This window comes from Lonchura striata, chromosome 10, assembly GCF_050655825.1.
Source record: "Lonchura striata isolate lonStrDom1 chromosome 10, ASM5065582v1, whole genome shotgun sequence".
Taxonomy (NCBI): Eukaryota; Metazoa; Chordata; class Aves; order Passeriformes; family Estrildidae; genus Lonchura; species Lonchura striata.
Genome location: NC_140712.1, coordinates 2,351,596 through 2,422,051, shown reverse-complemented (window position 1 = coordinate 2,422,051; position 70,456 = coordinate 2,351,596). Strand labels below are relative to the sequence as shown.

The following is a 70,456-nucleotide window of genomic DNA, read 5'->3' as shown; positions in this document are numbered from 1 at the left end:
TCAAGGGCAGGAACATCTTTTCCTGGCTGGGAACTGGAATTCCAGGCCCTGGGAGTGTGTGCCATGGATCCCAGAGGGGCATTCCCAGGCTCCGAGAGTGCTGCTCCTGCTGTGCCTCCCAAGGAGCTGTGCAGGGCAGGGGACAAGGTGCAGCAGCTGTGTTGGTTCTGCAGTGCCGCAACAGCCCCTGGTTCCATGAGTTTCAGTACTGCCAATAGTGCTTCCTGGGTTCCATGATGCCCTGCTGTGTCCCCATGGATATTTGGTGTCATGAAGTTCTTCAGTGTCACAATGGCCACCTCGCTCCATGAGCTTCTGCAGTGTACAAATGGCCTCCTTGGATGGGCAGTGTCACCATGGACCATTGGCTCCATGCAGCCCTGCTGGGTCACCATAGACCCCTTGGTTCCATGAGGTTCTGGGGGTGTCTCCATGGTCTCCTTGGATCCACAGTGTCACAATGGACCACTGGATCCACGTGGCCCCGCTGTGTCACCATGGCCCCTTGGTTCCATGGGACCCCAGGGTCACAATTGACTCTTTGCTTCCACGTCACCCCCTCAGTGCCAAAATGTCCCCTTCATTCCATGGGGAACACAAAAGATTTATAAAAACATTGAGCAAATCCCGCTTAAAACACTTGGGAACATCTGTTTGCATTCCAAAGACAAGTTAAAGGTGAGGCTGGCACCAACAGCTTCCATCTGCAACATGGATCCAGCTGGGAGACTCAGAGAATTCTGCTTCCAGAGATCATTTCTGGTCACACTGTCCCTTGTAGAAAGGTGACACCACTCCAGGCAGCCTGTACTGAGCAGCTGGCTCCTGAGTGGGGTTTGTTGTGTAGGAAATCTGCTCAGGCTTTTCCATTCTTTTTTTCCCAACAGGAAAACTTCTCCTGGGCCTGTGTGCAGGCAGAGCCCTGAGGAGAGCAGGTGGGACATGGTGCAATGGGCTGGGACATGGAGCTGCAGAGCTCAGGGACAAGGTTCTTCTGCAGGGCACAGGGATGTCAGTGCCAGGTGGGCAATGTCAGACATGGTGAGGCTGGGGGTGAGGAGCAGCTTGTCCAAACAGGGTCAGCCCTCAAGGGGCTCATTCTTCTACATGCCCAGACCTCCTAATGAGACATTGAGCATTAAGATCACCTGGGGAATGCTTCTATCAGCTCTTCTCTGAACTGGAAACTAAGAATACTCACTTGATTAAAGAAAAAATGTCATGAGGTGCACTTGGAAATCCTCCTCCTTACAAGAACTCCAAACTGACTCAAATCAGCTGCACAAGCCCTGGAGATTTGCAGACCATTGAATGAAGACAAAGTGCCCCTGAGGCCTTTCCGTATTTTGATTATCCCCAACATGGATTTGGGACTCAGTCCAGGACCCTCAGGCACTGAGAGAAGGCTGAAGAAGCTGCTCAAGGAGTCAGAAGCAAAATTCCAAGTCCCTTGGAGCATCACTGGGCCCCACTGAGGGCAGGGACTGCCAAAGGCTCCCAGGGACTGGTGAGAGCAGATCCTTGAGGCCAGGATTGCAGGGAGCCCAAGGCTCAGAGCAGGGAACTGCAATGCTGAGCAAGGCCTGGGCTGGCTGGGGGAAGCAGAAAGGCCAAGCCCTGAGCCCAGACAGTCACAGCAGGGCCTGTCCCTCACGAGTGGCTCGGGGCTGTTTGTGGGGCAGGGGGATGTGAGGGGCAGCAAGGACAAATGCCACAAACCTGTGTGACCCTGCAGATCCTCATGGAACCAAGGGGCCGGTGTGACACTGTGGGAAGTTGTGGAACCAAGGGGATCATTGTGGCACTGTTGGGCCCATGGAACCAAGGGGCCATGGTGACACCACAGGGCTTCATGGACCCAGAGACCATTACGACTCTGTGGGGCCTGATGGAACCATGGAGACCATTCCGACCCTTCAGGGCCTGGTGTCACCAAGGGGGCATTGTGACACCTCAAGGCCTCCTGGAAGCTAGGGACCATTGGGACACTGTGGGGCCCCATGGAATAGAAAAACATGGAACAGGTCTGGCTGGCTTGGACTGCCAGGGGCCACCTGACAAGTCTGGCTGATGTTGGAATGCCAAGGGCTGCTTCTCATCAGCTCCTGGAGCAATGGGGCTCTGTGCTTTCCTTGCTATGGAAAAGAACTGTCCATCTTTTCAGATGCTCATTCCCAAAATTGATATTCTACCTAAAAAATTCCTATATGCAAGGATATCTCTCAGAAAAAAATCTGGCAGCTCTGGTTGGCCTCTGGTTGTCACCTCTCATCCCCCCAGAAAACATTGGCATAATGTTCTTTCATTCCTGTGGTAAAGAACCGGCCTTCATGTCCAGGGACCATGGCCAAAATTAGAATTTGGCATCCCAAATTCCATATATCCAAGGATTGCTCCCAGACAAAAGTAGCAAGGACAGACAGGTCAGGTCTGGCCTGGCTGCTGAGATCCTGGCCCTGCCCCAGTGCGGCCCAGCCTGACACAGCCCCAGCGCAGCCGCTGCAGAAACCTCCATGGCAAAACAGCTCCGGCCGCCAGCACCGAGCCCGGCCGGGCTCACGGAACCATCTGCAGCCCCGGGAGATATTGACTCTGCCAGTGCTGCCATCCTCCCTCCCGTGAGAGAAAAGGACACAGGGCAGGCACACAGAGGAGCAACATGAACACACCGAGGGCAGGGAAGAGGAAGTTGAGTCCCAGATGGGAGGGATGAGGAGATGGCTTGATCTTGGGGCTGGAATCCTCTGGAAAAGCTGTGGAGAAGGATGTCATTGATACATCAGACTCTCTTTTTCCCTATAAGGCATTGAAAATATGGGGAAATTATTTATTCAGCAAAGGCCTCCATGCTAAAGTAAGGAAATGTTGCAGTAACTGTGATCCCAAAAGCAGTTTGAAAAGGAGTGATGAGACCCTGTGCCTTCAGGGAGAGAAGAAGATCTCTGTTCCCAGAGATGAAGATGATTTCAGAAATAGATGAAGAGAACCTTTGCTCTTAAACAGCTCATCTTGAAACTAATACCCCATGAGTTTATAAGGCCTATAAACACAGCTGTGGGAAAAGCTGTGAAAAAATGTGAGGCACCTGACAATTACAGATTTTTCTGGGCAGCTGCTCTTTGTGGAAGTGAAAAGCCATGAGATAACTGTTTTCTTGTGGAGAAGTCTCCATAACTCTAACAAGAAGCACTTCTCTCCCTAAGTGAACTGAAGAAAGACTATTCTAGTGGTGGAAATCTGACTAAAATTTTAGGTTTTGTCTCTACATTTTCAGATTGTATGGAGAGAGGAAGTGTTCTGAAAGTTTTGTTCCGATTCTTATTACTCTTTCATTTAGTTATTGTTAATACAATTTTATTGATACCCTTTTAAAGTTTTGAGCCTACTTTGCCTTTCTCCTAATCCTATCTCACACCAGGAAATGAGTAAGTATATTCTAGTGAGTGCACTGGTAATTAGCTAATACTGAACCCACCACACTAATTGATGCATTGGCCAGGAAATCTCAAATCGGTGAACCAAAACAACTACAGAAACTTCCTGATGAACTGCCCCAGACCAGAGGGAAATCAAGGCAGAGCTGTTGTTTGTCAGGACTTTTTTTGATCCTAATAAGCGCTGTGGTTCATTTGGAGCTGAGCCCTGGAACCTGAGGTCCTGAGAGGAGATTGCACAAACCTGTCCAGGAGTCAAAGGCAGAAGAAAATCCCAAAGTTTCTCTAGGCATTGATGGGTCCTACTGAGTCCATCCCCAACACAGGCTACACATAGATTCCTTGGAGGAGAGAACTGGAGGCCAGGATGGCACAAAAACCTCTGAGAGACTCAAAATGGCACAAAAACCTCTTAGTATGGAAACACAAATCCAAAGTAACTTACAAAAGCTGAGTTGCTCAAAGTATTAATGAGCCCCACTGAGTGTCAATGCAAAGCACTCAAGGGACTAATTAAAATAGATAATTTGAGGTTCTGACTGCAGTATCTCATAAAGTCTGTATCAAAAGGGAAACACCAAGTTCCTTAAAAGAACTGAAGTACCTTGAAGCATCATTGCACCCCACTGAGTGTAGTTACTGACAAAGCCTCTCCAGGGACTAATTACAGCAGATAATTGGAGGCCATGATTGCACAAAGCTCTCAGAGACTCCAAGGCAAAAGCAAAAGCCAAAGTCCTTTGAAAAACCTGCAGTCCCTGGGAGCATGAAGGAGCCCCCAGGGCCATTCCTGACCAAGGCTCCCCAGGGACTCCTTCCAGCAGATCCTTGACCCCACTGGGATGTGGGCTAGGGGGGGATGCTGAGGGCAGAACCAGGGGCTGACAGTGCCCAGCCTGGCTGGGGCTGTGCCAGGAGGCCCCAGGGCCTCAGGACAAGGTGTCTCCTCACAGCCCTTGGTGGCACAGACCCTGCTGTGCCCCAGGGCACCAAGACTTGGCTTCTCTTTGTCCCCACCTGGCATCAGTGCCTCCAGTTCTCTGCTCTGCCTGGGGCCTGGGGACACTTTCTCAGTCGTGTCCCTCAGTGGGACCCATTAAAAGTCCAAGAAACTTTGGAGTTGGATTCTGACTTGGAGTTCTGCAGAGGTTTCTGCAGCTCCCTCCCAGGGCCTGATGTTCAGGGCCTGAGCACAAAGCCCCAGAGGGTCATTAAAGTCCTTGTGCTGTGTCTGTGCTGCTGAGCTGGGCTGGGCTCCTGGCACAGAGGGAGATCCTGGTAACCAAGCAGAGCTTCAAAAGCACATTTCTCTTGCTGAGCAGCTCTTCTCCCCGCCCAGCAGGGCTGGGGCACTGCCTGCAGCCAGCCCGGGCACAGCACAGAGGCACAGAGAGCTTCAATCAGTCAGGGCTGGGAAGGGGCTGAGAAGTGCCTGGGGCAGAATCACTGCCAGCCCTTGGCACAGGAACAGGACAATGCAGCTGCAGCTCCTGGAGAGATCTCCTAAACCTGGAACATCCCAATGCCCACAGAACCTGTGAGTACAACTCTGAGTGTTTCTGGTGCAGGGGAGGTGAAATGCTCATGAAGCTCTGACATGTTGAGAGGGTTCCAATCAGTCATAGAATATTCCCAAGTCAAGGATTTTGATAAAAATGTGGAAATTTTCTAAAAATTTGTATTCCGTTTCCTATTATTGCAGAGTAGCAGGCATGGGGGATAAATATTAATGGTGTTTTGAATTTTGAAAAGCACCTGACGTATCTGAACTGTTACTTTTAGTTATCAATAGGGTCACAGGAGATCCCTAATGTGCTTTCAGCCACTCTGTCCATGGACAGCAGCAGCATCACCTTTGCTGGAGTCATCAGGCTCAGTCTGAGCTGTCCTTTCTCCAAGCTGCAAACAGAGCCTGCCCCCAGCCAGTGCCCTGCAAACTGGCAGGGTTCTGTCAGGCCATGGAGAGTGCACAGACATTTGGGATGCAGGAATTCTGGCAGGGAGAGATCAGGCACAGGGAAACACCTGCAGGAGGAAAATCTCCAGGAAGCAGAGAGAAGATCAGGGAAGGAGAGAAAACAAAACCCAGAAATGCTGTGGCAAGGGAGGGTTTAGAGATGTCCAGAGGATCCCCTCCAGTGCAGCCCCTCCCTCTGCACAAGCCCCCTCCCTCCTGTGCCCCAGCCAAGCCTCTGCCCTCAGGGCCGGGGCTCCAAGGCGTGCAGCCCCTCCTGTGCAGGCAGAGCTGCAGCAGAACCGTGGGGCAGCTCTGCAGCCCGGGCCCAGTTCCCTCTGCAGAGCACAGGGCTGGGAGCAGCTGCCCGGCACTGGGGGCTCTGGCAGGGGGCACAGCTGGCTCAGGGTGACACAGCTGTCCCCAGTGCCCGGCTCTGGGCAATGCTGGCAGTGCAGCCAGGGAAGGAGCTGCACCTCCCTTCATCCAGTGCCGTCAGAGGGACACTTGGAAGTGTCCCTGAAATTTCAGTCCAAGCTGGGAGCTTCAATGCAGGATGCAAACCTGTCCTCGAGCATCTTTGAGGCATAAGGTTGATAGGGAAAGGCAGAGGTGTTGTGACACTGAAAATGCTGCTGGGTTGGTGAAATGAGCAATGTGAGTCCTTGGCTCCAAATGGTGGATCTGGACTTTGGTGGATCCATCTGCCCTCAGCTGTACCTGGTGACATTTTAGGGGAAGTGTGGGAAGGTTATCATCCTCTAACTGAGAGTGGTTAAAGCCTAGAGAAATTTGAACGCGTCAGAAGGACAGACCATCTCCCCTCAGTCTCCACTTATCACTTTGCCTCACAGAAATTGCTTTGTTCTCCCTGGAGGAAGGAGAAATGCTACAGTTTTCTGATACCCAAGAACACAAGAAGAGACATGGTGGGAGCTTAAAAAGTAATCTGCAGAACTCTTGAACACAAAAATATGTCCGTGTGTGTCACATAAAAAAGAGGTGTATGTGAAATGTCTTTGATTTTACTTAGAGATATCTCCTTTAACACTTCACTGTCCTTTCTCCCTGAACAGGTGCCCATGTGCAGCCACAGCAAATGTCCAACAGCAGCTCCATCAGCCACTTCCTCCTGCTGGCACTGGCAGACACGCGGCAGCTGCAGCTCCTGCACTTCTGCCTCTTCCTGGGCATCTCCCTGGCTGCCCTCCTGGGCAACGGCCTCATCATCAGCGCCGTAGCCTGCGGCCACCACCTGCACACGCCCATGTTCTTCTTCCTGCTCAACCTGGCCCTCAGCGACCTGGGCTCCATCTGCACCACTGTCCCCAAAGCCATGCACAATTCCCTCTGGGACACCAGAAACATCTCCTACACAGGATGTGCTGCACAGCTCTTTTTCTTTATGTTCTCCGTCTCAGCAGAGTATTTCCTCCTGACCATCATGTGCTATGACCGCTACGTGTCCATCTGCAAACCCCTGCACTACGGGACCCTCCTGACCAGCAGAGCTTGTGCCCACATGGCAGCAGCTGCCTGGGCCAGTGCCTTTCTCAATGCTCTGCTGCACATGACAAATACATTTTCCCTGCCCCTGTGCCATGGCAATGCCCTTGGCCAGTTCTTCTGTGAAATCCCAGAAATTCTCAAGCTCTCCTGCTCACAGTCAAATCTCAGGGAACTTGGGTTTCTTGCTGTTAGTGCCTGTTTGGCACTTGGTTGTTTTGTGTTCATTGTTTTCTCCTATGTGCAGATCTTCAGGGCTGTGCTGAGGATCCCCTCTGAGCAGGGACGGCACAAAGCCTTTTCCACCTGCCTCCCTCACCTGGCCGTGGTCTCCCTATTTGCCGGTACTATTATATTTGCTCACCTGAAGCCCCCCTCCATCTCCTCCCCATCCCTGGATCTGGCCCTGTCAGTTCTGTACTCGGTGGTGCCGCCAACCCTGAACCCCCTCATCTACAGCCTGAGGAACCAGGAGCTCAAGGCTGCAGTGTGGAAACTGATGTCTGGATGGTTACAGAAACATTAAACTGCTGGCAAATTTCTGCAAATGACTTCTAATAAAAGGAATCTTTGATACTTCTTGTGGGTTTCATTTTGGAGGTGCTTTTTCCTCTGCTTAAGGTTTTTTAGATTATCCACAAAGAAGTATCATTTTTTTGTGCCATTTCTCATTTTGTTTGCCTGCACCTACCCGGTGGCCTCAGAGGCTGTCAATGAGGGGCTGTGCTCTCAGTGGTTTTAAAGGAACTAAAGGATCTCCCAGCAGAGTGTTCTGCAGAGATGCCCTTTTGTTGCCTTCTCTGGAGCTGCAGCTGCAATGTCTGTGTGCAGAGCTGGGGCAGATCAGGGCTGGCACAGCAGCTGTGCCCAGGAGCAGCAGCACTTGGTGCTGCCAGTGCCGCTCCCGTGGCCCTGCCCCGCTGCCCTGGTGGCCCTGGTGTTGCTGCAGGGCCTGAGTGCTCTCGGGGCCGGGCACAGTCCTGGGGGTGGCAGTGCCGGGGCTGCAGCAGGGACAGGCCATGGGCACTGCTGGGGCAGCGCTGATGCCTCAGGCCAGGGCCTGGGGGCTCCAGGCTCCTTGCCCAGGCTCTCTCAAGAACACGGCCAGGCCAATGCTCAGCACAGAAAACCCCCGTGAGCAGCCCCAGGCTGGCCGTGGGCAGGCTGGGGGCAAACAGCACGGCTGGTGCTCTGCAAGGGCCCTGGGGGAGACGGGAAGGAGCAGCAGAGCAGGGGCTGATCCATCCCCAGTGCTGCACAGCCCAGGGCAGCATCCCAGAGTGTCCTCATGGAGCTGCCAACAGCATCCCCCCTCTGCAGCCCTGTCCTCTCCCCCAGCTCACAGAGGTGCCGCATCCTTGCAGGCACAGACACGGCAGCACTGGCTCAGCAGCCCCTGTTTGCATTGCACACAGAAGGCAGGAGCACCCCCATGCTGGTGCTGTGGGGACATGAACCTGAGGCAGCACAAATGCCATCAGCCCTTGGGGCCAGGAAGGGCTGGGGGATGCCAGGGAAACCACTCAGCTTTGTCCTGGCCTCTGCAGTCAGCCAGAAAGTTTGTTCCCATCAGCTGGGAGTTTTCTGTCCCACTGCAGACGCTGCTGCTCAGAGCCAGGGCTGTCTGGCAGCTATCCCCAAACTGCCCTGAGCATTTCCTTGGCTTCACCTTTGATTTCTTTACTCTTCCTGCCACAGATTTCTTCCTCTTGCACACCCCTGTTCCCTCCCCTGCACACAGCCCATCCCTGTTTGCCCTTTCCTCTCTGGCCCCACTCCCCATTGCAGTTCCTGACTCAGCATCATGGGAACGTCCCTTGGGGAGCAGGATCATCCCACAAGTGCTGCAGGAATTGTCTGCAGGCTCCTGCAGTGCCTGGTGCTGCTCCCTTGCCAGAGGCACCCCAGGCCAGGGGGGCACATCTGGGCTGCTGTGTCTGGCTGTGGGGCTCCCTGTTCTGGGCAGTGAGGAGGAGCTGCAGAGGCTCTGCAGGACTGACAGGATGGGCTTTGAGGCTGTGAGGAGAAGCTGAGGGACCTGGGCTGCTGGAGCTTCTGAAGAGGAGGCCCAGGGCTCCTCCTGCAACTGCTGCAAGGGTGGTTTCAGGGAATCACAGAATCCGTAAGGTTGGAAAAGACCTTGGAGGTCATCAAGTCCAACCTGTGCCCTGACACCGTCTTGTCTCTTCTGAGCCTCCTCTTCACCAGGATCAACAACCCCAGCTCCCTCAGCCACTCCTCACAGGACTTGTGCTCCAGACCCCTCACCAACCTTCTTGCCCTTCTCTGCATACGGTCCAGCCTCTCCATAAATTGAAGAGGCTTCCTAAATTAGGGGTCCAGAACTGGACACAGCACTCGTGGTGCTGCCCAACCACTGCCCAGCACAGGGCAAGAATCACTGCCCTGCTCCTGCTGGCCACACCATTCCTGATCCAGGCCAGGAGCCATTGGACTTCTTGGCCCCTGGGCACTCTGCTGGCTCATGTCCAGCCTGCTGTCCATCAGTCCCTGCAGGTCCCTTTCTGCCTGGCTGCTGTCCAGCCCCTCTGCCCCCAGCCTGTACCACTGCAGGGGTTGTTGTGGCCAAAGTGCAGGACCCGGCACTTGGACTTATTAAACCTCACCTTGTTGGATTTGGTTCCTGGATCCAGCCTGTGCAGGTTCCTCTGCAGAGCCCTCCCACCCTCCAGCAGATCCAGACTCCCAGCCAGCTTGGTGTCACCAGAGTTCCATGAGTCCCCAGAGTGTCCCAATGGTCTCCATGATTCCATGAGGCCTCCCAGTGTCACAATGTCCCTTTGGTTCCATGGGACCCCTTGGTGTCACAAAGTCCCTTGGATCCTTGGGCTCTGCAGTGTCACTATGTCACCGTGGTCCCCCAAGGCCCTGCAGTGTCACAGTGGATCCTTGGTTCCATGAGGTCTGGCAGGCAGCAATGCTCTCCTTGGTCCCACAGTGTCACAATGGCCTCTTGGTTCCAAGGGCCACCACAGTGTCAAGCATGTTTCCTGCATTCCGTGAGTTCCTGAGGGGCAGCACTGGCCCCTTGGTTCCCTGAGGTCACAATGGCCCCATCATGACACGAGGTCCTGCTCTGTCACAAAGCTCTGCATGGTTCCACAAGGCCCTGCAGGGTCACAGTGGCCTCTTGGTTCCATGAGGCCTCAGAGTGCCACAATGAATTCCTTGGTGCTGCAGTGTCCTGGAATCTGACACTTCCTAAATTGGGGACCCCAGAACTGGACCCAGCACTCGAGGTGCTGCCCAACCAGTGCCCAGCACAGGTGAAATAAGGATGAAAAATAAAAACCCCACAATTCCAATAAAGATTTGTAAGGAATGGTATGTTTATTTACAGCACTGGACACACTGGGGACTCATTGCCCTTCAATGGACATGCGCACCCCTGAGAAGTCCCAAACTTTTTTTATTACCCTTAATTAATTTCCATAGGCATAGAATTTCACAATAGGTTCATGCATATTCATTTTGATGATTTCATGTTCCACTTACAGCTAGTTACACTTGTTTCTGTCAGAAAGTACAGAAAGAACTCCTGGGTCACTCTGCGTGGTCTGTTTAAAGGCCCGAGGAGTCTTTCTTATCTCTTTTTAGTGTGGAAATTTGCATTCTTTCTCTTTAGCTGGGGCAACTTTCCTAGTGCTGCAGTTACCAGACTAAACAGCATATTTCACTCATGTTAGCAAGCTCAAAGCAGCACATTTCACCAAAATCCAAATGGATTTCTACCCTGTTAAATTTTCACTCTGTCTCACAGGGGAAGAATCACTGCCCTGGTCCTTCTGGCCACAACATTCCTGATCCATAGGAGTGCCAGGGGTTGGATGAGGGAAATGGGGGAGGTAGGGACAAAGTGTTATTGATTGTCAGCCATGAAGGATCATGATTTTCATATGTATTCAGATTGCATAACAAGGTGCTGGGGGTCAATATCAATTGGATATTGCTGATATCAAGATATAAATAGGAAAAGAAAAGTTAAAAGGGCAAAACATTTCTCTCTGCATTGTTTTCAATATAGTCTATCCACTTTGAAGACACTTCTGAAATCTGGTCCTGTCCTGACTGGGCCAAGGATCAAGCGATCTCCTGCTTGATCTGGGTGAAAGCTTGTTGCTGCTCAGGGCCCCAGTGGAAATTGTTTTTTTTTGTGGGCGACCAGGTAGGGAGGGCTCAAAATCTGGCCATACTCAGGAATGTGCATTCTCCGAAAACCTATGGCACCTAGGAAAGCTTGTGTTTCCTTATTGGTGCTGGGTAGAGACATCCCAGTGATCTTATTGATGACCTCAGTTGGAATCTGACTCTGTCCATCTCGCCACTTTACCCCAGGAACTGGATCTCTCAGACAGGACCCTTGACTTTGCTCTTCTTGATGGCGAAGCTTCCAGCAGAATCTGGATGATCCTCTCTCCTTTCTCAAACACTTCCATTGCCGTGTTCCCCCACACAATGATGCTACTGATGTATTGCAGGTGTTCTGGAGCCTCACCCTTTTCCAGTGAAGCCTGGATCAGTCCATGGCAGATGGTGGGGCTGTGTTTCCACCCCTGGGACAGTCGGTTCCAGGTGTACTGCACACACCTCCAGGTGAAAGCAAACTGAGGCCTGCATTCTGCTGCCAGAGAAATGAAAAAAAACGCGTTAGCAATGTCATCAGTGGCGTATCACTTTGCTGCCTTGGACTCCAGCTCGTGCTGGAGTTCCAGCATGTCCAGCACAGCAGCGCTCAGCAGTGGAGTCACTTCATTCAAGCCACAATAGTCCACAGTCAATCTCCATTCTCCATCAGACATGTGCACAGGCCAGATGGGGCTGTGGAAGGGTGAGTGGGCCTTATTGACCACCCCTTGGCTCTCCAGCTCACGGATCATTCTGTGGATGGGGATCACGGCATCCCAATTCGTTCAATACTGCCAGCCCTGCACTGTCGAGGTGGCAATTGGCACTCGTTGCTCTTCCACCCTCAGGAGTCCTACTGCAGATGGGTTCTCTGACAGTCCAGGCAAGGTGTTCAACAGCTTAATGTCCTCTGCCTCTGCAGCAGCTATGCCAAAAGCCCACCTGAGTCCCTTTGGGTCTCTGTAACAGCCGTTCTGGAGGAAGTCTATGCCCAGAACACACGGGGCCTCTGGGCCGGTCACAATGGATGTTTCTGCCGCTCCTTCCCAGCCAGGCTCACCTCGGCTCCCAACAGGGTCAATTGCTGCGATCCCCCCGTCACCCCGGCAATGGAAACAGGTTCTGCCCCACATGTCCCGATGGCATTGGGGTACACTGTGCACCAGTATCAGCTAAGGCTTCATATTTCTGTGGCACTGATGTGCCAGGCCATCGGATCCACACCATCCAGAAGATCCAGTTTTCCAGTGCTTCTCCCTGGCTAGAGACAGGGCCCCTCTAACCCTGGTTATTGTTTCTTTCCTAGGCATACATGGTAGAGGTATTTTAAAGGTGATCTGACAAATCACTTTACTGGAATTCCCTCGGTCAGTGCTTCCCTCCTTGAGCTGACACACCCACACTGCCAGGACAGAAATGGGTTTCCCATCCCACCTTCCCATGTCTTCCCCATGGTCACACAGAAAGAACCCCAGGCCAGCCCGTGGGGCGTACCCTCTCTCTCTGGCTGGGGAACGTTGGGCTCTGACTTTGGGGCCTGTGACTCACACTGGGGCAATGTGGGAACTGTTCCTCCTCACCTCCACACTCACCTCCCTCATCTCCTCTTTGAGTTCCTTGCCCACAGCAGAGCCATGAGCCTGCACTGGGCCATGGATCATACTCTCACAATTTCTCAGCTGTTGGCAGCAGAGCCCACTGTCTCTCGGCTGTTATCAGCATTAATCGTGGCAATGAAGGTGGTGTACTGAGACGGCCCCAGCCTTGCCAGACTCCACAGCATTTGCCCTGTGCCCCTGACCTTGTCGGGGTCATTATCATGCTGTCCATCCCTCCCAAAGAGTACCTCCAATGCTGCCGCTTCCCTCAGCTGTTGGATCCCTTCCTCAAGGGTTTTCCAGCACGTTCTATGCTGGTGCTCCTGCAATCTCTCTGTGGAGAAACCTCTCTCTGACACTCTTTAAAATCCACTCCCAGAGGGAAAGGGACCCTGGCTCCCTTACAAAAATCTGATTTATACCTGAGTCTTGGTTTAAGTGTCCCAAATTCCTTGCCTCACCACCATCCAGCTGGACACCTGTACCCATGAGGTCTCAGACTTGAAGCAGTCAGGTTGTATAAGCCTCACATCTCCATCGTACAATGTTCATGTGCAGCTTACGGAGACTTTTATACGTCAGGGACTCGGTGATGATCACAACCTCTGGCTTCCCTGTGGGTTGTGAGAGCCTTCCCTTATCTGGGTGCTCTGATTCCATCTTAGACCTCCTTGTTTCTACAGGGGCGACTGCTGCTGGCTGTGGCTGCCTTTGTGGTTCAGCTGGAACCTGGACAGTTGTAACATCTGTGGGTTCCACTGCTGCCCCATCAGAGTCTCCTTTTTCGAGGCAGGGGGAGGGCTTCTCACCAGCTGGGGAAATGCACTCCTTCAGCATCTCCTGCATCTCCCTCAGCAGACCCCCACCCAGTCTGGGTGGTTCATATCTGGGGTGGCTGTGGGGCAGGGTCAGGCTCTGGGGCAGCAGCATCCCTGGTCTCTGGGGCCGTGTCAGGTTCTGGGCTGGGTGTCAGGGTGGTTATCCAGGTTAATCTTCCCTTGTCTCTCAGTGCCAAATAGAACAGGGCTAACAGCAACACAGCCCCTGTATGATATCATTGGTATTTGGAGTGGATCTGAGCCCTTCACAAACTGGTGGGGCAGACCCAAAGAGATGGTTAAAGGCTTGGGAGAAAATTTCCCCCTGTCTCATTTCCTCACAGTAGGTGCCATTATTAAACTAACCCCAAAAGCACACAGTTAGTGTGTGATAGCTGTGAATCCATGTGCCTGCTGCCCAGAGGAAGTTAAAGATCCATGAATTCTTCCCCTTATTCACCCATAACACAAACCGGAGAACAGCCACAGCAGCCTTGGCTGTAGGAGCCGTGTTTAGATCAGGGCCTGCAAATGGAGAAATGCAGCCACGGTTCCGTGTCACCCAAACCAGGGCAGGCTGGAGCACAGGGTGCCGCTGAACGAGGTTTCTGTAGCAGCACACAAAAATTGGATTACTCAAGAACTGTTATTCCCTTTTTTGTTCCTGTGCCCTCGAGCCGCACGTTGGGTGCCAAAATCTGTCTTGGTTTGCAAAGACAGGAGTCTGCTAAGGAAGGCAGGAGCCTCCCCTGAAACGGGAAAAAAAATGTCTATCTCCTCCCTTTGAATTGCTGTAAATTTGAATTTAAGGGGGGCTCTCAGGCAAAAATATGGGAGCAGGAATAACAGTTCTTTATGAGGGAAGAAAATAAAAAGATAAAATAAGCAATACAGTGAACCAACCTCTAACAGATGGCAATTGAATACATCTTGCCTTGCAATCTAGGACAACAACTTATTCAGCATGAATCACATCCATTTACCACATCCCCGTACCCCAAGATATTGCCCACCTGGGACAGACATTCCAAAACATTTTTAAAAAATTATGCATTCTTCTTCATAATTAAAATGTAGTTATATTTTAATTAAATGAATTTAATAAATTAATTTTAGCTGAATAACAGTTTAAATTTTATTTTGCTTATGCATAAAAATATTATTAATTACTTTATTATTTAATTTTAATGCTTATATAAAAAAATCTCTATTTGCAACCAAGAAATCATTGGTCATTGGTTCTAAGTAACACAATACCCTTCATTAATTCATTGACCACAATTGGCTATGGATTTTGCCCTCTTTATTCTAATTTTTGTTTATTTGTATTATTTTTGTTATAATTTCTTATCATTTTCACAGGCAGGGTAAAAGCGGCCACTTTGGGGCCCACGGAGACATTTCTGGGCACATTTGGGGCAGTTTTATGTCTGCGGAGGGAATTCAGAGAGAACTTGAGGGTCTGGGGACCCCTGGGGGAGCCGGGCGGGCGCTTGGAGGGGCACTCAGGGATCCTGAGGGGCAGTTCGGGGTCCGGGGAGCACTCGGGGGAGCTTGGGGAGATTTAACCGGGTTCCTCAGGGCGCAGGGCGCGGCAGGAATTTTAGGCGCGGAACTGTGTTCTGAGGGGTCTGGGGCCGCGGGGGATGAGAGGAGAGGAATTCCCAGAAGTGGCTGTACCGGGCACCTGTGGGGCTAGGAGCACTCAGGGGATCCGAGGACGCTTTTGGGGGGTCCCGAATGGGCGCTGAGGGCACTTGGGGATCCCGGAGGGTCTGGGGGACACTGACGGGAGAGATGGGGGCGGTACCGGGGTTCTGTGGAGCGCGGGGCATGACGGGCGTTGTAGTCCCGGCCCCAATGGGGCTCTATTGGGCTGCGGTGCAAGATGGGAGATGTAGGCAAAAGAAAAGATGGCGCTGACTCTAGGCACCGCCCCCAGAGCTATGATCCCTGGTACTGATTGGTTGGGAGCTGTGATGGGCGGGAGCCTCGACCAATGGAAGGTGGTGGGAGCGGGACCAGCCCATTCAACCCTTCAAGACCCTCCCAGCACAGCCCAGTTCATCCCCAGTACAGCCCAGTACAGTCCCAGTGCCCCTCCAGTCCCTCCCAGCACAGCCCAGTTCATCCCCAGTACAACCCAGTACAGCCCCAGTGCCCCTCCAGGCCCTCCCAGTAGAGCCCACTCCCTCCCAATACACCTGAGTTCATTCCCAGACCCTCCCAGTTCCTCCCAATGTCATCCACAATATGCCCCAGTGTTGCCCAGTCTTCCCCACAATGTCCCTAGTTTGTCCCAGTATCCCCCAGTTTCACTCCCAGTATGTCCCAGTGTGTCCCAGTGTACCCGCATAGTCCATCCCAGCCCACCCAGATTCCCCCTCAGTGTTCCTCATGTTCCCAGGCTGTCCCAGTGCCCCACAGGATCACTCCCAGTATGTCCCAGTGTGTCCCACAGCATTCCCAGTGTTCCCCAGTATGTCCCAGTCCTCCCCAGTGTTTCCAAGGACAGTTTAATTTCTCAGGGCTGCCGTGGCAGCCAAACCCAGCAGTGGGGTCAGTGCAGTGCCCATGGCCACAGCCCTTTGCAGTGCCCAGTGCAGCTGGGGCTGATGATCCACCCTCACAGCTGGCCCAGGGCCGGTCTGGAGTGGTTTTGGTGGCACCTTGGGCTGGCACACACCTGAGGAGGGTGTCTGTTTTCATGGGGAAACTCAGGGGTTTTAGATTGCTCCAAACATAGAAAAAGGGAAAGCCCCTCTTAGGCTGGGTGCAGCCAGCTCTGCAGGCACAGCAGGTCCCAGGTGAGTGAGGACAGACAGGATGGGCTGGGGCAATGTGGAGCAAGGTTGTCCACGCTGGGCCAGAGCTCAGGGCACAGCTTCTCTGAGCAGGCCAGAGCTCCTGAGGGGAGACCCTGACTCAATATCAATCACAGAATGCTGCAATCACCTCTGATCTAAAGAGAAATGTCATAAAATACACCCTTTAAAACAGGAATGTGTATTTCTTACAAGCACTTTGAAATCTTTCTCCACAACTGGAATAGGAAACCTTTAATGACCCTCTCAGGGCTTTGGAGTTGTTTACATCAGACTCAGTCCCTGAGAGTGTCTTCAAAAAACTTCTCAAGGAGTCAAAGTTAAATTAAAACTCCAAAGTTTCTTGAAGTTTTAATGGGTCCCACTGAGGGACAGCACTGAGAAAGTGTCCCCAGGTTCCAGGTACAGCAGAACACTGGAGGCACTGATGACAGCTGGGCACAAGCAAGGGGAAGGTGCCTCTGGTGCTGAGCAAACCTGGATGTGTTTCAGGAATGCAAAGGGCCCAGGCCTGAGCCCCAGCCCCTGGCAAGGCAGATCCTGTCCCTCCCTCATTGCTCAGGGCTCTTCCCGGGATGGGCACTGGCATGTGGGGATGTGCAGTGCCAAGGGCAGGACCATGGGGCGGCCCCTGCCAGGCTGCTGAGCAGGGACAAGGAGGCACTGAGGCCCCAGGGCTGCAAGGGTCACTTGTCCCCTGGTGGCCTCAGGCCCAGGGCCAGCAGCCATGGCCAAAGGGCTGCACAGGTTGGCTCTGTCAGGGCCTTGCAGCTGCTGCACATCCCTGAGCCCTCTGCAGCCCAGGCTGTCCCACGGTGTCCCTGCCCTGCGCCTCTGTCCCTGCAGGCTGTCGTCACCCCCGGCTGCCCCACCTCGCTGGCCCTTCCTTTGCTGGCAGCTCTGCCTCCTGCTGCCCCTGCCTGGCCACACAAAGACTTGGGCTGATACCCAAAGGGTTAATTCCATTTTTACCATTCCTGGGAACTTTTAACACAGGAACAAGTTGTGCAGGAGATGCTTTTCCAGCAAGGACAGTTGGAAGTGTAGAAGACATCTGGCTCAAGGGTGCAGTGATACAAAAAGCAAGGACTGAACCTGGGAACTTGGGGAGGGTTTTATGGCAATGGGTAAATTGTAATACACATTTAGTGACTGTGTATAAGCAACACACTGGTAGAGTTACATGTCCACATACGGTTAGGAGTTATCCCTCACTAGACCCAAGGCCTGAATAAATGACCCCCTCTTAAATAGCAAATTAGTGTTAAGGAGTCTTGTTCTGATATTTCAGAGATTTGGTGACCACGGGGCCTCACAGAACCCAGGAGTCAGCTGTGACTCTGTGCAAACTCATGGAACCAAGGGTCCATGGTGACACAGCGAAACCCCATGGAGCCAAAATCCATTTTGGCACACTGGGGCCACATTGAACCAATGGTCCATTGTGACACCACAGATCCAAGGAGACCATTGTGACCCTGAGAAACCTCTTGGAACCAAGGGGCCATTCTGACACATCAAGGCCTCGTGGAACCACAGGTCCATTGTGACACTGCAAGGTCACACGGAACCAAGGTGGCCATGGAACCAAGGTTCTGCCATGGAACCTCATGGAACAAAGGGACCATGGTGACACTGTGGAACCAGGGAGACTGTTTTTGGCAGTAGGAAAGCTCATGGAACCCCAAGTCCATTGTGACACAGCGAGGCCTCATGGAACCAAGGGACCATTGTTAAACTGTGTGGCCTCATGGAACCATGAGCCATTGTGACACAGCATGGCACCTCATGGAGCCAAGAGTCCATTGTGACACTGTGGGGCCCTGTGGAACCAAGCAGACCACAGTGACTTTGTGGGTCCTCATGGAACAATGGAGACTGTTCTGACGCTTTGGGATTCACTGGAACCAAGGGGCCATGAGAGCATGGCAGGGCCTCATGGAACCAAGGGGACTGCAGTGAACACTGTGGGTCTCCATGGGATGAAGGGTCCAATGGAACCATTGTGTCACCATTGTGTCACCATTGTGTCACTCTGGGGCATCCTGGAACCAAAGGTCCATTGTGACCCAGCAGGGTCTCATGGAACCATGGAGACCATTCCTACATTTTGAGGCCTTGTGAAACCAAAGGGCCTCTGTGGCACTGCAGAGCCTCATGGGGCCAAGGGGACCATCATGACACTGTGGGGCTCAGTGAAACCAATGGTCTGTTGTCACACTGCCAGGCCTTAGGTGTGGGTGCTCTGCTTGTTTTTTCTACCTGTGTCCTGGTCAGGATTTTAGGTGCCTGAGACGATAATTCGTGTTCAGACTCAGGTGCTTCTTGTTTCTTATCAGTGTTGCAGCCTCACAACTGTGAGTTCTGCAGTCTTTCATTAGCAAGTCACAAAATGGCCAAATAATTTCTTGTTACAAGGTCTTTAAAAACTATCCAACCAAGAAATGACACCTATATTATTTTCCATTTTGACCCAATAACTGATCCCTCGAAGTCAGCAATGCGGACTTTTCTGTCCAATCACAAAATATCACCCAAAGCCATAAAGAATAATGTAAGAAGGTAAATAAGAAGAATGTGTCTCCACCCTAAAACCTCCATCTTGCTTCATATTTATTACTATGTTCTGAAACCCCAAACTCTAATTTTTCCACCCTGTGGTAGTATACACCTCTAACCAACTACGCACCCGTAACCCCAGTGCTATTAATCAATTTTGGAAGCCTTCTCCACAACCTCAGGTCAAATGCAGTGTTCTCTTGCAAGTCTGTGCCTTTCAGCACAGCAAGTTGAACATTCTCAGCATCCAGGGTTCCAACAGTCATGGAATCAGGGACACTATGTGACACTAAAGGCCTCACTGAGCCATTGTGACACCACAAGGCCCCATTGAACCGAGGGGCCATTGTGACGCTATGGAGTGTTGGCAGGCCAAGGGGCAGCTGTCACACTGAGTGGCACCATGGAACCAAGGAGCTACAGGGCCCATGGAACTAAGGATTCATGGAACAGTGTGGGACCCCACAGAACCAAAGGTCCATTGTGGCATTGTGGGGCCCATTGGAATCCTGGAGGCCATTCTGACACTTTGAGGCCTCGTTGAATCAAGGGGCTCTGCAGGGCCCCATGGAGCCAAGGAGACCCTTCTGACACTGTGAGTGCCCATGGAACCAAGGGTCCATTGTGACCCTGTGGCCCCAAGGAGACCCCTGTGACCCTGCAAGGCCTCATGGAAGCAAGGGACCATTGTGACACTATGGAGCCCCATGGAAACAAGAGGCCAGCGTGACACATCTGGGCCTCATGGAACCAAGGATCCAATATGACACCACCAGTGTGACACTGCAGGGCCCCATGGAAACAAGGGGCCGGTGTGACCCTGCAGGGCCCCATGGATCCAAGGGAACAGGTCACAGGTCTGGCTGGCTTGGCCTGACTGGTCCAACTGCCCTTGGCATGTCAAGGGTTTCTTCTCATGTACCCCTGAAACAGAGCCCTGGGGCTCTGGGCTTTCCTTCCAATGGAAAAGAACTGTCCTTCTTATTCAAGCATCCATGGCCAAAATGGGATTACCCCCTCCAAAATTCCCAATATCCAGAGATTGCTCCTAAACAAAAGCTGTCATTAACAAGTGTGTTTGGCCTTGTCTTCCTGAGAGCTGGCTCTCACCTGCCTTCAAACACTGAGGCTCTGTGCTTTTCTTCCTGTAGAATAGGACCGTCCCTCCTGCTCATGCAACCATGGCCAAAACTGACACTTTTCCTCCAAAATTCCCTACGTGCAAGGGTTTCTCCCAGACAAAAGCTGCCAGGACAGACTTCTCTGGCTTGCCTTGGCCTCTGGTGGTCTCCCTATTCTGCCCTGCGACACTGGGGTTTAGCTCTTTCCTTCCTATGAAAAACAATTGTCTTTCTTCTTCATTCTTCATCTGTCTCCTTCTTTTGGCCAGGTGTCCATGGCCAAAATTGGGATTCCACCTCCAGAAGTCCTATAGTCAAAGATTGCTCCTGCACAAAAGCTGCCATTACAGACAGGTCTGGCTGGCCTTGGCATCCTTAGGTGGGCTCTCACCTGCCTTCCAAACACAGGGGATCCATGCTTCCCTTCCTATGGAAAAGAACTGGCCTTCTCCTCCAGGCACAAATGTCTGAAATTGGGATTCTACATTCACAATTCCAAATATCCAAGGGTTGGTCACAGATAAACCTGCCAGGACAGACAGGTCTGGCTGGCCTTGGCCTCCGGTGACTGAAGAATTCATCAGATCCTGAAACACAGGGGCTCTGTGGTTTCCTTTCTGTGAGACCATTGTGACACTGTGGGGCCTTGTGGAACCCAAGGGTCATTGTCACCCTGGGGGCCTCATGGAAGGAAGGGGCCACACTTCAGAAGCAAGGAGAACATTGGGACACTGCAGAGTGCCATGAAACCAAGGGAACATGGAACAGGTCTGGCTGGCTTGGCCTCCCAGGGCCACCTGACAGGTCCAGCTGATCTTGGAATGTTGATGGCTGCCTCTCATCAGCCCCTGGAGAACTGGGGCTCTGTGCTTTCCTTCCTATGGAAAAGAACCATCCATCTTTCCAGGTGCTCATGGCCAAAATTGATATTCCCCCTGAAAAATTCCCTTTATGAAAGGGTAATCCCACCCAAAATCTTCCAGGACAGACAGCTCTGGCTGGCCTTGGCCTCTGGTGGTCACATCTCATCTCAAGGAAGCCCTGAGGAAAGTATTTGAGCAAGTTTGACTGCTGGAATGTCAATGAGTCTCTTGTCGTCTGAAAAACTCAGATGCTCTTCTGGTCATATGTGTCTTTTATTCCTCATTGTGTACTATGTGTGAAATATAATTTTCAGCTAAAAAATATTATTCTTATCACTCTCCCAGTGTTATCTGACACAAAACACCTTGTCTACATATGGATCAAGGCCACCTGTATAAGCAAACACAATGAAGAATCCAGCAGGAATTATTTGTCTCTGTTCCCATCTCCTCTGGAGCTGGAGGTGCAACCCCAGCACTTGGAAGGGCTCAGAGGGTCAAAAGCTCAGCTCCCACACAGAGAACTTGTGGACCTTGGATGCTCTTCCTGCCCCTGCCCGCTCAGCCAGGCTGAGATGGACACTGATGGTTTCTGTGCCAGGCTCTCCCAGCCCAGCCCAGCTCCCTGCCAGCTCTGCCAGCTGCCCTGAGCTCTGGGCAGCACCAAGGGCCTCTCCCCAGCACAGCCCAGCCGGCTCTGGCCCCACAGCTCTGCTCAGCCCAGGCTGCTCTGGGCACTGCCCCACGGCCTCAGCCCCTGCCAAGGGCACAGCAGCAGCTGCAGCTCAGCCAGGACTCAGCCCCACCATGGGGGAAGGGGCTTGGCCAAGGCCAAAGGAGCTCCCTGGCTGCCCTGCTCCCCTCTGCCTGAGGTGCTGAGAGCTCTGCAGCCCCTCCTGCCATTCCATCTGCCCAGGCCAGCACAAGAGCCCCGGCTCTGGGGCCCTCCAGAGCTGCTCCTGCTCCAGGCCCAGGGCCCATCCCAGAGCTGGGGCAGCCTCAGAGCTGTGCCCATTTCTGCTCATTGCTGCTCTGGGATGGATCCTCAACCACTTGGAGGCTGCTGATGAATTTTACTGCTCCAGAGGCCTCTTCTATCTTGATTTCTTCAGTTCAGGAATTCAGTGACAAAAGGCTTCTAAACATTTGTTCAAAATGCCAAAACAAGGAAAAACCCATGGGAATAATTCAAGTCCTCAATTCTTCTGTGCTTAATTAGACAGATTTGAGAAATGTATACAAAGTGAATATACTATATCGAAAACAGGGCAGAGAGAATTGTTCTTTTCCTGTTAATAGACTGATATCAGCAATGTCCAATTGATATTTAGCCCCAGCACCTTTTAACGCTGTCTGAACATATATGAAAATCAAGACCCTTCATGGCTGACAATCAATAACACTTTGTCCCTACCCCTCCCCACCATTTCCCCCATCCACCCCCTGGCACTCAGAGCAGCTGAGGAATGGAGTCACATCCAGGGGTGTCCCCAGGGCTCAGGACTGGGGCCAGGTCAGTGAAATCTCTTTATTGCTGATCTGGACGAGGCCATCCAGGGAACCCTCAGGCAGTTCCAGGTGAGCCCAGGCTGGGTGGGAGTGTGGCTGTGCTGGAGGGCAGGAAGCTCTGCAGAGGGATCTGGACAGGCTGGAGCCATGGGCCCAGGACAATGGGATGAGGTTCACCAAGGCCAAGGGCCAGGTCCTGCCCTGGGCTCACAACCACCCCAAATCCCTGGCCATGTCCTGCCCCTGATCCCCACAGCCTTTCCTGCTTCCTTCATCCCTGTATTGCTGGGGACTTTCTGGGACAAGGGAGCTCTGCTCTGGGGGTGGAGGGAGCTCCATGTGCCACCACTGGAGTAGGAACCACAACTCATCAGGTTTGTGTCCTTTGGGGGTCAGGAACTGGTGAGACTCAAAGGCACAGAAATTTTCTCCTCATGGCCAACAGACCATGGTTGAACAGGACACAATTTAATAACAATCACGCTCTTCCCTGAGCTATGTGCAGCATCCCAGCAGCATCTGATGAGTCCACCATCCACTAGTGACTTACATGCTAAAATTGATCTTAGACAGGAGTGTGGGCAAAACAGCTCAAACAATACCTGAATTGCAAAGCTGTCAGTGGTGGATGGAGAAGGGAGGTCAGGCTGGTTTTGGTGTTGGGGAAATGCTGAAACCAGCCTGACTCATTTCATCTCCTCCTGGCCTGGCTGATCTCCCCTCTTTCCCCTTACACCCATTGGCTTCTGTCTCCCACCAGGCCCCCTGGTGAAGAGCCTGGCTCTGTGTTCTCCATCCCCTCCTCGCTGGCACTGCCAGGCTGGGATGAGGAGCCCTTCAGCCTTTCCTGCTCAGGCTGGACAAGCCCAGCTCCCTCAGCCTCTGCTCACAGCCCAAGGGCTCCAGCCCCACCTTGGAGGCCCTTCCCTAATCCTGCTCCAGCTGCCAGGCATCTTTCCTGCCCTGGGGAACCCAACCCAGGCCACGGGGACCTGGATAAACCATGTCCTTGATGTCCTGGGCACACAGCCCTGGCCCCTTTTCCCCATGTCAAGCTCTGGGGTGGACCCTGTGGAACATCCTTTGGTGGAGGCTGTGGCTCCAGGGGGACCGGGGGGATACCAGGGGACAGGGACCCCACTGGGCATGAACAGCATTGGACTTGTTGGGAGAAACTGTGAGGGGGAGCTGGGACGGAGTGACCAACCCAGTGACCTCACAGAGCCCGCCTGGGATGTCACACAGCCCCACTGTGATGTCACAGTCTGCTCTGAGATGTCACAGCCCATTCTCTAATTTCACACAGCTGGTCTCTGATGTCACATAGAGCTCTGTGATGTCATCACCTGCTCTGTGATGTCAGACCTCTGCCCTGTGATGTCACAGCCAGCTTTGATGTTACAGGGACAGTCTATGATGTTGTAGCTTCTCAATGACCTCACTCTGTGATGTCACAGCCCACTCTGTGACCTCTTGTTACCAGATGATAAATTGTCTCCACCAGGTGAGCTGACACCTGGAGCTTGTTCTCCAAACCCCAGGCCTATGGAGACCACACAATGCCCATTGTGTGAGAAGAGGAACTGGAAGTTCACAAGCCTCAGTGTCCTGCCAGCTCAGCCAGGCCCATAGGAACATTGGGGTTCACGACCACCAGGGACCACCAGAGAGAACCCCAGGACAGAAGAACACATGGGTAAAGGGGAGGGGAAATATGTTAATGATTCTGGGGAAATGATTATCAGATGTGTGTTTAGTCCACGACAATCAATGGATATGTGTACAAAATACAGAATATGAACAGAAACTTTCCTGTACTCAGCATGCTCGGCTTTGGGAGGAGCTATCCCCCATGCATCCAGCTGAATAAAGAATGCTGCTTCTTAATGCTGCATTGGTGTTAAGGAGTTTTCTGTTTTACTGAATTTTTGGTAACACTGAGCTCACAAGGAAAGCTCTGTCTCCTGCTGTTCACAAACAGAGAAGGGCTGGTGGCAGATGTGGGGGTCGGAGGCTGCCTGGGGCACAGGGACCATGAAATAATCAAGTTTTCAATGATCTGTGCAAAAAGGAGGGGCAGCAACAAAACTTCAACACTGGAATTAGGAAGGGCAGACTTTGGCCTACTTAGGATGCAGGTTTGGGGAGTACAAAATCAGGTACTGAATTTTTTTAAGGGAAAGAGCCCTTAAAAACCAAGGGGTTCAGGAACGATGGACACATTTTGAGAAAGCAATCTTAAGGAGTACGGAGCAGCCTGTCCCAGTGTGGCAAAAGATGATCTGGTGAGGAAAATCACTGTCCTGACTACCCATGGAGCTTTTGTGGGAACTCAGGGGAAAGCAGAGAGAGCATTAACTTTGGACAGAAGGTCAGGCAACTTAGCAAATGTTTAAGGATGTTGTTACATCATGCAGAAAGAGAAAAGGAAAGATGTGAAATTTCAATTAGAGATTAACCTGGCCACTTCTGTGAAAAATAATAAAAAATGTGTCTATGAATAAATTCATAGCAAAACATGGTATAAGGAGAACCTCTACTCTTTATTGGATGCAGTGGAAAATAGAGTAACTAAAGATAAGGAAAAGGTTGAGCTACTTAATACCTTGTTTGACTCAATTTTCAATATATGGAGAGATTGTCCTCAGGACAAGAGTTCTCCTGAGCTGGTAGATGGTCACAGGGAGCAGAACAGGCCCCTGTAATCCAGGTGGAAGCAGCTGGTGACCTGCTGAGCCACTCAGATGCTCACAGGTGGATGGGATCTGATGGGATCCATCCTAGGGGGGTGAGGGAGCTAGCGGATGAGCTCCCCAAGCTGCTCCCCATCATTTACCATCAGTCCTGGCTCACCAGGGAGGTCCCAGAGCACTGGAGGTGCCAGTGTGAGCCCATCCCCAAGAAGGGCTGGAAGGAGGATCTGGGGAGCTCCAGGCCTGTCAGCCTGACCTCGGTGCCCAGCAAGGTTATGGAACAGATCACCTTGAGAGCCACCACAGGGCACCCACAGGATGGCCGAGGGGTCAGAGCCAGCCAGAGTGGATTTAAGAGGGGCAGATCCTGCCTGAGCAACCTGATCTCCTTTTATGACCAGGTGACCCACCTGTGGATGTGGGAAAGGCTGTGGATGTGTCCATCTGGACTTCAGCAAAGCCTTGGACACTGTCTGTGACAGCATTCCCTGGAAAAGCTGCAGCCCACGGCTGGGGCAGGTTCCCTCCTGGCTGGGAGATGGAAGAGCTGGCTGGAGGCTGGGCCCAGAGAGGGGTGAGGATGGTGCTGCACCCAGCTGGTGTCCAGTCCCTGGTGCTGTCCCCAGGGATCTGTGTTGGGCCCAGTCCTGTTTAACATCTTCACCGATGATCTGGGTGAGGGGATGGAACCCACCATCCCCAAATTTGCAGGTGACACCAAGCTGGGTGTGAGTGTGGATCTGCTGGAGGGCAGGACAAGAAGACACATCCTCCAGCTGCACCAGGGGAGGTTTAGGCTGGACAAGAGGAAGAAGTTCTTCACAGAAAGGGTGAGTGGGCATTGGAATGGGCAGGCCAGGGGGGAGGTGGCAGAGTCACTGTCCCTCTCCAGTGGCACTCAGTGGCATGGTCTGGGTGACAAGGCGGTATTAGGGCATTTATTGGACTTGATGATCCCAAAGGTCTTTTCCAGCCTGTCTGATTCTGTCATTCTGTGATGATTGGGACACTCTGGGGCCATTGTGACCCTGCAGGTCCTCATGGAACTAAGAGGACCATGGTGACACTGTGCAGCCCCATAGAACCAGGGCTCCATTGTGGTGCTCTGGGGCCCAATGGAACCAGGGAGTCCCCGTGACGCTGGGTCCTGGTGGAACCACAGAGGCCATGGTGACACTGTGGGGCCTCGTGTGACCGAGGGGTTTCACCACTGTGACACTGCCAAACCAAGGAGAGCATTGGGAGAGTCCAGGGCCCAGTGGAACCAAGGGGCCCTTCTGACACTGCGGGGCCTCCTGGAACCAAGGGGACATTGTGACACTGCAGGACCTTGTGTAACCAAGGGGCCACTGTGACACTCTGGGGCCTCAGGGAATCTGGAAGGCCGTTGTGACACTGTGTGGCCTCGTGGCAACAAGGAGTCCATTGTGACACTGAGGGGACTTGTGGAAGCACAGAGAGCACTGTGACAGTGTGGGACCTCATGTGACCATGGGGCCTTTGTGACACCCTGGGGCCCCATGGAACCAAGGGGCCACTGTGAAACTGCGGCACCAACGAGAACATTGTGACACTGTGAACCCCATGGAACCAAGGAATCCATTGTCACATTGTGGGACCCCATGGAACCAAGGAGACCAGTGTGAGAGTGCAGGGCCTGGTGTAACCAAAGAGACATTATGACACTGAGGGGCCCCTTGGAACCAAGGACATCTTTGCAGATGACACCAAGCTGGATGGGAGTGTTGATCTCCTGGAGGGTAGGAGGGCTCTGTACAGGGCCCTGGACAGGCTGGATCCAGAGCCCAAATCCAACAAGGTGAGGTTTAACAAGTCCAAGTGCCGGGTCCTGCACTTTGGCCACAACAACCCCTGCAAGCGCTACAGGCTGGGGACAGAGTGGCTGGACAGCAGCCAGGCAGAAAGGGACCTGCAGGGACTGATGGACAGCAGGCTGGACATGAGCCAGCAGTGTGCCCAGGTGGCCAAGAAGGCCAATGGCTCCTGGCCTGGATCAGGAATGGTGTGGCCAGCAGGACCAGAGCTGCTCTGCCAGCACTGATCTGCCCCAGCTCTGCACACAGACATTGCTGCTGCAGCTCCAGAGAAGGCAACAAAAGGGCATCTCTGCAGAAAACTCTGCTGGGACATCCTTTAGTTTCTTGAAAGCCACCAAGCGCGCAGCCCCTCATTGACACAGTCTGTGGCCACAGGGAAGGTGGAGAGAAACAAAATCAGAAATGGCACAAAAATGAAATTTATTGTGGACAGTATCAAAAAAGTAAAACAAAGGAAAAAAATCCCCACATCTAATTCAACACAAAGTATCAAAGATAATGTTTATTTAAAGTGATTTGCTGAAACTAGGCTGGCAGTTTAATGTCCTTGAAAGCATCCAGTCATCAGTCTCCTCACTGCAGCCTTGAGCTCCTGGTTCCTCAGGCTGTAGATGAGAGGGTTCAGGGCTGGAGGCACCACTGAGTACAGAACTGACAGGGCAAGATCCAGGGATGGGGAGGAGATGGAGGGGGGCTTCAGGTGAGCAAGTATGCCAGTGCTGATGAACAGAGAGACCACAGCCAGGTGAGGGAGGCAGGTGGAAAAGGCTTTGTGCCGTCCCTGCTCAGAGGGGATCCTCAGCACGGCCCTGAAGATCTGCACATAGGAGAAAACAATGAACACAAAACATCCGAAGAGCAAACATGCAGTAACAGCAAGAAGCCCAAGTTCCCTGAGGTGGGAATTGGAGCAGGAGAGCTTTAGGATCTGTGGGATTTCACAGAAGAACTGGCCCAGGGCATTGCCATGGCACAGGGGCAGGGAAAATGTATTGGCTGTGTGCAGCAGAGCATGGAGAAAGCCACTGCCCCAGGCAGCTGCTGCCATGTGGGCACAAGCTCTGCTGCCCAGGAGGGTCCCGTAGTGCAGGGGTTTGCAGATGGACACGTAGCGGTCATAGCACATGATGGTCAGGAGATAGAACTCTGTTGCAGCACAGAAAAGAAAAAAAAACCTGTGCAACACATCCTGTGTAGGAGATGATCCTGATGTCCCAGAGGGAATTGTGCATGGCTTTGGGGACAGTGGTGCAGATGGAGCCCAGGTCGCTGAGGGCCAGGTTGAGCAGGAAGAAGAACATGGGCGTGTGCAGGTGGTGGCCGCAGGCTACGGCGCTGATGATGAGGCCGTTGCCCAGGAGGGCAGCCAGGGAGATGCCCAGGAAGAGGCAGAAGTGCAGGAGCTGCAGCTGCCGCGTGTCTGCCAGTGCCAGCAGGAGGAAGTGGCTGATGGAGCTGCTGTTGGACATTTCCTGAGGCTGCACATGGGAATCGGTAAGAAAAAGAATTATGGAATAGTTGAGTGTGGAGAGGACTTTAAATATCCCAGCACAGCTTAGGGGCATCTTCCCCCCACTGCCTGCCCAGGGCTCTTCTGCCTGGGGCTGTCCCTGTCAGCAGCTGCTTCCCTGTGCCCAGGGCTGAGCCCTGCCAGAGCTGCCAGAGCCCAGCCCAGCCCTGGGGGCTCAGCTTTGCCCTGCAGACCCCTCCCAGCTCAGGCACTGCCCAGGAGCAGCTCTGGCTCTGCAAGCTCTGATGATAACATCAGAGCAATCCTGAGCAGGCTGGAAAAAGCACAAAGATGATGCATCTAAGAGGCCCTGTGCTGAATTCTGTTACTGCCTGGTTTATTCAGATGTGAAAAAAAACTTTTTCTCAATATGAACTGAGAGATGCATATCTATGGGGAATTCCCCATCCAGGCAACAAAGATTAGTACATAAGAAAGCAGAAATTTCCCATTTATGCAGTTCCTGTCTTGCTATGCTCCCTGTATAATCCATTTGGAAAAGTTCTGGAGTTAAATGCCATGCTGGGAACAGTCCTGAACAATACAGTATCCTCACCACACAAGGATTACATTCCAAGACTTACCAGCTGTCTCCTTCCCCTCAGATCTTGTCCCCCAGTACTGGGAGCAGCTCCAGGGCTGGCTGAGAGCTGTCCCTGGCAGGCAGCAGAGTCCCTGGCCCAGCACAGCGCCCTGGGCTGCAGGACCCTGCTCTGCAGGACAGCCCTGGGCAGCCCTGGCTGCTCTGCACAGGAGATGAGCAGAGAATGCACTCACAGGCTCTGTGGGCATTGGCATGTTCCAGCTTTAGGAGATCTCTGCAGGAGCTGCAGCTGCATTGTCCTGCAGCCAGAGGTTCCTGTGCCAAGGGCTGGCAGTGATTCTGCCCCGGGCACTTCTCAGCCCCTTCCCAGCCCTGACTGATTGAAGCTCTCTGTGCCTCTGTGCTGTGCCCGGGCTGGCTGCAGGCAGTGCCCCAGCCCTGCTGGGCTGGCAGAAGAGCTGCTCAGCAAGAGAAATGTGCTTTTGAAGCTCTGCTGGATTACCAGGATCACCCTCTGTGCCAGGAGCCCGGCCCAGCTCAGCAGCAGACACAGCACAAGGACTTTAATGACCCTCTGGGGCTTTGTGCTCAGCCCTGAACATCAGGCCCTGAGAGGGAGCTGCAGAAACCTCTGCAGAACTCCAAGTCAGAATCCAACTCCAAAGTTTCTGGGACTTTTAATGGGTCCCACTGAGGGACACGACTGAGAAAGTGTCCCCAGACCCCAGGCAGAGCAGAGAACTGGAGGCACTGATGCCAGGTGGGGACAGAGAGAAGCCAAGTCTTGGTGCCCTGGGGCACAGCAGGGTCTGTGCCACCAAGGGCTGTCAGGAGACACCTTGTGCTGAGGCCCTGGGGCCTCCTGGCACAGCCCCAGCCAGGCTGGGCACTGTCACCCCCTGGTCCTGCCCTCAGCATCCTCCCCATGCCCACATCCCAGTGGCCTCAAGGATCTGCTGGAAGGAGTCCCTGGGGAGCCTTGGTCAGGAATGGCCCTGGGGGCTCGTTCATGCTCCCAGGGACTGCAATGTCCTTTTTCAAAGTGCTTTGTCTTTTGCTTTTGCCTTGGAGTCTCTGAGAGGTTTCTGCAATCCTGGCCTCCAATATTTTGCTGTAATTAATCCCTGGAGAGGCTTTGTCAGTAACAACACTCAGTGGGGCCCATTAATGCTTCAAGGTACTTCAGTTATCTGAAGGTACTTGATGTTTCCCTTTTGCTACAGACTCTGTGAGAGGTTTGTGCAATCATGGCCCCATTTATCTGCTTTAATGAGTCCCTTGAGAACTTTGTACTGACAGTCAGTGGAGCTCATGAATACTTTAAGATTCTTAACTTTTGTATGGTACTTTGGATTTTCCTTTCCACATTGAGAGATCTTTGTGCCATTTTTGTCCCTGAGGAAGAACCGTCCAGTGGTATCTCTGCAAAGGTTATTTTCTATTGATGCTTGGGACAGAAAATGCAAAGCGTGGAGCATCATCTGGATGAAGTGGAATGCTGAAAAAACAGTCCTTGAGATCAATGATCACAAGCGACCAGTCCCTCGGGATCATCGAGAGAGATGGAAGCCCAAGCTGCAGTGGCCCCATGTCCTCGATGACCTCGTTGATTTTCCTGAGATCATGAAGCAGTCTCCAAGACCCTGAAGTTTTCTTGCGAATGACAAACACTGGGGAATTCCATGGGCTGTCTGTTGGTTTGATGTGTCCCTTCTGCAGCTGTTCTTGGACCAACTTTTTCAATGCACTCAATTTTTTCCGCTCCAGGGGCCACTGATCCACCCAAACAGGATCATTTGTTTTCCATGTCAGTTTCAGAGTGGTGAGTGCCACAGTGACCCCTGTTAAAAATCCAATTCTAATTCCAGTCCCCATTGTGCCAAAAGGTTCCTTCCCCATACTGTGATGGGCTTTTGCACGATGAAAGGACGGATAACTGCTGTCTTTTTTCCCGGACCTGTGACAACAATTGCGTTTTCACTTTGCATGCACAGGGAACTCCCCCCTATACCTGTGAGAGAACCCAAAGGTGCAACCAAGTCCCATTCCCGAGGCCTAAAAATGTATGAAATAACTGTAACATCCGCTCCTGTGTCAAGCATCCCTGTAATAGCAATTGTCTTCTCGTTACAAGTCAACTGACAAGTAACAATGGGCCGATCTCGGCTCAAATGTTTCACCCAAGATGCATGCACGTCTGCTTGATCACCAGGAAAAGAGTCCCGTTTGTTGAACACCGGCATGGCTTGCCTTTCTGGATGAGATGGCAAAGCCATAGCTCGAGCAATCGGTGTGTTTTGTGGAATTGTCAGAGGTGGTCGCAAGGCTTTTGCCGTGACCATCAACTCCTCATTATGGTTTGCTGAAATCAAAGATGGATAAACAACAAGTCCAAGGATACTGCTCCTGTCCCTGGCCATTATTAAAAAATCCTGCCTTTTCCAAGAAGTCCCTGTGACACCTGTAGGTATCACTGCATGGCTATTGTCCAAAAGACACGTCAATTTGGAGGTTGCCAAGATGCATTGGAATCCGGGTGGTACCAAGTCTGGATTGCTGGGGATTTTGGAGATTGCTCTGCTGAGGGGTTCTGTTTGTTGCTCCCCGAGGATTGTCCCTGCTGGTTCTGTGTCACTGCCAGGATTTGTGTCTGAGCGCGCTGGCGTTGATTCGCGCTCTTTTTTCCATTTCCCGGAATAGGAAGAAGTTTCCCATCCATATCTGTCTGTGAGTGACACTCACTTGTGAGATGTTTCCCTCTCCTGCACCGAGGGCAGAGGTCTGGTGGCTTGTTGGGCTTTGCATGTTGTGGGCAGTTCCTTTTAATATGTCCTTGTGCCCCACACCCAAAGCACCGTCTGTCTGCATTAGGGTTGCCCTTTGTATAATTTGCAAGAGCTTCCCTAACACGTTTTTCAATTCAATCCCCCAAGTGTTCCTCCATGATGGAAGCAACATGTTGTGGTGTCCCCACCTTGCTGCAAGCCTCGATCATGTCTGCCAAAGTGGCCTGGTGCGGCATCACGCTGATGATCCGTCTGCACTCCGGATTGGCATTGGAGAACACGAGGCTTTTGACCAGGTGTGGTTTCGCTCCCTCCTCGCTCACCTGCCGCTCCACCGCCTGAGAAAGACGATCCACAAATGAAGAAAACGGCTCTGAAGGACCCTGTTTGATCGTGGTGTAGATGGTGTCCTGGACCCTCGCTGGAGCAATCTGAAGAATTGCCCTCCGTGCTGCCTCTTTGATGTCGCTGAGCACGTGATGCGGGAGCCTCACCGCCTGTTGAGTTGGATCGTCCTCAGGAGGATCACCAGCAAGCTGCACCATGGTGAGGTTCGCATTCAGCCTGCCCTGGTATCTGGCTCTCAGCTCCTCCAGGGATCTCCTCCACGCCTTCTGCCACACGAGAGCTTGGGTGTCTGTAAGAACTGATGTTGCAAGATATTTAAGATCATACGGTGTTAAGTCATACATTCCAAAAATACTTTTAAACATTTGCTTGAAATATGGTGATGACAACCCATTGTCCCGAATGGCCTTAGCTAAATCTTTGATTGCTCCACGGTCCAGGCGTTCCCATCTCGGGTTTTGGCCCTGAGCATCATAGTTCACCGGCATCATTATAATTCCCGAGCCCTGCAATAAACCTTTCTCTTTCTCCAACTCTGCTCGAATGTCCTGCCAGTCCACTTTTGCGCTCTGCAAAGCTGTAAATTCAGTGGGTACTTGCCTGTAGAGTGGAGTCATCTGCTGTGGCTGCAGTTCTGGTGCAGCAGCACTCATGGATACCAACGGCGTCTGCAGCATCTGCGAAGATGAAGGCTGGAAGTCTCTGGAGAAAAGTGAAGCGTCTGCTGTGGAGGAGAACACACGACTGCCCTGCATTATTTGGAAAATTTTTGGAAGATGAACCAACAGTTCTGGCTGTGACTCCAAGGCTGTGCTTCAATATTGTAAAAGAAATTCAACAACCCCCTTTGATATGAAAATTGACTCTCCCTGCCCCGAAAGTTTGGCAGACCTTGATTTTGGAACTGTCCAAGCTGGAACACCCTCTGAAGCAGTGATGCATAGAGTTTCATCCCGTTGCTGCGCCTCAGCAGAAATGTCCTGAGTCCCGCACTGTTCCGGTGTCAGTGGAGGTTCCAGCTGCCGTGCAGATGTGACCTTTTTCACCCTGGAGTTTTTCTTATAAGAAACTGGAAAAAAGTCCTGCAATGTCACAGTCCCACCACTGGGTGGCGCAGTGCCTTGACAGGACAAGTTCTGTGCCGCCTGTTGCAATGTTGTGGTTCCGCCGCTAGATGGCGCTGCCGCCTGACCAGCTGAGGTGGGAACCGCACTCTGCTCTTCAATCTGCACTTCCGATAAACATTTGAGCATCTCTTCTGTCAACTGATTTACATTTGCAAATCCCGCACTAATTCCTGATAAACCTTTGAGCATTTCTCCTAATAACTGATTCACGTTTGCGATCCCTGTAGTCGGTGAAACTGACTCTCGTTGCAATAACTGTTCTAATTTGGCCATGTCTGAAGCTGACAGGGATTGGCCGTGGACTTGGGCTGTCTGTTGCCATGGGAACTGTGATGGAACCGCGCCCTGAGGAATGTTTACATCCTGGCCACGCCCCATCCCTGCCTGCGCCATCATGGGGGTGTGGATGCCCCTGCTCCGACCCTGGCTATGCTTTGGCCTCGCTCCGCCCCACACCGCCTCTGAATCAGAGCCACTGCCATCCCCCCCAAGGCTGACGTATCCACCCTCCTGTTCCCATTCCAGCCTCGATGTCTCCGTCTCACTTTGCCCGTCTCCTGGCTCCATGCCAGCACCCACAGCCCGCGCACGCCGGCTCCGCCCCGTCTGTGCCCGTCCCGGGCATTCGAAATGTGAGAAATCCCCTTCACCCGTGGCTGTCGGGTTTTGCTCGACCTTCACACACGTGCCCGCCTCCTGAGCTGCAGCGAGGAACGCCTCCCGCTGTCCCTCTGCCGCTTCCTCAGCAGCCCTGGTTGCCGCGGTCAGGGAGCCAAGTTCCCGCACCCTTTGGGCGGCCGCTTCTGCGGCCTCACGGATTCTCGACATTGAACGTGTCACCGGGCGCTCCGAGCGTACCACCGCCGCACTCACACTCCCCGCTTTCGCCCCGATCCGTCCCGCCCCCGCCACTCTCCCCGGCCTCACTTTCTGCGCGGGCTGTTTTGAACTCCCAGCCTGTGCAGATGTGGAGGCGCTTTCCTCTCCCTCCTCCCCCTGCTCTGCACTCACGTTCGCATCCTCTCCCACTGGGGCTGCAGCTGCTGCCGCCCCTCCGTGGGTTTGGACTCGGGCAATGCCTTCCCCCCACTGAGGGTCGCGGCTGTGCCTGGCTCGCGTGCCTCCGTCTGGGGAATTTCTGCGTCGGAGGAGCTTAGGGACTCTTGGGAAACTGAGGAACAGTGAGAGCCCGGGGACACGGGACGCGATGGGGTATCATCTCCCTGATTTTCCACAGGAAGCAATCCTGCCTGTCCTGTGCCTGTGTTGAGAGGGGCTGTCCCAAGCTGCTGGCCGGACTGTCCCCCGTTCTGTTTGTCACCAGGAGCCGTAGCTGCCTGGCTTGAGCTGCCACGTTGTGAGAGTGACTCTAAAACTGTTCTTGCTGAAGATAAAAGTTTTGCGGCAAGCTTATTATTTCTTATAGCCTGATAATATAATTGCTTATTAATTTCCTGCCAAAAATTTGGCTCAAACGATAAATCTGGATCTGAGTGTGGGAAGTTACACCTCACCCACAATAATAAATCTTTCACCTCTTTTTGTGCAATCTCCACCGGATGGGCAGAGATGATGCCCTGGAAGGCAGATACAATTTCTTTTTCCTCTTGGGAGAATTCCCTTCCCATGTTCTTAATTTTGACCGTTCTCACCAAAAGCTGAGTCGGCCCGAGGTCAGTCCGGAGATGGCACTGATCACCGTCCAGCAGGTCACAGGTGAGAGATCCCAGGCGCGCTTCTGGGTTGTCTCCTCCCTGAAAGTCCCCGAGACGAGTTGTTTCAGTGAAGGTCAGGTTCTAATCTCGAGCTGTCTGCTCCCTCTCTTCTTGGAATTTGCTGCGAGTGTGTGTGCTCTGCTCTTCTCTTTTTTTTCTTCTCCGCTGATGCAGGTTGGAGGTTGTTTGATGTTTCTTTTCAGTCTTCTTGCTGATGCCCGCAAAGGGACGCCAGATGTGAGAACCCCGGGTTTGGTTTGGGGTCTCGTGTGGTGGTAAAGCTTCTCCTCCAACCCGTGCGTCCAAAGAAAAACTCCGCAGCCTCTTGTTATTTGGTCTCAAGAGGATTTATTGCTAGTTATCTAACAGATTATGTTCTTGGGCTGCGGCCCTTTGATCAGCGGCCTGGGTAGAGACGCACACACTCCTGACACCCTGACTGTCCAGTGTCTTCTTCTCTCTACCAGCCCAGGGCTGCTGCTATCTTTTATGAGATATATTATGTATTACATGTTTACAGTTATTCCCCGATACCTACTACATATATTACCAAGTGCTTTTCTACTCTAAACCAACCTGTGAGTGCCAACATCACCAAGAACATGGAGGCAAGGAAGAAGAAGGAGGAAGAACAGGATCATCCCACTTTCCTCCATCTTAGAACTTCTGACCCCCATGTACAATAGAAACCCCCCCCCGTACATGTGCTAAAACCCCCCTGTACAATACTAAAAAAAATTCCCCTCTACTTTGTAACTACTTTTACTATTCTATCTAACCCTTTGTGACTGCTTGTTCCACCTTCAAATTTGGTAATTCATTCCATGGTTCAAACACAAAATCACAGCTGTTTCCAGCTGTCTGCCAGGGTCAAAAATGCTTCTGACCAAGGCCTGGAACCTCTAAAAATATCTGAGGGACATTTTGAGTTCCCACAACCTGGGAGCCTTTGGCAGTCCCTGCCCTCAGTGGGGCCCAGTGATGCTCCAAGGCACTTTGAGTTTTGCTCCTGACTCCTTGAGCAGCTTCTTCAGCCTTCTCTCAGTGCCTGAGGGTCCTGGACTCCGTCCCAAAACCACAGTGGGGATCATCAAAATACAGAAAGCCCTCACGGGTGCTTTGTCTTTATTCAATTGTCTGCAAGCCTCCAGGGCTTGTGCAGCTGACTGGAGTCAGTCTGGAGTTCTGTTAAGGAGGAAGATTTCCACATGCACCTCATGACCTTTTATTCTTCAATCAAATGAGTGGGGTTTTTTATTTCCCAGTTTGGAGAAGAGCAGATAGAAGCATTCCCCAGGTGATCCTGACACTGAATTTCTCCAGAGGAGGTCTGGGCATGTACCAGAATGAGCCCCCTGAGGACTGACCCTGTTTGGACAAGCTGCTCCTCACCCCAAGCCTCACCATGTCTGACATCGCCCACCTGGCACTGACATCCCTGTCCCCTGCAGCAGAACCTTGTCCCTGGGCTCTGCAGCTCCATGTCCCAGCCCATTGCACCGTGTCCCACCTGCTCTCCTCAGGGCTCTGCCTGCACACAGGCCCAGGAGAAGTTTTCCTCTTGGGAAAGAAAGAATGGAAAAGCCTGAGCAGGTTTCCTGAACAACAAACCCCACTCAGGAACCACCTGCTCAGTACAGGCTGCATGGAATGGTTTCACCTTTCTACAAGGGACAGTGTGACCAGAAATGATCTCTGGAAGCAGAATTCTCTGAGTCTCCCAGCTGAATTCTCTGTCCCTGTCCTTTCCCTAGATCCATGTTGCAGATGGAAGCTGCTGGTGCCATCCTCACCTTTTACCTCTCTTTGGAATGCAAACAGATGTTCCCAGGTGCGTTAAACAGGATTTGCTCAATGTTTCTATAAATCTTTTGTGCCACTCATGGAATGAAGGGGCCATTTTGGCACTGAGGGGGTGACGTGGAAGCAAGGAGTCAATTGTGACCCTGGGGTCCCATGGAACCAAGGGGCCACAGTGACACAGCAGGGCCACGTGGATCCAGTGGTCCATTGTGACACTGTGGATCCAAGGAAACCATGGAGACACCCCCAGAACCTCATGGAACCAAGGAGTCCATGGTGACCCAGCAGGGCTGCATGAAGCCAATGGTCCATGGTGACACTGCCCATCCAATGAGGCCATTTGGACACTGCAGAAGCTCATGGAGTGAGGTGGCCATTGTGACACTGAAGAACTTCATGACACCAAATATCCATGGGGACACAGCAGGGCATCATGGAACCCAGGAACCGTTGTTGGCAGTGCAGAAACTCATGGAACCAGGGGCCGTGGTGGCACTGCAACACAAACACAGCTGCTGCACCTTGTCCCCTGCCCTGCACAGCTCCTTGGGAGGCACGGCAGGAGCAGCACCCTGGGAGCCTCGGGAATGCCCCTCTGGGATCCATGGCACACACTCCTTGGGGATGGAATTCCAGTTCCCAGCCAGGAAAAGATGATCCTGCCCTTGAAGGCAAAGCTCTTGTGGAAGAGTCAAAAGCCAAGTGGAGCAAGATCTTACAGTGACATTTCACTGCCAGCCTTCATAACTTCACCCATGGTGGTTGTAGTTCATGGATTGGGAATGAAATCAGGGCAGGGTCTTTGGAGGGAGCTGCCCTGGGTCAAGGGAGACACTGAGAGATAAACAGAGCAGGCAAAGGAAGGCAGGAGAGAAAGGAGGACACAAACACAATCAACTGAGAAGGTGGCACTCTGAAAAGCAAAACAGAACTGACTGAAAATTAATGGGACAGGAAGCAATAATTCTGAATGTTTTATTTACTTTCAAAATATATCCCATACACCCAGCTGCACACAATCGTGATCCCACACCCTTTAAATTTGGATCCCACTTCTCCCAATTTCCCTCCTACCCCATCTCACACTGGAGGCTGTGGAATTGGTTCTTTTGTCATGGGTTAGAGTTTTTTGAGGTGGAAATAAGCCATTTTGAGGTGGGGTAAGATTTGGGTGTTTTCAGTGAAACTGAGTCATTTTGAGGTGACAGATCAATCCATCTTGACTTTGGGAGGGCAAAGATGTGGAGAACACAGCCTGAAATCCCCCAAGAACCCACAAATCCTTCAGAATATGTCCCCAGACTATAAATTTCATCTCAAATACCTGTTAAAGGGTTGGACTTTGAATCTCTGAATAATTACTTTCTTTTCAGTCCTATTTCAGGTGTTTTAATTGATAAAGACATATCTGAAGAATGTTAAGGCCAAACCAAAAAGATGACCAGTCAGGTGTCTTCCCAACATGGATCACAGGGAATGTGGGTCACCAGGCCTTTGCACAGCATGGGTCTTCCCATGGGGGATAAGGCTGGAGCAGGGCACAAAGATCTTCATGCAGTTTGGGGACTCTCAGGGCTTCCTTTACTAGTGTCTCCATTGGTGTTTGGTCAAGTGAGAGCTCTGGGTGAAGCTCTTCCCACACTGGGGACACTCGTAGGGCCTCTCCCCAGTGTGGATGCGCCGGTGCTTGACAAGGGAGGAGTTGTACTTGAAGCCCTTCCCACAGTCGGGGCAGCGGAAGGGCCTCTCATCCATGTGAATCCGCTGATGGCAGAGGAGATTAGATCTGGTCTTAAACTTCTTCTGACACTCAGGACACTCATAGGGCCTCTTGTCAGTGTGGATCATTTGGTGGATGATCAGGTTGGACCTCTGGCTGAAGCCCTTCTCACATTGCTCACACTTGTATGGCCTTTCCCAGTGTGGATCCTCTGGTGGCGGATCAAGTTGGATCTTGTGCTGCAGCTCATCCCACATTCCTTACACTCATAGGGCTTCTCCCTGATGTGGATGTGCCGGTGGGTGACGAGGGTGGAGTTGCGCTTGAATCCCTTCCCACAGTCCGGGCAGTGGAAGGGCCTCTCATCCGTGTGAATCCGCTGGTGCAGGAGGAGAGTGGAGCTGGTGTGAAACCTCTTCTGACACTCAGGACACTCATAGGGCCTCTCCCCAGTGTGGATGCATTGGTGGGTGACAAGGGCAGAGCTGCAGCTGAATCCCTTCCCACACTCCCCACACTCGTAGGCCCATTCCCCAGTGTGGATCATCTGGTGGCAGATCAGGCTGTTGCTCTTCCTGAAGCTCTTCCCACACTCCAAGCACCTGTAGGGCTTCTCCCCATCAGGAAGCTTCTCAGGCACCACCAGCTCCGAGCTCTGGCTGAAGCTCTGCCCACCTTCCTGGCCCAGAGTGGGTCTTTCCTCCTCAGAGCATCCTGGGCTGGGTTTGCAGCCCCTCCTCCTGTGGGATCTCTGGGGATTTTCCTCACTGTTGTATTCCTGCACCATGGAGCTGCTCAAAATGGCCTCTTCCATGAGGTTCTGCTGCAGGGATTTATCCTCCCTGGTCTTTATCTTCTTCTCCTTGTCTGGGGGAGGAAGAACAGGGAGAGGATGAGATTTGCCTCCGTGCCGCAGGGAAGGGCAAGAAGATCCCCCCAGTGCGTCCCCGGCAGGAGGGCACTGGCAGCGGGGCTGTCCTGCAGCTGGGAGCCAGGCTGGGCTGGGAGATGGAGCAGGAGAGAGGGGGAAAGGGGCACTGACTTCCTCCTCACCTGCCTCGGTGTCCCAGGGCATCTTCCTCTTCCTTGCAGCCTCCTCCTCCATCTGGCGAATTTTTGGGGATGGGAAATCCTGTTTTGGGAGGAAAAAAGTTATGAGCACAGTGAGTTTGTTACTGGTTGGAAGGCAAACCAGGGGGAGAGTCTAAGCCAGAATGACAATTGAATAAGAAAATTAAGATCAAGGCAATGATGCAGGAACACTGTCTTAATCTGACAGAGTCAGGATATAACCTGACACCCCGTTGCTCAGGGTGGTGGTAGCAGGCTGATGAAATGGTGGCTGCAGTCCAGCTGGAGTGATGAATGTGATTCTGTCAAAGCAGTGATCCTCTAGAAGGGTCTGGTCTTCCTCTGAAGGTCCAGTGGTGGTTATGGAGCTCTTCTCCTCTGGGAATGCAGTAGGTAAGGTGGTTGTGGTGTTGCAAATGGTGAGATTATATCCAGGCAGGAATGCTTGGTTCCTCCCCCTGGGCAGAGCATCCCACAATGGGATGATGTAATTTTATCAGTCCTGCAGTGACACTCAATGGCCCATTAACAGAAGATGGCCCCTGCAGGGTGTTATCAGGGCTGAGCCATGGAAGAGATAAAGAACACTGCCCCACCTGTTGATAACAGTTTTTGGAGATGGGGACTGAAAACACTTTTGGTTACATCTGACATTGAAACCTGAAACAGTGAGGCAATCCCTGCTCGGGGTGGGGGGTGAACAGCACCCCCCTTACCCAAACTGGCTCAGGTGTAAAACCCCCACCCTGGGAAGGCCACGCACACAGGGGACAATGTCACACTTGCCCTGCCCCAGGGGAGATCTCTGTCCCTGTCACTCCCTTGCTCTCTCCCCTTTTCTCTTTCTTTGCATCTCTCTCTACCTCACATTTACTGTTCAATAAAATCCACTTTGGATTTGGTCTTGTGAGCACCTTAATTGGGGCAGAGGCATCTCTCTAACAATTTTATTATCCAGATTGCAACATTATTTTACACAGTGAGTTCAGGGCTCTGTTGTCTGACCCCAAGTGCCTTTGACAACAGCATGTTTCTCTCCTCTGAGGAGTTTGTGGCTCTTTCTGGAGGAACTCTTGGAAGCTTGGATGCAGCTTCCTCTGAGTGACTTTTGGGAGAGCTTACGAGGAAAATGGCTCTTGTGGGTGGCCAGTGTAAAGAAAATATTTTGTTTTCCTTCTTTGAAAATTCTGTTAAAATCACTGGAGGAAAGGGACCAAATGATACCAGCAAGACTGACAAGGATCATTCACCTCAAAGTGAGGAACACAAGGCTACTTAAATCCTACAAGAAGCCCAGCTCAAGTAGGTAAATTCCCAAATAACTCCTGAATTCACGGGCTTTGGGGGGAGAAGCATTATTTTCTTGGTCCCTGTCTGAAGAGAGCCTGACAGAGGAATGGTTGAACGACAAGGGACATGATACTGTAAAGTTAATCCAAATAGGGAGGGCTACGTGACTGCTGCAAAGTTCGCATGGCCCTGAAGAATAGATGATGTGCAGAAAGCAGGATATTGAAATTGCTTAGTATGTAGAAGTAGATAGAGAAGAACAAAGGGGGTACTAAGCTGTTCTAACTGCAAGGCCAGCCAGACAGGCATGTATCGATCATAACGATACTTTTAAGATAATAGTACAAGTCACATAGCAACCAATCATGAGCTTGGCTTTTGCAATATGTATGAGCTAATTAACGAACATATATAAACTATGTAATCTGTTACAATAAACTGAGACTTGATGATCATGATATCATGAGTCTTGTCTCCCACGGCATTTTCCTCTAACAACTGGCGCCCGAAAGCAGGGACCTGATCCGAGCCTAAGGCGAGAGAGGTGCTGCGTTGGAGTGCGGGTCCTGCAGCTGGAAGGACGGCGAAAATAAAGAGAAGAGGCGAAACGCTCTTCTCCGCGCCCTGAGTGACCGTAGAAGCGGGCTCAGCCGATACGTGCTGCCGAAGCCTGAAGGAGCCAGCAACGGTACCGACGTAACCATGGAAAGGCAAGCAGCATATGATTTATTTAGTGCTTCTCTTAGAAAAAGGCAGATTAGGGGGATTGACTTAGATAAGGATCTCCCTTCGCTATTGCATCATGCTGAATCTTAAGGCTTTTTCGTTAACCCCCATAGTGTTCATGAACTTTCCGAATGGAGGAAATATGGGGATAAGTTGGTGGAGTTAGTGTTAGATGAGGATAAAACGGGTAAGAAGATGGGTAAGCTTTGGCGGGTAGTTCATAGTGAATTGCTAATGTGTCAGGCAGAAAAGAAGGCGGTGGAAGGGATACGGACAGCCCGGGAAAAAAATAAGGAATATGAACCCTCGCTTTCTTCTAGTGAGCCTAACCCTCCGGTCCTTACAAATTTCCCTGTCCCCATCTCTGCTCCTGAAATGCCTGCACCGCCCACAGATACTAGTGGCATTGAGGTGCTGCCATCAGCTCCCCCTCTACCCCCACCGTCGCGTCCCCCTCCGGCAATTCAAAACGTTACCGTAGCACCCTCCTCGCGGCATCCGCCGTCTCCCGGCCAGGCGCCTGTCCCTAGGGCAGATTCTGACCTCGTGGAGGCCATGGCTAAGGGAAGACGTGAGTTATGGGCTGCTATTGCACAGGAGGGCATGCAGACGGGGGACGCTGAGCTCTTCACGGCAGCACAGGAAACCCTTGCGTTTCCGGTGATATTTTCGCCGAATGGCGACAGGGGGTACACTGCGCAGGTCCAGAGCATGGACTGGAAACTGTTGACACAGCTGCGCGCCACTGTGGGGAGCTATGGCATCGCCAGTGAGCCTGCCAGGCAAATGCTTGATTTTATTTTTAATGCTCACACTTTATTGCCTTCCGATGTTAGGGGAATGGCCAAATTGATCTTCACGCCGCATCAACGCTTACTTTTTGAGGCACGCTGGAGAGAGGAAGCGGAGAGAAGTGCCAATTTACCAAGGGCTCAGGGGGATCCTTTGGCAGGGCTTACTGTAGCCGAGCTCATGGGACAGGGTAATCATGTACGCTTAGAACAACAGGCAGCACTAGGACCTGACAAATTAAGAGAAGCAACAGTGGTGGCAAGAAGAGCCATAGACAAAGTCAAGACCCCGGGTGGAATTCCAATGTATATGGGGATTAAACAAGGCAGGGAGGAGCCTCTTGGCACATTCGTAGATAAAATAATGGAGGCGTTGTCCAAAGCAGGGGTGGCTGATCATATGCAGGATGCCCTACTTAAGCAGTGCATACTCCAGAATAGCAATCCCACAACTAGAAATTTGATTACTTCTATCCCTGGGGATTGGACTGTCCAAGCATTGTTAGAAAAGGCTGCTTCAGTACCAGTTGGAACTCAGGCACTATTGGTTAATGCTTTGCAAGAGATAGGACAGGGATTACGAGAACAGGCAAGCTCTCAAAATCAGGTTTTAGCTTCTCAAAATCAGGTTTTAGCAGCCCTTGCTCCCCTTCAGGCTACGGCTGGGCGCCCCCATTCTAATACTACCGGGGGGGCACGTGTAAAATGCTACCGCTGTGGAAACTTAGGTCACACTCAAAGAGAATGCGGAGCAACAGGAGTCTGGTGTGGCAGATGCCAATCAAACACCCACAACTCTAACGCATGCAAAAGGAAGCAGGGAAACTTCAGGAGCAGTGCGATCAGCGGCCGCGCCGGGACACAAATAGCAGCTGCAGAAATGAAGCCACTCAGCAATTCCAGCCTGCCACCTGCGGGAGCCTCGGCCTGGACTTGGCAGCCGCAGTAGACACTGATCTCCTAACTTCAAGACCACATAAAATTCCAACTGGAATCCATGGCCCCTTGCGAATACACGGACAAGCTATGGGAGGACTCATTATTGGCCGCTCTTCAGCCTCTATTTTAGGCCTCTTTGTGGAACCAGGGATCATCGATGCCGACTGCTGCGGCGAAATCATGATCATTGCTCATACGCCATATCCCCCCGTGACAGTACCAAAAGGTCAAAGGATTGCTCAGTTAATCCCACTGCCACAAATGACCAAAGGATTGGAACCTATATCCCAAGTCCCCAGGACTCCAGAGGGATTTGGCTCAACAGGAGGTCTCGCATTGCTTACCTTGGATCTCAACACCCGCCCCAGGAAATCCTGTCGCTTGATCCATCAGGGACACAGCATTGTGCTTAAAGGACTTCTGGATACGGGCGCAGATACCAGCATTATTGACCCAGGTCATTGGCCTGCGTCTTGGCCCACCCAGCCCACAGCAACCACGGTGAGCGGCATCGGCGGAATGACACTCGCAAGCCGCACCCCAGTGCTGACTGTTGAAATTGAAGGGAGACAGGCGTCTGCAGCGCTCTCTATAACAACCTTACCACCCGCTGTTCAATGCTTGATTGGCCGTGATGTTCTGGCCCAGCTGGGCCTCGTCCTTACCAACGATCATTCTTTTCAGTGACGGCCATTGCTTGGATCTTCCCGCTACCACTTACATGGACTACTAACGAGCCTGTGGTAGTTAAGCAATGGCCTTTGAAACGGGAAAGTCTGGAGCAGGCACATTTGTTGGTTGATGAACAATACAAGCAGGGACATCTTAGACCATCCACAAGCCCTTGGAACACTCCGATCTTTGTTATCAAGAAAAAGTCGGGCAATTACCGGCTCTTGCATGATCTCAGAGCAGTAAATGATCAGATGGAACCTATGAGAGCACTGCAACCTGGGATGCCGAATCCTGCTATGTTACCACAAGAATGGCCCATCTTAGTTATAGATTTGAAAGACTGCTTCTTTACTATTGCTCTGCACCCTGCAGATACTAAAAGGTTTGCCTTTACTCTCCCTGCCCTCAATCATGGCGAGCCAGCCAGGAGATTTGAATGGACGGGTTTGCCACAAGGAATGCGTAATTCGCCTACAATTTGTCAGCTATATGTGGATGCAGCACTTCAGCCACTGCGACAACGCATGACCGATACCATCATCTATCACTACATGGATGATATTCTGTTCGCACAAGCAACCCCCTTTTTAGACTCTCAAATCCATGATATCCTGCATACCTTAGAGAAGTCTTCTCTCGTCATTGCAGCCAACAAAATTCAATTTTCTGCTCCATGGAAATACTTGGGATGGACGATCACTCAACAGCGAGTTACACCACAGAAGCTATCTATCCAGTCATCAGTCAACACCTTGCATGAAGCGCAAAGGCTTTTGGGCGACCTACAATGGCTCAAGCCAGTTACTGGAATTCCTAATATCCTTTTAGACAAACTGCGCCCACTCCTCAAAGGAACCGATCCCTGCACTCCAGTTCGCCTGACGTCAGATCAACGTCGTGCTTTACACGACATTACACACTGCATCTCTACTGGTTTTGTGAGACGTCTTGATCCTGATCTTCCTTTACATTTGACCATTTGGAACACTGAGGACCACCTATTAGGGGCTGTCACCCAGCATGAAAAGAAAACGGGTGAGACAGTGGTGCTAGAATGGATCTCACCCCCATTACAGCAAAAAAGAACAGTAACCTCCAAGGTCGACAGCCTGGCAACACTTATCAAGAAGGGACGTACTCGTATTTTAGAGATAAGTGGTTCAGAACCAGTAAAAATCAATATACCCATGGAAAAACCCACTTTGGACTGGTACCTTCTAAACTCTGCACCCCTTGCCGAAGCATTGCTTTCATCTGCAGCTACTGTTAGTACAGGACCCCTTACACCCAAACAATTACAATGGGTAGGAAAATGGACATGGATACAGAAACCCCTCAGAAAGGAGAAGCCTATCTCAAATGCCATTACAGCTTTCACAGACGCAGGCCGCAAATCACGCAGAGCGGCTGTGGTCTGGAAGACAGAACAACAATGGCATTACCAGATACTGGAAGCAACATTTCAGGACAACTTACAGACATTGGAGTTAAGGGCAGTTATTTGGGCAGTGTCTCACTTGTTGGGGCCGCTGAACGTTGTTTCTGACTCACTCTATGTCGTAGGAGTGGCATCAAGGATTGAAGATGCCGCCATCAAGGAGGTCCAAAATCAGCGTCTTTACGAGCTCTTTCTTCAATTAAAGCGCGCCTTAAGGAACAGAAGGGAGGCATATTCTATCATACATGTCCGCAGCCACAAATGGAATGAAGGACTGGGAGCAGGCAATGCCAGAGCCGACAAATTAGTGTCAGTGTCAATTGCTCATCATGTAGTACTTCCACGGCAAACAATGGCCCGAGAGAACCATGCTATCTTTCATCAGAATGCCAAAGGCCTATCACAGGAGTTCCGTATTCCACTACAAGAAGCTAGAGCTATTGTTAAGGCTTGCCCCATATGTAGCCATCACAACAGAGGAGTGGGCCTGGGAATAGGAGTAAATCCGCGAGGCCTGCAAGCTAATGAACTTTGGCAGATGGATGTCACCCATGTACCTAGTTTTGGTCGTTTGAAGTACGTCCATGTGACTATTGATACTTACAGCCATTACATATGGGCTACTGCTCAGACAGGAGAACGGGCCCTTCATGTGGAGCGACATCTCAGCAGCTGTATCGCAGTCATGGGAGTGCCTCAGAAGATCAAGACTGATAATGGCCCTGCTTATTGCAGTAAACGTGTTGCCCGCTTTATGCAAACATGGAACATCACACACGTTACAGGGATTGCAAACTCCCCTACTGGACAGGCAATAGTAGAGAGAGCCAATGGAACTCTTAAACAATATCTGGAAAAATACATTGATACAGTCAGCGTGCAGGATAGGTTATTGAAATGCCTGTTTGTGCTTAATCACTTATGTATTTTTGGAGATGGGGGGTTACCCGCAGCAATTACTCACTTTGCCTCTAAAGCCCCTACCCCTCCGCAAATGGTAGTCAGGTATAGAGATCCAAAAACAGGGATTTGGCAAGGTCCAGCCAAAGTATTATACTGGGGCAGGGGCTATCTCTGTGTTTCTACACCAACAGGTACTGTGTGGGTCCCAGCTAAGTGGGTGCGGCCCACCAATGACCAGCCCGGAGCAGAGAAGGAGGCAGCGCCTACAGAGGACGATCTCCAGGATCCTGTATGAATTAGAAGAAGAGTTTCAGATTAAATTCCTGTTTGACTCGGAGAGAGAAGTTGAAGACTGCCTCTTGCCTCAGTTAGCTAGAGACTTTGACCGCTTTTGTCCGCTTGCTTGCTTGACTTGCAATAGTTATGACCACCAATCTTGGGTAAAAATATATTGTGGAGGGTGCTCTCATCGTTGGTGGATTCATCAGCACCACCTTACCTCTGCATTCTGGTGTCTTACCTGTCAGCGCCAGTGGAGCTTTGACTCACCACAGCGCGCTTTAACACGATTAACAGGTCAGCCTATCAGGGAGAGCCTGAGATTAATAGAAAATAGAGAAGACCTGGAATTAAGAAGGCTAGCTTGGAGGGTACAGCACTTAGTAGAGAAAATTCTAGGTGTTAAAAGGACAGGGATTATAGATTCCTGTTGTCAGAATGGTATTGGCATCCCCATTCAGTGGCAAGTTGACCCAGACGAATGGGACACGCAGTGTAGGAGGTTTCGTCGTCGCAGCCGTGCTGCTAAGTGTGCAGGCATACGTCCCACCTCAACCTAAAACAAATGTATGGGTCACAATGGCAAATCTAACAGGGCAAGAGTCCATCTGTCTTGCTTTATCTTCCCCAGGCAATCCGTTCTCCACCTGCCTAGTCGGTCTACCATTGGATACATGGCCATGTCCTACACGTGTTCCAACTTGCGATAATTTAAATTTGAATACTACTGTAGATAATTGGGACAGGTGGGTGCCCTACTTACCGATCGCCCCGGCAGAACCCCAGGAGCTAGAGCTACTGGGGGCAGTTGGCATGGATTGCTGTTTGTACTTTAACTGGACAAGCAAGCAACAGAGAATCAATGAGTCTGCAATTGTCGTTAATTCCACTTTGCCAATTTACAGAAACAGTAGTATCTGGTGTCAGTACACGGCCAAAAAGGTTTCAAAGTCAACAAATAATCCGCTTTCTTTGCCCCGAGGAATATTCTTTATTTGTGGTGACAGAGCTTGGGCTGGCATACCTTCCAGAATAAAGGGAGGCCCTTGTTCGTTAGGAAGATTGTCATTGCTGACACCCAACACATCAATGATATTAGACATGGCTCGGCGTTATCATGGCAGCAGTTTGCGACGCAGTGTACATAACTTTGCCAGTAACTGTCAAGATAATGTTAGATTTTGGTCCCCTGAGGCGATTATTGCTGCCTCTTTCCTAGCGCCTGGTGTTGCCTCAGCAGGAGCATTAGCTCAACTCAACAAGCTGGGGTGCTGGCTAGCTAAACAGACAAATGCTACATCGAAGGCCTTAAGTGACATGCTTTTGGATGTAGACTCAGTAAGACATGCCACACTGCAGAATAGGGCGGCTATAGATTTCCTATTGCTAGCCCAAGGTCATGGTTGTGAGGAATTTGAAGGAATGTGCTGTATGAACCTATCTGATCACTCTACATCCATCCATAAGCAAATACGAAAATTGACCGAGCTAACTCAACAGTTGAAGGTGGAAGACGGATTGGGCTTGGAAGGCTGGCTGAAAGGATTGGGGATTGGACCATGGTTGAGGGACATCATCAAATATGGCATAATAGTTCTAAGCATAATTGTGATACTTTTGCTTGTCTTGCCCTGTGTGTTTACTTGCTTACAAGGCTTGATGCAGCAGCTTTTGCAGAAAATGTTGAATGCACACCTTCTTGTCCAAAAGGAAAACGGGGGAGATGAAGAGAGCCTGACAGAGGAATGGTTGAACGACAAGGGACATGATACTGTAAAGTTAATCCAAATAGGGAGGGCTACGTGACTGCTGCAAAGTTTGCATGGCCCTGAAGAATAGATGATGTGCAGAAAGCAGGATATTGAAATTGCTTAGTATGTAGAAGTAGATAGAGAAGAACAAAGGGGGTACTAAGCTGTTCTAACTGCAAGGCCAGCCGGACAGGCATGTATCGATCATAACGATACTTTTAAGATAATAGTACAAGTCACATAGCAACCAATCATGAGCTTGGCTTTTGCAATATGTATGAGCTAATTAACGAACATATATAAACTATGTAATCTGTTACAATAAACTGAGACTTGATGATCATGATATCATGAGTCTTGTCTCCCGCGGCATTTTCCTCTAACACCTGTCACCTTTGTGATAGCTACACAGACCTTTCCCTTCCTTTTAATAATCTGTATTGGGCCAAATTTCCATGTTTTTTTTTTTTTGTTTGTTTATTTGTTTTTTATTTTTTTTTTGGAACCTGCCAGCATCTGAGCTGGAGCTGTACTGGAACTGATGAAATTTGGAATTGCCAGAGAATTGCTTCTGTTGTTTGTCTATTCATGTTTGGGATTTATTTGTGTTTCCATCAGAAATGACTTGTGGGAAGAGCAAATCTTCCTCAAGGCATTTTATGTAGGGTTAACTTTGATTTCTGCTGAGTTTGTTTTGTCCAGTGTCCAGGAGATGCTCAAGGGGTCTCTGGTTTTGGTTTGGCCCCAATTTACTTCTGATTTGTCTTTATCACTTAAAAACACCTGAAAAATGACTAAAAAGAGTATTGACCGGAGATGTCAGAAGTCCCACCATTTAAGAGGTATTTGAGGTGGACTTTACTGTTTGGGAACATATTCTGGAGGATTTGTGGGTTCTTGGGGGATATCTGGTAGTATTCTCCATATCTTTGCACTCCAAAACCCAATGTGGATTTGTCTGTCACCTCAAAGTGACTCAGTCACACCTCAAAATGGCTGGTTCCCACCTCAGTCCCATGCCAAAATTGCTCAATTCTTCAGCCTCCAGGATGAGATGGGGTTGGAAGGTGATCGGGAGAAGTGAGATCCAAATTTGAGTGTGTGGGGTCAGGATTGTGTGGGGCTGGGTGGGTGTGATTTATTTTGATAATAAGTAAAACTATCAGAATTATTGATTTCTGTCCCATTCATTTTCTGTCAGTTCTGATTTGATTTTCAGAGTGCCGCCTTCTCAGCTGATTTTATTTGTGACCTCCTGTCCCAGACTGAAAAGCAAGATGTGTTCTTTTTGCCATCTGTATGGCAGTTGTCCTGTGTTAAGTGGGCAGTTTTTCCTTATCTCTTCCACAATCAATCCTCCCTCAGGACAGACATTTGCTGATAATGGGCTATTGAATGTCACAGCATGAATGATAAGAAATGTGGAGAGTTTTGTGGATGAATGGCTTCGTGAGAAAGGACATGACTACGTGCAGTTAGTGAAGCAGTAGCTGAAAATTGCACAGTGCAGCAATAGCAGATGTAGCAATAATATCTTATGTCCTTGGGTAAGCTGGTTCCCAACAGTAGAATAGTCAGCAAAAAGATAAATGTAAGGGAAAACAAAGCAAGCTCAGAAAGCTCCAAAGGCGGGGTTGACCTGTTTTTAATACACCAATGATGAGCCTAAGTTTTGCAATATGCATGAGCTTCATTATAACGGGTATAACTGTACATGTGTGCTTGGAATAAACTGAGACTTGTTGACATTATAGAATGGACTAGTCTCACATCATTATTTACACAGGGAACGCATAAGAAAGGGGCAGGGTGAATGGGGGGAAGAAGGGAAAATTACAAACCCCCAAACTCCTCCTCGTCCTCATCCAAAATTTACTCGTCGTCGTCCTCCTCCTCCTCCTCCTCCTCATCCTCGTCCTCCTTGTCCTCCTTGTCATCCTAGTCCTCCCCCTCCTCCTCCACCTCCTTGTCCTGCTCATCCTTATCCTCCTCCTCCTCAATTTCCCCCTACACATCCTCATTCGCATCCTCTTTATCCTCCTATTCCTCCTCCTCCTCCTCGTCTTCCTCGTCCTCCTCCTCCTTGTCCTCCTTGTCCTCCTCGTCCTCCTTCTCCTACTCATCCTTGTCCTTTTCCTCATCCTTGTCCTCCTCCTCATCCTCCTCCTCCTTATCCTCCGCATCCTTATCCTCCTCATCCTTCTCATTGTCCTCCTCATCCTCATTCTCCTCCTTCTCCTCCTCCTCATCTTCCTCCTATTCCTCCTCCTCGTCCTCCCCATCCTGCTCATCCTCATCCTCCTCGTCCTTCTCCTCCTGGTCCTCCTCATCCTTGTCCTCCTCCTCTTGATTCTCCTCCTTGTCCTCCACCTCCTCCTGTTCATCTCCTTTCTCCTCCTCCTCCTCTTACTCGTCCGCCTCCCCCTCTTCCTCATCCCCCTCCTCCTCCTCCTCATCCTCGTCCTCGTCCTCGTCCTCCTCCTCCTCGTCCTCCTCCTCCTCCTCGTCCACCTCCTCCTCGTCCTCCTCCTCCTCGTCCTCGTCGTCCTCCTCCTCCTCCTCTTCATCCTCCTCCTCCTCATCCTCCTGCTCCTCGTCCTCTTCCTCCTCCTACTCCTCGTCCTCCTCCTCCTCGTCCTCCTCCTCCTCATCCTCCTCCTCCTCGACCGTCTCCTTGTCCTCCTCCTCGTCCTAATTCTCGTCCTCATCCTCGTCCTCGTCCTCGTCCTCCTCCTTCTCGTCCTCGTACTTCTCCTTGTCCTCCTCCTCCTCCTCCTCCTCCTCGTCCTTCTCCTCCTCATCCTCGTCCTCATCCTCATCCTCCTCCTCCTCCTCCTCCACCCCCTCCTCTTCCTCCTCCTCTTCCTCCTCCTCCTCCTAGTCAACTTCATCCACGTCCTCGTCCTCCTCCTCCTACTCCTCATCCTCCTCCTCCTCCTCGTCCTCCTCCTCCTCTTTGTCCTCCTCCTCGTCCTCCTCCTCCTCGTCCTCCTCCTCCTCGTCCTCCTCCTCGTCCTCCTCCTCCTCTTTGTCCTCCTCCTCCTCCTCCTCCTCCTCCTCCGCATCCTCCTCCTCCTCATCCTCGTCCTCCTCGTCCTCCTCCTCCTCATCCTCCTTCTACTCGTCCTCCTCCTCCTGCTCCTCATCCTCATCCTCGTCCTCGTCCTCGTCCTCGTCCTCGTCCTCGTCCTCGTCCTCCTCCTCATCCTTCTCGTCCTCCTCATCCTCCTCCTCATCCTCCTCCTCCTCGTCCTCCTCCTCCTCATCTTCGTACTCCTTCTCCTCCTCCTCGTCCTCCTCCTCGTCCTCCTCCTCCTCGTCCTCCTCCTCCGCTTTGTCCTCCTCCTCCTCATCCTCCTCTTCCTCGCCCTCCTCCTCGTCCTCCTCCTCCTCGTCCTCCTCCTCCTCTTTGTCCTCCTCCTCCTGCTCCTCATCCTCATCCTTGTCCTCCTCCTCCTCGTCCTCCTCCTCCTCATCCACGTCCTCCTCCTCCTCATCCTCCTCCTCCTCCTCGTCCTCCTCCTCCTCCTCCTCGTCCTCCTCCTCCTCGTCCTCCTTCTCGTCCTACTCCTCCTCGTCCTCCTCCTCCGCTTTGTCCTCCTCCTCCTCATCCTCATCCTTGTCCTCCTCCTCCTCGTCCTCCTCCTCCTCATCCACGTCCTCCTCCTCCTCGTCCTCCTCCTCCTCCTCGTCCTCCTCCTCCTCGTCCTCGTCCTCCTCCTCCTCGTCCTCCTCCTCCTCGTCCTCCTCCTCCTCGTCTTCGTCCTCCTCCTCCTCGTCCTCCTCCTCCTCGTCCTCCTCCTCCTCCTCGTCCTCCTCATCCTCCTCGTCCTCCTCATCCTCCTCCTCGTCCTCCTCGTCCTCCCTGTCCTTCTCCTCCTCCTCTATAGCCTCCTCCTCCTCGTCTTCGTCCTCCTCCTCCTCCTCCTCCTCCTCCTCCTCGTCCTCCTCCTCCTCGTCCTCCTCCTCCTCCTCCTCCTCCTCCTCCTCGTCGTCCTCCTCCTCTTCTTTGTCCTCCTCCTCGTCCTCGTCCTCCTCCTCCTCGTCCTCCTCCTCCTCATCTTCGTCCTCCTCCTGCTCCTCCTCTTCCTCCTCCTCCTGGTCCTCCTCCTCGTCCTCCTCCTCCTCGTCCTCCTCCTCCTCTTTGTCCTCCTCCTCCTCCTCCTCCTCCTCCGCGTCCTCCTCCTCCTCATCCTCGTCCTCCTCCTCCTCATCCTCCTCCCCCTCGTCCTCCTCCTCCTGCTCCTCGTCCTCATCCTCGTCCTCGTCCTCCTCCTCCTCGTCCTCCTCGTGCTCCTCGTCCTCCTCGTGCTCCTCGTCCTCCTCGTCCTCCTCCTTCTCGTCCTCCTCCTCCTCCTCGTCGTCCTCCTCTTCGTCCTCCTCCTCCTCTTTGTCCTCCTCCTCCTCCTCCTCCTCCTCCTCCTACTCCTCGTCCTCCTCCTCCTCGTCCTCGTCGTCCTCCTCCTCGTCCTCATCCTCCTCATCCTCCTCCTCGTCCTCCTCCTCCTTATCCTCCTCCTCATCCTCGTCCTCCTTTTCCTCCTCCTCGTCCTCCTCCTCCTCGTCCTCCTCCTCCTCTTTGTCCTCCTCCTCCTCGTCCTCCTCCTCCTCGTCCTCCTCCTCCTCGTCCTCGTCCTCCACCTCCTCGTCCTCCTCCTCTTCGTCTTCGTCCTCCTCCTCCACTTCCTCCTCCTCGTCGTCCTCCTCCTCATCCTCCTCCTCCTCGTCCTCCTCGTCCTCTTTGTCCTCCTCCTCCTCATCCTCCTCCTCCTCCTGCTCCTCATCCTCATCCTCGTCCTCGTCCTCCTCCTCCTCCTCCTCCTCATCCTCCTCGTCCTCCTCATCCTCCTCCTCGTCCTCCTCCTCCTCGTCCTCCTCCTCCTCCTCGTCTTCGTCCTCCTTCTTCTCCTCGTCCTCCTCCTCCTCGTCCTCCTCCTCCTTATCCTCCTCCTCGTCCTCGTCGTCCTTTTCCTCCTCCTCGTCCTCCTCCTCCTCGTCCTCCACCTCCTCGTCCTCCTCCTCGTCCTCCTCCTCCTCGTCCTCCTCCTCCTCGTCCTCCTCCTCCTCCTCCTCCTCCTCCTCCTCCTCCTCGTCCTCCTCCTCTTCTTTGTCCTCCTCCTCCTCCTCGTCCTCCTCCTCTTCTTTGTCCTCCTCCTCCTCCTCCTCCTCCTCCTCCTCTTCCTCCTCCTCCTCCTCCTCCTCCTCGTCCTCCTCGTCCTCCTCATCTTCCTCCTCGTCCTCCTCCTCCTCATCCTCCTCCTCCTCCTCTTCCTCCTACTCCTCCTCGTCCTCCTCGTCCTCCTCGTCCTCCTCCTCCTCTTTGTCCTCCTCCTCCTCGTCCTCCTCCTCCTCGTCCTCCTCCTCCTCGTCCTCGTCCTCCACCTCCTCATCCTCCTCCTCTTCGTCTTCGTCCTCCTCCTCCACTTCCTCCTCCTCGTCGTCCTCCTCCTCATCCTCCTCCTCCTCGTCCTCCTCCTCCTCTTTGTCCTCCTCCTCCTCATCCTCCTCCTCCTCCTGCTCCTCATCCTCATCCTCATCCTCGTCCTCGTCCTCCTCCTCCTCCTCCTCCTCATCCTCCTCGTCCTCCTCATCCTCCTCCTCGTCCTCCTCCTCCTCGTCCTCCTCCTCCTCGTCTTCGTCCTCCTTCTTCTCCTCGTCCTCCTCCTCCTCGTCCTCCTCCTCCTTATCCTCCTCCTCGTCCTCGTCATCCTTTTCCTCCTCCTCGTCCTCCTCCTCCTCGTCCTCCACCTCCTCGTCCTCCTCCTCGTCCTCCTCCTCCTCGTCCTCCTCCTCCTCGTCCTCCTCCTCCTCCTCCTCCTCCTCCTCCTCCTCCTCGTCCTCCTCCTCTTCTTTGTCCTCCTCCTCCTCCTCGTCCTCCTCCTCTTCTTTGTCCTCCTCCTCCTCCTCCTCCTCCTCCTCCTCTTCCTCCTCCTCCTCCTCCTCCTCCTCGTCCTCCTCGTCCTCCTCATCTTCCTCCTCGTCCTCCTCCTCCTCATCCTCCTCCTCCTCCTCTTCCTCCTACTCCTCCTCGTCCTCCTCGTCCTCGTCGTCCTCCTCCTCCTCCTCCTCCTTCTCTTCCTCCTGCTGCTCCTCCTCCTCCTCCTCCTCCTCTGAGTGTGGTTCTCAGGATTCAATGACTCTAGGATTACAGGAACCTGGAACTCTGGGGTTCCATGGCTCTGTGACGCCATGGATGGATTCAGGACTGTCTCCAAGGCCACAAGGGAACGTTGCTGCCAGCGGGAGGGGCTGCAGTGCAGGGGCACCAACAGCTGAGAGGAGACTGCAGCTGCTGCTGCTGCTGCTGCTGCTGCTGCTGCTGCTGCTTGTGGGGGTGCTGCTGGCAGGGGCAGGGCCCTGGTGTGGCTGAGCGTTGCCATCTCAGCCTGTGAGCTCATGGGAGCTCAGGACAGGGCCAGGACTGACCCAGGTTGGCACTGCACTTGAGGACAGACACAGAGAATGGAAAGTGCCCACGGAGTGGTTTCGAGCAGGTCTGTGGGAAGGAGGAGGGAGGGAGGATGAATCCCCTGCCCAAGGCTGCCAAGGGAAGGCTTTGAGAGGGAAAGGAAGCCTTGACCTGACACTAAGTCCTTCAAGGGCTCAGTTGCCCACGCTGAGCAGGATTTCGTTGCGCAGAACTGACAGGGCCAGATCCAGGGATGGGGAGGACATCGAGGCGGGCTTCAGTTGAGCAAATTCTGCAGTGCTGACAAAGAGAGAGACTACAGCCAGGTGAGGGAGGCAGGTGGAAAAGGCTTTGTGCCGTCCCTGCTCAGAAGGGATCCTCAGCACAGCCCTGACAATCTGTACATAGGAGAAAACAATGAACACAAAACAACAAAATGATAAACTGCTAGTAACCACAAGAAGCTCAAGTTCCCTGAGGTGGGAATTGGAGCAGGAGAGCTTGAGGATCTGTGGGATATCACAGAAGAACTGGCCCAGGGCATTGCCATGGCCCAGGGGCAGGGAAAATGTATTGGCTGTGTGCATGAGAGCATTGAGAAAGGCACTGGGCCAGGCAGCTGCTGCCATGTGGGCACAAGCTCTGCTGCCCAGGAGGGTCCTGTAGTGCAGGGGTTTGCAGATGGATACGTAGCGGTCATAGCACATGATGGTCAGCAGGAAATATTCTGTTGCAGCACAGAAAAGAAAAAAAAAAAATTGTGCAGCACATCCTGTGTAGGAGATGTTCCTGGTGTCCCAGAGGGAATTGTGCATGGCTTTGGGGACATTGGTGCAGATGGAGCCCAGGTCGCTGAGGGTCAGGTTGAGCAGCAAGAAGAACATGGGCGTGTGCAGGTGGTGGCCGCAGGCTACGGCGCTGATGATGAGGCCGTTGCCCAGGAGGGCAGCCAGGGAGATGCCCAGGAAGAGGCAGAAGTGCAGGAGCTGCAGCTGCCGCGTGTCTGCCAGTGCCAGCAGGAGGAAGTGGCTGATGGAGCTGCTGTTGGACATTTGCTGTGGCTGCACATGGGCACCTGTTCATGGAGAAAGGACAGGGACAAGTCAGGAGAGGCTGCTTGGAGCCAATCCTGGGCCATTCCCTGCAGCCTGTCCTGCTGGGACTCACCCACCCTTGTTCCTGCTCTGGGAAATCCTTCACCCAGGTCCCTGCCTGAGCTCCAGTTGTGCTGGCTGAGTGTGCCAGAAGCAGACAGGCCTGGGCGTGGGGGCTCTCGAGGAGCCATCCCTGCCCCACTGCCCTGGGTTTGTGGCCATTTGGCAGAGAGACAAGGCTGGATATTCAGGATCTGTCAGGGGAATCACTCCTACTGCAGAAAGGGTTGGTACCATCTGCACTTACATATCTAAGAGAAATTGATGGCAGGGGTTGGATTTAGGAATTGATTTCCTACCCAGACACGATTCCTGTCTCTTTGAGGTCAGAAATCCCCAGCATTCCTGCTGCACTCAGAGTTTGTCACTGAGAGATGTGAGAGGCAAAGGATTCCCTGTGGCTGAGGGAAGCTGAGGGGCTGGATGGGCTTGTTCCCCCAGCACTGCTCTGCTCAGCCCCCTCTGCTTCCCTGAGCATCTCCCTGGGCCTGGACATCCCCTCCTGAGAGGTGCCTTGTCCCTGCCAGCGCTCACAGAGCCCATCCCACCCTGTGTGCCCTCGGCCCGGCCCTACAGAAACCTGCCTGTGTGCAGGGCCCTGGCTGGGGCAGGCTCTGTGTGCAGCTGGGCAAGGGCAGCTCAGGAGAGCCCTGCTGGGCCCTGCAGAGGTGATGCTGCTGCTGCCCAGGGCTGAGGAGGGGCTGAAGGCCCTTTGGGAGGCTCCCAGCAGAGACACTGACCAGCCAAAGTCACAGTTGTGGAGTCTCTGGACATGTTTGAACATTCCTTTGATGATCCTGTGTATCCCTTTCAACTCAGAATGTTCTGTCATTCTGGGATTTCAATTCCTGTTCTGCTTCTCTCAACCCCCTGTTGTCTATAATTGAAGGAGAAAAAAAGACCTTGCAACAGTATTAGAACAGTAAAGTAAAAACCAGACCTTTATTGGAAGCTTCCAGGTGTCCCAGTGGGGATGAGGCACACCCAGCCCCTGATTTCAACAATTTGTTAATGTTGATTTTTTAGGATATTTAACAGGAACATCCAATGGGATATTCAGTACCCAGTTACACACCCCTGGCTCAACCCACTGGAATAAGTCCAGGGCCTTCTTTGTCCCAGTTTTTCTTATCACTGCTCACATTGAAATCCCAAAATACTCTTCTTGTGGGTTCTTCCTCTGATAAAAAGATTAGATAGCACTTTAAAAATGTATTTAGACAGGTTATAGTTCTAAAATCTAAGATAAGGTAAGGAAACATACTAGAGTTAATTAAGGATGATAAATACATTAAATATATAATAGTAGTTAAAAAGAGTTATTTAAGAGTTTAATAGAGTTAGTTAAGGATTGTAATTTTAAAACTATGTAACAGTAATTTACAGAACTATGAATATATGAAAAATATATAAAAAGCAAAAATATTTTTATCACCATCACAACTTCATCATTTTTCTCCAAGCAGAAAATTGAAAACACTCTCAGGAAAGCTCCTGACCTTTACAGCAATCCCAGGCTTACCTTCTTTCGGAAGCATCCTCCGGAGCTGGTCTGGAGCTGGAGCAGCCCTGCCCCAGCCAGCCCCTCTCAGCAGCAGCACCTGCCCTGCTCAGGGTGGCTCCTTCCCCCCACAGCTCCTGGCCAGCGCTGGGAGCAGCTCCAGGGCCGGCTGAGAGCTGTCCCTGGCAGGCAGCAGAGTCCCTGGCCCAGCACAGCGCCCTGGGCTGCAGGACCCTGCTCTGCAGGACAGCCCTGGGCAGCCCTGGCTGCTCTGCACAGGAGATGAGCAGAGAATGCACTCACAGGGGCTGTGGGCATTGGCATGTTCCAGCTTTAGGAGATCTCTGCAGGAGCTGCAGCTGCATTGTCCTGCAGCCAGAGGTTCCTGTGCCAAGGGCTGGCAGTGATTCTGCCCCAGGCACTTCTCAGCCCCTTCCCAGCCCTGACTGATTGAAGCTCTCTGTGCCTCTGTGCTGTGCCCGGGCTGGCTGCAGGCAGTGCCCCAGCCCTGCTGGGCTGGCAGAAGAGCTGCTCAGCAAGAGAAATGTGCTTTTGAAGCTCTGCTTGATTACCAGGATCACCCACTGTGCCAGGAGCCCGGCCCAGCTCAGCAGCACAGACACAGCACAAGGACTTTAATGACCCTCTGGGGCTTTGTGCTCAGCCCTGAACATCAGGCCCTGAGAGGGAGCTGCAGAAACCTCTCCAGAACTCCAAGTCAGAATCCAACTCCAAAGTTTCTTGGACTTTTAATGGGTCCCACTGAGGGACACGACTGAGAAAGTGTCCCCAGACCCCAGGCAGAGCAGAGAACTGGAGGCACTGATGACAGGTGGGGACAAAGAGAAGCCAAGTCTTGGTGCCCTGGGGCACCGCAGGGTCTCTGCCACCAAGGGCTGTGAGGAGACACCTTGTCCTGAGGCCCTGCGGCCTCCTGGCACAGCCCCAGCCAGGCTGGGCACTGTCACCTTCTGGTCCTGCCCTCAGCATCCCCCCCATGCCCACATCCCAGTGGCCTCAAGGATCTGCTGGAAGGAGTCCCTGGGGAGCCTTGGTCAGGAATGGCCCTTGGGGCTCCTTCATGCTCCCAGGGACTGCAGGTTTTTCAAAGGACTTTGGCTTTTGCTTTTGCCTTGCAGTCTCTGAGAGCTTTGTGCAATCATGGCTTCCAATTATCTGCTGTAATTAGACCCTGGAGAGGCTTTGTCAGTAACAACACTCAGTGGGGCTCATTAATGCTTCAAGGTACTCAGTTCTTTTAAGGTACTTGGTGTTTCACTTTTGTTACAGACTTTGTGAGAAGTTTGTGGAATCATGGCCCCAATTATCTGCTTTAATGAGTCCTGTGAGAGCTTTGTACTGACACTCAGTGGGGTTCATTAATACTCTGAGATACTCAACTTTTGTGAGGGTCTTTGAATTCTTCTTCCAAAACTGAGAGGTTTTTGTGCCATTTTGAGTGTCTGAGAGGTTTTTGTGCCATCCTGGCCTCCAGTTCACTCCTCCAAGGAGTCCATCAGGAACCGTTGTTGGGGATGGATCTCAGTGGGTCCCATTAATACCTCGAGAAACTTTGGGGTTTTTTTCTGACTTTTGCCTCCTGGAAAGGTTTTTGCAATCTCCTCTCAGGCCCTGAGGTTCCAGGGCTCAGCTCCAAATGCACCACGGGATTCATTAGGATCAAGCAAGTCCTGACAAACCATGGCTGTGCCTCGATTTCCCTCTTGTCTGGGGCAGTTCATCAGGAAGATTTCTATGGTGGTTTCCATTTGCCTATTTGATATTTCTTGGTCAACGCATCAATTAGTGTGGTGGGTTCAGTGCTGGCTAATTACCAGTGCACTCACTAGAATATACTTACTCATTTCCTGCTGTGAGATAGGATTAGGAGAAAGGCAAAGTGGGCTCAAAACTTGAAAAGAGTGTAAAGAAAAGTTTATTAACAGTAACTAAATGAAAGAGTAATAAGAATATGAACAAAACTTTCAGATCACATCCTCTCTCCATACAACCTGACAATGTAGAGACAAAACCTGAAATTTTCAAGTCAGTTTACCACCTCTAGAATATTCTAATCTTTCTTCAGTTCACATCAGGAGAGAAGTACCTCTTGTTAATGTTATGGAGAATTCTCCACAAGAAAACATTTATCTCATGGCTTTTCATTTCCATGAATAGCCACTGCCTGGAAAAATCTTCAATTGTGAAGTCCCTCCCATGTTTTCACAGCTTTTCCCACAGCTGTGTTTAGCGGCCATGCCAACTTATGGGGTATTAGTTTCAAGATGAGCTGTTTAAGAGCAAAGGATCTCTTCATCTATTTATGAAATCATCTTAATCTCTGGGAACAGACGCCTTCTTTTCTCCCTGAGGGCACAGGGTCTCATCACTCTTCTCTCTTTCAATGTTCAGACTTCTCATGAGATCACAGCTACTTCAACATTTCCGTACTTTAGCATGGAGGCCTTTGCTGAAACAAGTCATCTCCTCATACTTTTCAATGCCTTATAGGGAAAAAGAGAGTCTGATGTATCAATGACATCCTTCTCCACAGCTTTAGCAGAGGATTTCAGCCCCAAGATCAAGGCATCTCCTCATCCCTCCCATCTGGGACTCAACTTCCTCTTCCCTGCCCTTGGTGTGTTCATGTTGCTCCTCTGTGTGCCTGCCCTGTGTCCTTTTCTCTCACTGGAGGGAGGATGGCAGCACTGGCAGAGTCAATATCTCCCCCTGGGTCTACAGATGGCTATTTGACTCCGGCTGGGCTTGATGTCCAATTCTTATTTTGGCCATGCTTCCTGGACATGAGGACCAGTTGTTTTCCATAGGAATGAAGGAAAAGAGTCCCACTGTTTTAGGGGCAAATGAGAAGTGACCACCTAAGGACAAGGCCAGCCAGAGCTGCCAGATTTTGTTCTTAGAGATACCCTTGAATATAGGAAATTTTTTAGGCAGAGTATCAGTTTTGGCAATGGGCATCTGAAAAGACAGACAGTTCTTTTCCATACAGAGGAGAGCACGGAGCTGCAGTTCTCCAGGAGCTGATGAGAAGCAGCCCTTGACATCCCAAGATCAGCCAGACCTGTCAGGTGGCCCCTGGGAGGCCAAGCCAGCCAGACCTGGTCCATGTTCCCTCGCTTCCATGTGGCCCCACAGTGTCCCAATGGTCCCTTGCTTCCAGGAGGCCCTGAGGTGTCACAATGCCCCCTTGGTGACACCAGGCCCTGAAGGGTCAGAATGGTCTCCACGGTTCCATCAGGCCCCACAGAGTCATAATGGTCTCTGGGCCCATGAAGTCCCATGGTGTCACCATGGCCCCTTGGTTCCATGGGCTCCAGTGGTGCCACAATGATCCCCTTGGTTCCATGAGGTGCCCACAGTGTCACAGTGATCTCCATGGGAAGGAAAGCACCGAGCCCCAGTGTGGCAGGGGCAGCCACCAGAGGCCAAGGCCAGACAGACTTGACAGTACTGGCAGATTTTGTCTGGGAACAAACCTTGGATATAGGGAATTTTAGAGGTGGGATCACAGTTTCAGATATGGACACCTGGAGAAGTACAGGTTTTTCCGTAGGAAGGAAAGCCCAGAGCCAAAGTGTTTCAAAGGCAGATGAAGAAAGAGGTGGCTTCTGGGAGGCTGAGACAGCCAGACATGATCTTCATGGCAGTTTTTGTCATGGAGGAATCCTTGCATACACAGAATTTGGGAGGAGGAATCTCAATTTTGACAACAGTCACCTTGAGAAGAAGGACAGTTATTTCCACTGGAGGGAAAGCACCAAGCCCCAGTGTTTCAAAAGCAGATGACAAGCAGCTCCCAAGAGGCCAAGGGCAGTCAGACCTGTCTGTTCTGGCAGTTTTCACTTGGGAGCAATCCTTGGATGTACAGAGTTTTGGAGGAGGAATCCCAGTTTTGGCCATGGCCCATGGAGGAGAAGGAGAGTTCTCTCCCATAGGAAGGAAAGCCCAGAGCCCCAGGGCTTCAGGGCAGGTGAGAAGCAGCCCTGGACATGCCAAGGTGGTCAGGTGGTCCCCAGGAGACCCAGCCAGCCAGACCTGGTCCGTGTTCCCTTGGTTTGGTGGTGATGCCTTGAGAGGCTGCCTAGAACAGAGCCAGGCAGTGTTAAAGGAATAAAGCAGGATTTATTAAAAGGCCTTCAAGGGATACACCTTGGGCAGTACAAGAGCCTGGCCCTGGCTCCATCCTAGATGGAGCCCAGGTCACGAGTTTTCACTGGGACAAACAGGGGGATTCGGTCTGGCAGGATGTGTAAAACAATCTCCTGTAATATCTACCTGTTCTCACAGAGAGCACTTGGCTGCAGGGACACATTCCCATCGTTCCTGCCCAGGTTTCAGGATTCAAACAGTGCTGTCCTTCCCAGGAGCTGTTCTTCAGCTGCCTCAGGAGGGCCTTTTGGCCCATGGACCCACACTCTGGCTCCATTATTAGCACTGCTGGATCCAAACCCTTTATCTCCACCAACAGCAGTGATTTGAGGTGGATCTCCTTTTTTCCCAATTGTTTTAAACACTGACAATATCAATAACTGTGCTACCCTGTCATGGGTTTGAATAATCCAATCTTGTTCAGTATTCTTTAACCAAATTACTTCATTTTCTCCTTGATAATCTGCATCAGTTCCTCCTCCCATGGCATGAGCACTTTGCAAGGCCAAGCTCCAGTGAGCAGTTACCAAACCAAAGTGTCCTGGAGGAATCTGGATTCCTGATCCTGTATTTTTAACTCTCCTTTGCTTCTGATTTATCCTGACTAATTCCAGTGGATGAAGGTCCAGCCCTGCAGCCTCTGGGCTGGCCCTGCCAGGGCCATCACACCCAGAACAATTTCCCAGGCAGTCCCAGTCTCACTGTCCAGGGCTGTATTTGCACACTGGGAGCAGCCGTGCACAGCCAGGGGGTTTCCATTTCCCCAGGGGCCATTGTTAAGGGCATGGAGCACATCTGGAGATGGGTTCTCCATGGGGACAGGTTCCCATCTCCTCATTCTTTAAGTGGTCTTTTAACAAGCCCTTCTCTGCCTCCTCCTCCTCATCCTCCTCATCTTCCTCCTCCTGCTGGTCTTGCTCGTCCTCTTTGTCCTGTTCCTCCTCCTCGTCCTTCTCCTCCATTTACTTGTCCTCATACTCCTCATCCTCCTCCTCCTCCTCCTCATCCTCATCCTCCTTGTCCTCCTTGTCATCCTAGTCCTCCCCCTCCTCCTCCTCCTTCTTGTCCTGCTCATCCTTATCCTCTTCCTCCTCATCATCCTCCTCCACATCCTCATTCTCATCTTCTTCCTCCTCCTATTCCTCCTCCTCCTTGTCTTCCTCGTCCTCCTCCTCCTTGTCCTCCTTATCCTCCTCGTCCTCCTTGTCCTCCTCATCCTTGTCCTTTTCCTCATCCTCGTCCTCCTCCTCATCCTCCTCCTCCTTATCCTCCTCATCCTTATCCTCCTCTTACTCCTCATCTTCCTCCTCCTCATCCTCATTCTCCTCCTTCTCCTCCTCCTCATCTTCCTCCTCCCCCTCCTCCTCGTCCTCCCTATCCTGCTCGTCCTCATCCTCCTCGTCCTTCTCCTCCTGGTCCTCCTCATCCTTGTCCTCCTCCTACTTTTTTTTATTCTCCTCCTTGTCCTCCTCCTCCTCCTGTTCATCTTCCTTCTCCTCCTCATCCTCCTCCTCCTTGTCCTCCTTGTCCTCCTCATCTTCATCCTTTTCCTCATCCTCATCCTCCTCGTCCTCCTCCTCATCCTCCTCCTCCTCCTTCTTTTCCTTCTCCTCCTCGTTCTCCTCCTCCTCATCATCCTCCTCATCATCCTCCTTGTCCTCGTTCTCTCTCTTCCTCCTCCTATTCCTCCTCCTCATCTTCCACGTCCTTTTCATCCTTCTCCGCCTCCTCCTCCTCCTCTGAGTGTTGTTCTCAGGATTCAATGACTCTAGGATTCCAGGAACCTGAAACTCTGGGGTTCCATGGCTCTGTGACTCCATGGATGGATTCATGACTGTCTCCAAGGCCATGAGGGAATGTTGGTGCCAGCGGGAGGGGCTGCAGTGCAGGAGCACCAACAGCTGAGAGGTGACTGCAGCTGCTGCTGCTGCTGCTGCTGCTGCTGCTGCTGTTTGTGGGGGTGCTGCTGGCAGGGGCAGGGCCCTGGTGTGGCTGAGCGTTGCCATCTCAGCCTGGGAGCTCCTGGGAGCTCAGGACAGGGCCAGGACTGACCCAGGTTGGCACTGCACTTGAGGACAGACACAGAGAATGGAAAGTGCCCACAGAGTGGTTCCGAGCAGGTCTGTGGGAAGGAGGAGGGAGGGAGGATGAATCCCCTGCCCAAGGCTGCCAAGGGAAGGCTTTGGGAGGGAAAGGAAGCCTTGACCTGACACTAAGCCCTTCAAGGGCCCAGTTGCCCATGCTGAGCAGGATTTCATTGGGCTTTGTCTCATGACAGTGCCTGGGTCAGAAGTGGTGGGAGGAGCTGAAAAGCAGGGCCATGTATTCCCTCCCCCCAGCCCATTTGGGAACATCTGGGCAAGGTCTCCATTGTCTGCCTGCAGCCAGCTTGGGGGGCCCTTCCTCTCCTCCTCCTGCTTGGGGGACTGGGCTTGGTTTCTTCTGACATCTGCAATGCTGAGCTTCTCTCTCCTCAAACCCAGCTGCTCAGGTTTGTGTCCCTGTGTCTCACACCTTCCTCCTCTTCCTCCTCACCACGTGCTCATGGAGCCTCTTTGGGCAGCTGGACTGGAACTGGCAGCAGCAGGCGAGCCCTGAGGAGCACCTCTGGCCTCCAGCCTTTCTGCAGGGCTGGCCAGAGCCTTCCTGCCAGGGGCGAGCCTCTTTCCTGTCTCTTCCCGAGGCAATATAGTCTGGATCTTGGCTCTGTCCTCCTTTCTTTCTCTTTCAGGGAAGGATCAACCATGGCTGAAGGACTCTTCCATAGGTACCTGGTGCTGATGGCCATTGTCAGCATCAACCAGCCCTCTGGAAAGAATGGGATTTCTCCTGAGGATGATAAAGGAATTGTCCAGAGGATGAAGGAGCAGGAGGTGATCCTTTGGCAACACCAGCTGCACTTGGAGGAGGAAATTGCAGACCTGGAAGCCAGACAGGAGTGTCTGGCATGGCCTCTGTGGGAACTGGAAGGAAAGATCCAATGGCACACATGCACAGTGGTTTGCTTGGGTGTCCCTGCCACATTCATGATCTGGAGGCAGCATAGGAATGGAGCCAGAGGGGAGCACAGAGAAGAAAAGACTGACCCGGGGCTCCTGGGGAAAGCCTGGAAAGGAGTGGCCTTCCTGACAAAGCCCTTTGTGCTGCTCAGGGCCATTTGCATCTCCAAGGGCAGAACTGGAGGATATCTTCCAGCATTTGTGGATAGACTTGTTGAATTACCTCTTCAATTGCTTCATTCCTGTAAGACAAACTTGGTGCTTGAAATTCTTTAAGTTCCTTAGGTTAAGAATGTCCATATTTCTGTGTAATGATTGTTAAATATACTGTATTGATTGCTATAATGTCTTTATTGATGGTTAGAAATACTCTACATTGTTAGAAATACTTTGAATTGACTGTTAAAAATTCTCCATATTGGTTGTTAGAAATAGGTTCTGTATTGATTATAAGAGATACTCTTTGTATTGATTGTTAGAGATACCCTATATTGTTAGAAATACTCTGTACTGATTGTTAAAAATACTCTGTTTTGATTGCTATCATCTCTGTATTGATTGTTATACTCTGTAGATGAAGAGAGCCTGACAGAGGAATGGTTGAACGACAAGGGACATGATACTGTAAAATTAATCCAAATAGGGAGGGCTACGTGACTGCTGCAAAGTTCGCATGGCCCTGAAGAGTCGATGGTGTGCAGAAAGCAGGATAGTGAAACTGCTTGGTATGTAGAAGTAGATAGAGAAGAACAAAGGAGTACTAAGCTGTTCTAACTGCAAGGCCAGCTGGACAGGCATGTATCGATCACACAGATACTTTTAAGATAATAGTACAAGTCACATAGCAACCAATCATGAGCTTGGCTTTTGCAATATGTATGAGCTAATTAACGAACATATATAAACTGTGTAATCTGTCACAATAAACTGAGACTTGATGATCATGATATCATGAGTCTTGTCTCCCGCGGCATTCCCTCTAACAACTGGCGCCCGAAAGCAGGGACCTGATCCGAGCCTAAGGCGAGAGAGGTGCTGCGTTGGAGTGCGGGTCCTGCGGCTGGAAGGACGGCGAAAATAAAGAGAGGAGGCGAAACGCTCTTCTCCGCGCCCTGAGTGACCGTAGAAGCGGGCTCAGCCGATACGTGCTGCCGAAGCCTGAAGGAGCCAGCAACGGTACCGACGTAATCATGGAAAGGCAAGCAGCATATGATTTATTTAGTGCTTCTCTTAGAAAAAGGCAGATTAGGGGGATTGGCTTAGATAAGGATCTCCCTTCGCTATTGCATCATGCTGAGTCTTACGGCTTTTTCGTTAACCCCCATAGTGTTCATAAACTTTCAGAATGGAGAAGATATAGGGATAAGTTGTGGGAATTAGTGTTAGATGAGGATAAACCGGGCAAGAAAATGAGTAAACTTTGGAGAGTGGTTGATAACGAATTGTTAATGTGTCAGGCAGAAAAGAGGGCGGTGGAAGTGATACGGACAGCTCTGGAGAAAAATAAGGAATGTAAACCCTCGCTTCTCTCCAGTGAGCCAAACCCTCCGGTTCTCACAAATTTTCCCATTCCCATCTCTGCTTCTGAAATGCCTGTACCTCCCATAGACACTAGTAGCATTGAGGTGCTGGAAATTGAGATCCAAATTGCTTTATGGCAACGGGACTGGGATCCCAAATTCACTTTTTGTGAACGGGAATCAGGTAGAACGGAGCGGGCGCGGGGCCAGACAGAGCGGGGCCGGCCAGCACCGAGCCGGAGGCGAGCCCGGGGCGGAGCGGACATCAGCCGAGAGACGGAAGGCTCCTTGCTGCCGAGCAGCAGCGCAAGGGGGGAGAGGGGCGTTCCTGGGGGCTCAGCCGCGCTGGAGCCGGAGCAGGCGGGGCGCGGCCGTGGCGGGGGTGTCTCTTCTCCCATCCACAAGGTGACACAACAAGGACGGGAGCGAGGCGGCGCCGCCCCTCATCGCCCCGCAGCGCCCAGCAATGGCGGCGGAGATGGCGGCACAGTCCTGGTTGCCATGGCAGCGACAACGCCGAGAGCAGCAGCGCCGCCGATGGCGGGATCGCAACACTACAGCAAAAATTTCAACAGCATCTTCCCAATTTCTTACAAGAGTCAGAGACGTAATGAAAAAGTACAGCAGGACCGAGTGTTTTCCAAGATACCAAGAAGGATGAACATTATGTGAATCAATGTTATTTCAAATATGATATAGATAAAAATCACTGTATAAAGATAGAAATTTTAGTAATGATTTAATTACCAAAAATGTCTCTGAAAACAAAGAGTTAAGAAAATGTCATCTGATGGAATTTTAGTATTGAGTTTGTAATCTCTGTCTTTGGGTTTTTATAGATAATAATATAAGTAATAGTGATTTTTGAGTTTTATAGATAATTCAATAAATAGTGATTGTTAAGTTTTTGTAAGTAATGATAAGTAGTGATTGTTACTAATGTTATATGAGTGCTTTAAAAGGATTGTCTTAAACTATTTTAAACATTTCTTGTTAATAGGTTGATCATAAAATGTGAGTTGTCTGATTTTTGTGATAAGAATTATTATTAAGGTATTAAGGTATTAAGGTGTTGTTATAGTATTTACAGTCAGTTTTCATATGTTTTATTGTCTCTTTAGGTGATTGATTACAAGATATTTTTTCAGGATCCTGTGTTTTTGATTTTTTAACTACTCATGTGTTTTCTTTATCCAATCTTTTATGCAGCTGCAATTCATCTTCCTTTAAAAATTCATTGTCCAAATTTTAGTTCAAGATTTCAGACTTCAAATTTTCAGATTTCTGAAGAAAGGGTTTGTTGTATTTAGAGAATTTTTGTCTTGAAAGAGATTTTAGACAGGTTCAATTATTTGATAGTTTGATAAAGTTTTAATAATAAGGTTTTTTACTTATAACTGTTATTTCTAGGACTTTTGTTTTATAATGTGTTAAAACATATCCTCCAATTAGAGTTTGAGCTCTGGCCAAGCTCTGGCTCTACGTGGATGGTGTGATTGACCCAGGTGTTTTCTGCATCAAAAAGTATTCAAGTCCTTTTGGCTTGACAATTTGACCATGTAGGGCAGCTGAGCCTCAAAGGGAGTTTTGGAGAGACATGATCCGGACATGTTTTATCCAAATCTCTGATGTTTTAAGGTTTATCAGCTGCTGCAGACTCTGGGATGACAATTTGATAGTGTAGCACTTGGTAACTGTGATTTTATATGTAATATTAATTGTGTATTATCTGATTGATTTTTATTTGTTGTTAGTTTCTTTACTATATGCATTGTTTTGTTCTTGATGTTTTTTCATGTTTATTATAAAGATGTTGATATTTCCATTTCTTCATGCAAATTTTAGGAAACAGAATTGAGAGAGGACCCTCCAGTCCCTGTGGGGAGTGTTGAGTTTGTTTGTGTTTTAGCAGGTGCAGAATCTGGATAGATTTCATTGAAGAATGTTAAACTTATCAATTTCAAGAGAACACTAATCTCTCCACAAGTAAATCAGAGGATGCACAGCAAAAGTGGATTGTGCAAAGAATTGTGTTTCACCCACAGAAGATTGTAGACTTTGGGTTTTTTCATAAGTGTGTTTTTAATTATGTTATAGACTTTTTTTACTAAGTTTTAATGAGTTTTAGTAATGCCTGTGATTTTTCTGTTCATTTTACCATTGCTTTTCAATGGCAAAAGAAAAAGAGGGACAATCAATTAGATAATCAAAAGCATAACATTAAGTTTATCATAAATATAGTTTGTATTTAGAATTAAGTTTGTTCCTTTCATGTTAAACAGAACAATCAAAACCATGAGAAATATGAAGTGGGGTGCACTTCTGTAATACTAACCTCATTTTTCACCCCACGAGTTGCTTCAGTGCAAGCTCTCACACAATTAAAAATCCTAGCCTACTGGACAGAAAAATAAATTAATATTTCATCTAAAATGTTAAGTGAGCTTGCCACAAATATAGGTAGTATCTGTCATGCAGTTCTGCAAAACAGAGCGGCTGCCACTAATTTACTTCTTCTAGCCCAAGGTCATAGTTGTGAAGAATTTGAAGGAATGTGCTGTATGAATTTATCTGATCACGCTACATCTATCCATAAGCAAATACGAAAATTGACCGAGCTAACTCAACAGTTAAAGGTAGAGGATAGATTAGGTTTAAAAAGATAGCTAAAAGGATTGGGGATCGGACCATAGTTAAGAGACATTATCAAATACGGCATAATAGTTCTAAGCATAATTGTGATACTTTTGTTTGTTTTGCCCTGTGTGTTTACTTGCTTGCAAGGCTTGATGCAGCAGCTTTTGCAGAAAATGCTGAATGCACACCTTCTTGTACAAAAGGAAAACGGGGGAGATGAAGAGAGCCTGACAGAGGAATGGTTGAACGACAAGGGACATGATACTGTAAAATTAATCCAAATAGGGAGGGCTACGTGACTGCTGCAAAGTTCGCATGGCCCTGAAGAGTAGATGGTGTGCAGAAAGCAGGATATTGAAACTGCTTGGTATGTAGAAGTAGATAGAGAAGAACAAAGGAGTACTAAGCTGTTTTAACTGCAAGGCCAGCTGGACAGGCATGTATCGATCACACAGATACTTTTAAGATAATAGTACAAGTCACATAGCAACCAATCATGAGCTTGGCTTTTGCAATATGTATGAGCTAATTAACGAACATATATAAACTGTGTAATCTGTCACAATAAACTGAGACTTGATGATCATGATAGCATGAGTCTTGTCTCCTGCGGCATTCCCTCTAACATGTATTGATTGTTAGAAATAGTTTCTGTATTGATTATTAGAAATACTCTCTGTAATCATTGTTATAAACAATAGGCTTCTATTAATAAGATAGATTTAAGCAAAGGAATAAACTCTTCAGAGTTGTTTGTTTGCAACCAGATGACTTCCTGTTATCTTTTGCCTCTGGCATTCTCCTTGCACCCTGTGCTCCCCTTACAGGCTGAAATGCAAACACCGCAGAAACAGAGACCTAGTGTTCAAAGCACAGCCAGGGGTGTGTGCTCCTCTGAAGGGACAGACATTTAGGGGAGGATGTTTCAGAAGGAGGCTGTGGACATTGTGGCTGGAAAGCAGGGAAGGAACAGTTTGGCAGGAGCTTTCCTTCAGCAGGAGGGGAGCACACAGAGGAGTTTGTGTCAAGTGGAGTCTGACACTGCCATCCAGTGCTGGCAAGAAGGGTGGAGCAGAGAAGCTGAGAAAAGGGCCTCAGAATGTTTAGTGATGATGTCTGGACTTCAGTGATGGGGACAAAATCTTCCTAAACTGAACATTAATTCTCAAACCCATAGCATTTTGGGAAGGAATGCTACTTTCTTCACAGCATCAATATATTTTCCTACCCTCTTCAGGTAAGAAAGGATTTCAATCCTTGTCTGCATTAATGGATGCTGGAATTCCTAGTGCTTCCTTCAGACTTCCAGGGATTGGAGGGTGCACTGTGGGCTGTGAGGAAACACTTCCCAGGCATGGCCGAGGTTGTACATCTGTTCAAACAAAGGGGAACTGGAGAGGGTTCTTTCAAAGCTTGACTCCTCCCTATTCCATCAGCAATAGTCTCACAGGATTTATGGGTCAGGAACATGTACAACACATGGCAGGGAAGCTGGGCAAGCAGTGAGTGCTGTACCAGCACGGCCAGAACGGTGCAAGAGCCAGCGCCAAACAGGCTGAGGCAGCCAGGCCAATCCCATCTTTCCAGGGCTCGGGGCTGAACACACAGCTTCAATAACGTCAGGTGCGCTCCCCACAGAGCCTTCTGCAGAGCTCTGGGTTAGGACTGACAGCTTTCCTCTTATTTCATATCAGAAAGAGAAATTTTTCTCTTGTTTTGCCAATCTTACCTATGCAGATGTGATGGGAGGCCGTCTCTCTGTTTGTGTAGGTGTTGAACCTGGGAA

At 51.2% G+C, this 70,456-nt stretch overlaps 2 protein-coding genes and 1 pseudogene across 2 annotated transcripts; 1 reads left to right on the top strand and 2 right to left on the bottom strand.

Moving 5' to 3' along the window:
* Positions 1 to 27,098: 27,098 nt before the first annotated feature.
* Positions 27,099 to 28,985, bottom strand: LOC144248169 (olfactory receptor 14A16-like; annotated as a pseudogene).
* A 5,201-nt stretch (positions 28,986 to 34,186) lies between these two features.
* On the bottom strand, positions 34,187 to 41,615 carry LOC146766468 (uncharacterized). The gene is made up of 4 exons (XM_085588376.1): positions 41,585 to 41,615; positions 38,590 to 39,284; positions 38,390 to 38,461; positions 34,187 to 34,306 (listed from the first exon to the last, which is right to left on the bottom strand). The coding sequence occupies exons 1-4, from the start codon at positions 41,613 to 41,615 to the stop codon at positions 34,187 to 34,189; spliced, it is 918 nt and encodes a 305-aa protein (XP_085444502.1).
* Positions 41,616 to 44,459: 2,844 nt separating this feature from the next.
* On the top strand, positions 44,460 to 48,643 carry LOC146766467 (syncytin-2-like). Its single transcript, XM_085588395.1, has one exon. It carries the CDS (start codon positions 46,968 to 46,970, stop codon positions 48,333 to 48,335), a length of 1,368 nt encoding a protein of 455 aa, XP_085444521.1. The 5' UTR covers positions 44,460 to 46,967; the 3' UTR covers positions 48,336 to 48,643.
* Positions 48,644 to 70,456: the final 21,813 nt, after the last annotated feature.

Bases quoted from the DNA above. Each gene is read 5' to 3' on its own strand.
- LOC146766468 (XM_085588376.1), bottom strand. From the start codon at position 41,615: ATGGGGGTTAACGAAAAAGCCTTAAGATTCA. The intron at 39,285-41,584 runs GCATGATGCAAT...TTCCTCCCCCAG, and splicing joins CGAAAAAGCCTTAAGATTCA to ACAAGGAGAAGAAGATAAAG. The intron at 38,462-38,589 runs GTGAGAAGGGCT...CTCTGCCATCAG, and splicing joins GCCATACAAGTGTGAGCAAT to CGGATTCACATGGATGAGAG.
- LOC146766467 (XM_085588395.1), top strand. From the start codon at position 46,968: ATGGTATTGGCATCCCCATTCAGTGGCAAGTTGACCCAGACGAATGGG.